Below are 72,089 nucleotides of genomic sequence, written 5' to 3' on the forward strand. Positions count from 1 at the left end.
CATGGCACAAATCCACAGTGGATTACACAAAAACATGCCCTGCTCATATACAGTCAGAATTATTTGCCCCCTTATATATTATTTTCCTCAATTTCTGTTTAATGGAAAGACGATTTTATTTAACACATTTCTAATAGCTGATTTACTTTATCTTTGCCATGATGACAATACATAATATTTTACTACATATTTTTAAGACACTAGTATTCAGCTTAAAGCGACATTTAAAGGCTTAACTTGGTTAATTAGGCAAGTTGCGGTTATTTAATTCAATTCAATTTATGTTTATTTATATAGCAATTTCTATAATGTAGATTGTGTCAAAGCAGCTTAACATAGTTCTAGTAAAGTCCAGATTTTAGAGTTGAAGTTCAGTTTAGTTCAGTTCAGTGTGGTTTAAATGTCACTGCTGAAAGTTCAAACACTGAAGAGCAAATCCATCAAATCTATTCAAGCAAGCCGGTGGTGTATGGAGTTAAAAATATGCCAAAACATCTGAATTTGAATTGTGTTCTTTTGAATTATTGACAATTGTAATTTAATAAATCAGATTTTTTTTGTATGCTGTTAAAAATTTTTTCAATTTGAATTTCTTATTTTGAATTTGTTCATTTGAATTTGAATTTCATAACTTGAATATTGAACATCTGAAATTTAAGACAACTGAATTTTTCAAGGCTGAAATTTTTATACACGTATTTTCAAACTTTTCAAACTGTTCTGAATTCATAGACTACAAATATCCAGTTTGTAAATATATTTTCAAATATAGTTTCAAGTTTTCATGATTAAAAAATTCATAACAAAATTCAAAAACAGAAATTCAGATTCAGTAGAAAGTAGGTCAGGGGGTCATCAACAGGGAAGAGTAGACGATCACCAAAAAGTCAAACTAAGAATCACTTACCTCTGCTTGATTCATAGTTATGGACGAATTACAGGGTGCGAATTACGGGGTGGTGGCTTTGGGGGGTTCTGGAAATAGGTAATAATAGATGTTTTTTTCAGCTGCATTTTGTACTAGCTAAAGTTTGTTAATAGAGGATGCTGTGCAACCAGCGAACAGAGCATTACAGTAATCCAGCCTAGAAGTCATAAAAGCATGGACTAGCTTTTCTGCATCTGAGATGGATAGCATACTTCGTAACTTCGAATATTTTTCAAAGAAGGCAGTGTTTGTGACATGGGATATATGATTTTCAAAAGTTAAATTGCTGTCTAATATGACACCCAGATCTTTTATAGTAGAGCTATCGCTAACTTTATATCCCTCTAATTGCAGGTCGAGTAATTAGGGAAATCATTGTTGTTCTGTAGACAATCGAAAACAGATGTTGCTTAGGCGGGCTAATAATATTGACTAGGGATGCTCCGATTAGGATTTTTGCAGCTGATACCGAGTACCGATTTCTTGTCATGGTGATTGGCCGATACAGAGTACCGATTCTGATGCTTCAAGCTTTATGTAACTTTGCCATTGTATGAAGCTCGTTTTCCGTCAAAGTATGATATTTAAGTGGAGATCTCTCCTTACCTAAAAGGTTAAACTAAGGATGCTGCATATTATCCTATACATTATTATTACTGCATGTAATCTTAAACATGTCTCTTATAGTCATTTCTAGAGTTCACACTTAGCTGATGATTGATTATAAAGCTTATTTTGGATGCTGTCCTGGGAGAGAGGCCTTAGCTCATAAGATCCTCGAGCCTGGGGCTCCCTCCCGTTTGCAAGGCGAGAGGGGAGTTTGAGCTCAGGTAGATCTCGAGAAATCCCCTGCTGTAGTAGCTAATAAACAGATAGTGATTGCTCTTAAGAGATAACTACTTACTAGGAGAACGTCTATGGTGCCGATTTGGATAAGTCAATTAACTTAAGTTGCCTGTTTTTGGATGGTGGGAGGAAACCGGGAAACCGGGGGGAAACCCATGTGAGCACGAGGAGAACGTGTAAACTCTGCACAGAAACTTCGGCTGGCTTGGTAAGGACTAGAACCAGTGACGTTCTTGCTGTGAGGCAACAGCGCTAACCACTGGGCCACTGTGCCACCCATCTAGGAAAAGAGGAGGAGTAGGGGTGGAAGGGGGGATTCTTTAAAATGAAGATGGCTGTGATATGGAACTTAGGGTATTTATAGTGGCTTAGGAATCGTCTGATTGGTGAATCATAAATTGAATAATGCGGGACCAGCCGCGAGCAATCATAAGCATGTGATCCTCTCCAAATTACTTTATAAATAAACTTCACATAGTGTGGACAGAAGCAGCGTGACAGAAAAAAAAATGTAATATGTGGCAGACTCACAGAGCTTCCGGAAGAGATCATACGGTTGGACTCAAGATGGGGCTGATTGCTCGGCTCGCGTCACAGCAGCTCAAAACACTGGCTATACAATGGTTGCAACGATTGTGCCAATAAACTGTATAAACAGAGGTCGCACCACATCTATATTTTAACTGCTGTGACGTGTGTGTGCAGCAATCGCTTACGCCCCCTCGCATCATTTATCTCCTCACATGTTGTAGTGCTGCTATCTGTATAACTCAGGTGCGCACTTGCATCTTCCTCTGCTTGTAAACTCTTAACACATCTCAGCCAGATTGGCCAGTAACAATCGAGTCATTAAATGTGATTATCTGCCGATACCGATCTCCAGCCGATTGATCGGAGCATCCCTTATATTGACCTTTAAATGGTTTAAAAAAAATTAAAACTGCTTTTATTCTAGCTGAAATAAAACTAATAAGACTTTCTCCAGAAGAAAAAATATTATCAGACATACTGTGAAAATTTCTTTGCTCTGTTAAACATCATTCGGGAAATATTTAAAAAAAGACTAAATATTGCTAATAATTCTGACTTTTCATCTGTAAATTTAAAAAATTCTTTTAAAAATGATTAAAATTTTAATCGAGAATGAATGCTTCTTGGAAAAAGTGGATGGAATAATTAATGTTGATTTGGGTTAGTCGCTGGTCCAGATCTGTCCCTCAGCCCATGTTTATTTGTGTTCTGCAGAGAGCGACACACATTTCTGATCATGTTTGTGAGGTATATATCTTGTTAAATCTTTTCCATAATGTGTGGCTCTCCACTTCCGCTGAAACGTCCAGGAAACAAAACTGAGTGTAGATAAAACGCTAGATGAAGAGCATTTGGGTTTCAGCAGGAGTGATAAAATCATGCTAGCTTGACTTTATTTTTATTATCGTGAAGTAATTTAAGATGCAATGCAGATGTTTTATTGCAGCATTAAAAGAATCTCACAAAACCTGTCAACAAGAGGCCTGGCATATATACCCCTCCAAAATAAACGTACGATGATTTTTATTTGACCAAATTAATAATAGAAAAAAAATTATCGGCTACAATGAAAGCAGTTTTTAACTTTTTAAAAACATTTTAAGGTCAATATTATTAACCCCCTTAAGCTATTTATTTTTAATTGTCTACAGAACAAACCACTGTTATATAATGACTTGCCTAATTACCCTAATTAACCTAACTAAGCCTTTAAATGTCACAGAATGAATGTTTTTATACAGGTTTTTTTCCAGTTCTGCAACAGTGTATGAATCTATTGATATTAATGCATGGATGTGCATGTGTTTCAGTTGCAGCAAAACACCATCAAGTCTCTCTTGAGCTCAACAAGAAGTTCTGAGGTAAGAAGGTGTCTGTTTTACATTTGTAGTCATTTGTGTTACTTTATTTTTAGGGTTCTCGCTAAAATAAAGCACTAGCTGTGATTTTTGCCTCAATAAACTCCTAATTTGCTGTTCATTATTACTTATTAAGATAGTTGGGTTAAGGGATTAGTGGTTAGAGTAAGATAATGCAGAATGTTTACTTTTTGCTCCTTTTGTCAGATTACTCTTGACTTAAAAACCTTTATTTTGACTTTTTAATTCTGAAACTTCGGTCTTCTATATTGTATTGTGTTTTTTATATTTCTGACAACAAGGCTATATTTTTTAATCAAGGCCATATTAGTTGAATCAAATTTAGCTGAAACCTGAGTAGCTTATTAAGATAAGATTTTTCTCACTGTTAATAAACCACTAGCTGTGACTTTTGCCTCAATAAACTCCTGATTGGCTGTGTATTCAAAGTTATTTACATAGTTGGTTTTAGGGATGTAAAATTAGACTATTTTTGCCCTGCAAAAATGCTTTTCTTAGAGTTTTTGTCTTGTTTTTTTGTCCAAATATCTAAAAAGTCTTAAATCAAGAATCATTTTCTAGACCGGGGATTCCTAAACTTCAGCTTGCGACCCCCAAAATAACAATTCCAGTGACTCATGACCCCCACTATCCTCGGAGGTGGTTATAAGCAGTGCTTACACACACCAATAGAAACTATATAAATGAGCGTATTGATAACACAAAAAAAGTGCAACAGTCTAACAACCATATTTTTTTAGTCATATTCATTTGTTTAATTTAATATTAATCTCACTTAATGAGAACGATGAATTTTGGAAATCACCATACTGGGTTAAGGGAATAGGGATGCAGAATAAGATCATGCAGAATGTTTTTTTTACACTGCAAAATTGCTTTTCTTAGAGTTTTTGTCTTGTTTTTTTGTCCAAATATCTTAAAAGTCTTAAATAAAGAAGCATTTCTAGACAAGCAAATAAATATTGTCTCGTTTTCAGAAAAAAATATGTCAAAATTAAGTGAGTTTTTCTCTAAAACAAGCTAAATAATCTGCCAAGAAAGATTAGTTTGCTTAACCCTGGGGTGTCCAAACTTGGTCCGGGAGGGCCAGTGTCCTGGAGAGTGTAGCTCCAACCCTAATCAAACACACCTGAACCAGCTAATCAAACTCTTACTAGATATACTAGAAACTTCCTGGCAGGTGTGTTGAAGCAAGTTGGAGCTACACTTAGCAGGACACCGGCCCTCCAGGACCGAGTTTGGACACCCCTGGCTCAACCCATTGTCAGATTACTTTTTACTAAAAATCTTTACAAAAAAAACTTTAAAAATCACCTCATTTGACTTCTTATTTCTGAAACTTAATTTCTTTTAAATATTGTATTATAGATTCTATATTTCTGACTTATTTTGGCTTATATTTTCTGAACACAAGGCTATATTTTTGAATCAAGGCCATATTATCTCAATCAAATGAACTTTTCTAGTCATCTCAATTTACATCAATCAAACTGACTAAAATATTAAGTTAAACTTAATAAAGTATAGTATAACTTTAAAAATTTAGTTTAAACCAGAGTAGCTTATTAAAATAAGATTTTTCTCGCCATTACTAGACCACTAGCTGTGACTTTTGCCTCAATAAACTCCTAACTTGCTGTTTATAATTAGTTATTTTAGGGATTAGGGATGTAGAATAATATCATGCAGAATGTTTATTTTTTACACTGCAAAAATAATTTTCTTAGAGTTTTTGTCTTGTTTTTAGTCCAAATATCTAAAAAGTCTTAAATAAAGTCTTAAATAATCTAGACAAACAAATAATGTTGTCTTGTTTTCAGAAGTAATAAGTTAAAATAAGGGATGAGTTTTTTTCTTTAAAACAAGCCAATTAATCTGCTAATTAATTAACCTATTTCAAAGTGAACACAAGGTTATTTTGCTTAACCCATTGTGAAATAACTTTTCACTCAAAAATCTTTCAAATAAAACGTTAAAAATCAATTAATGTTGACGTATTATTTCTGAAACTTCACTTTTCTATATTATATTGTGTTTTCTATATTTCTGACTTAATTTTTTGGCTTATATTTTCAAAAAACAAGGCTATATTTTTTAATCAAGGCCATGTTAGTTGAATCAACTTAACTTTTCTAGTCATCTCAACTTATATCACTCAAACTGACTAAAATATGAAGTTAAACTTTGTATAACTTAAAAAATTTAGTTAAAACCTGAGTAGCTTATTAAGATAAGATATTTCTGACTATTAATAAACGACTAGGTATGACTTTTTCCTCCTAAACTCCTGTTTTTAATAGCTATAAGTTGGTTTTAGGGATTTGGGATGTAGATTGTGCAGATTGTTTACTTTTTACACTGCAAAAATGCTTTTCTTAGACTTTTTGTCTTGTTTTTAGATCAAATATCTAAAGTCTTAAACCAAGAAGCATTTTCTAGACTAGCAAAAAAAATATATTGTCTTGTTTTCAGAAATAATATCTCAAAATTAAGTGAGATTTTTTTTAAACAAGCCAAAAAGCTTATTTAAAAGAAGTTAAATCAGCAAAAAAAAAAAAATTACCTGACGTAGTGTCATTATATTCTTTACAGTTTAGACTAGAAACAAGACCAAATCTCCTGTTTTCTATGTAAGAATTTTTTTTTGCAGTCTCTAAGTACTAAAACAGCCTTAATAAACCTTAATAATAGGCAGGTAAAAAGTCACCAGTTTTTTTTTTTTTTTTTTTTTTTTTTTTGATATTTGAGCTAAAATGTTGCCACAATTTCTATTTAAAACTGAAAGTTAAGTGCATGCATGTGTCTATGGATGTCTGTGTGCATGTGTATGTGTGTGTGTGATCTGTTTACTTAACAGGGCTACAATGTGGAGCATGTTCTTGGCTCAGAGATTGGTCCTCTCAGCACCTTCGTCCACATTGTGAACAGGAGTCAGACTGTTTGGATCGGTTTGGAGGAGTTATCCTTTGACTAGCACACTTATCTGCTGTCATTATTACTGCTTATAAAGAAGAATCAGTCAACACTAGTCATGCATTATTTCTAAAGGAATATATGTGAGAAAAATAGCCTTAACTGAACCACTTTCACTCAAACTACTTTAAGGATGTTTATTCTGAATCATATTGATCTGGAATATGTTGAAATGAATTATTATTAAGATGTTTGTGCGGGATATCCAGCTGATAAAAGAGATTTTGTGTTGAGGCAAAAGTTGTTTCTAACCACATTATGGTGGTGTTTAAGTTCAACTGCACACAATTATAACTCATCTGTTTTGATGCTCTTCATGATAGCTCATATTTACTATAAATAAATGTGGTTTTGGCCACCAAATTATGTTTTTTTTCGTTTTTTTTTTTCATTGAAGCTTAACCATCATCATTTTTACTAACATTACCATTGATCTTTTTTTTGTTCTAATAGTTTTTTAAATGTATTTTTTTCCCTAAAATGTTTATTGTCGACACTAATTACACTACAGTAATAAAACAAGCGATGACACATTTTGGTGTCCATATCAAATTAGTTTTATATACACAAAAAGCATATTTAAAGTATAAAAGGCATCTATTTTAATGGTTGAAATAGTATCTATACAAATAAAATGTCAGATTATAGATAAAATTATATTCAGTTATCATTTAGCAACAGATATAATTATGCAAACACTGAATTAACATTCTTATTCTGACTTGTCAACACAGAAGTAAAGTACTTACTGACAAATAAGTCATTAGTCAAAAAGTGACATAAAAAATGATAATTAATGAGTATTTTGTAGCTGCACTGTAGTTAAATAGTCTGTTATATACAGTAAACGTCTCATAAATATCTTTGATTGCTTCAGCAAATAAATTTTCTAAACATACCTAATAAAATTTGTCCTTTTTTGTTTACTTATTTATTTGTTATAGCAAATATTGTTACGCCAAACAACATTTTAATAGACGTTTTCTGTAAAAAATATGGAGTTTTGCTACTTGAAACATCGTATTTGACAGTGAATGACAATAAATGAAAGTTATTTGTAAATACATTAAGTATGCTGCTTTGAATCTTAATATTTTTCATTCATTAATAAGCTGAAATGTTGCTGTCCAGTTCATCAACTTTCATCTTTGTGTTAGCTTTAATCCTTGTTTACCAACCTGACTATCAAACACAGCAGCCGTTGTGACACAAAACACTAAAGTCTCTCTGTAATGTTTACCACAAACCTCCTTTGTTACTCCTCAGTCCAAAAACCGCCATTTTAACACGCATTTACCTAAAAATATTCGAGTTTTCAAGCTGACTGACAGCTACACCTTCCAACAGACCACGCCCCCTCAGACCCGCCCCCCTACACACATGCGCGTTCACGTGTATGTTTTTTCAAATTCACATCGTTTTATTTATACATCTGTACACACTGTACAATTTCAAACATGCTCTGGCATTAATACGAAGTTTCAGAGAATTATAAAAACAAGTACCATAAAAACAAATATGAAGTTTTTTTCTGTAATAATTTAGAATACAAAAGAAAAATTCACAAAAAGTCCATCATCGTCGTCTAATGTGTAACTTTATGCGCGTCTGCTACAAGAAGAACAAGTTCACTGAGGTATGTTTTTGGCAGGGGTTTGTTTTTGCGCGTGCGTGCGTCACCGACTGTCAACAGCCGCGCGCGCCGCCGTCCCAAACGAGGCTTCGGGCATCTGTTTGAAGAAGTTTCTAAGGCTGCTCAGCTCTCTCGTCAGCTGGTCGATGGTTTTGTGCAGACGCTCGTTCTCCGCGCCCAGCTCGATCATCTTTTGCTGCATGTCCAAGTTGCGCTGTTTCGCCTTGTCTCTGCTTTTACGCACGGCGATGTTGTTCCTCTCGCGCCGCTGCCGGTACTCCGGACTGTGCCTGTCCACGTTCTTTTTGCCCTTCTCCTTGCCTGGCCTCCTGTGAGTCACTGGCTCGGGCTCAGGTGTGGTAGGGGGCGTCGGCTGTCCCGTGTGCATGAGGCTGACGGAGGTCTGCGCGCACGCCTCGATCTGCGAGGGTAAAGACGAGGAGAGGTCGCTGTCGCTCCAGTCCGCCTCCTTCTTAATCGGTGCGCAAAACGAGCCCTTTCCGAAACCCTCCTGGTGCCTCTCCGCGCTCTTGTGCGCAAACGCGTTGGCCATGTAAAAGTCAGGCTTTTCTTGCTTTACAGTATTGTTGAACAGGTCTGCGAAGAGCTCGTCGTTGCAGATCTCCAACGGGACCGTGGACATGGACTCAATGTAGGCACTGAAGTCGATGGCGCTCTCATCGTCATAGATAGCAGGAGCATTGCTGAGCTCCATCATGTTGCCAGTGCTGCTGCTGTTGTTGTTCTCTCCTGGTTTTGCATCTCCTTTATTGTCATAAAAGTTGGCAGGCTCCATGGCCCAGCTCATGTTGCATGGTGGCGTTACGCACTGCGAGTCCAGGTTGTATATGTCAGACATGGACGCAGCAGAAGTCACCATTAAATATGGACAAAACAATTCCCTTGTGAATGAATCCCTTTGGCAGTCCCAAGGAAAGCGTGTCTTGTTTTTTTTTATGCGATCACGCGCTGATTTTCGCGCAGCCCGCGCGTATGTCCAAAAGTTCTGCCTCTGGAACAGGTGTTAAAAGTTTCTCTCTGCTCTATCGAGATCTCCGCCGTCCGCGCGCATTTGTACGAGCGCTCGGTTTGCGTCAGCGCTTCTCCTCCCCCTCGCAGAAGCCAGTGAATGTCCAGAGTCAGTCACATGTTCCTCCCGGGCTCCTATTTGAGGAGAGTCGGGTGTGCATGTACGCCTACCAGAACACAGAGGAGCAGATCGAGAACAGCCTGTCAGAACTGCGTGTTGTAGGACACGAGGACATGTCTGAATGCGCCTGTCTGTCTGTTTGCGTGTGCGGTTCAGTCTGACACACTCTGAGAATTACCAACATATATTTATATATATATAGTATCGATCAAACGTTTGGGGTCAGTTTATTTATTTTAATGCTTTAAAACAAAAAAAAAAACAATCATTCTCTTCATCAAGGCAGCATTTATTACATGTAAAGAATGGTTAAACAGTTAAATAGTTATTAAAAATTTAATCTGCTTTCTTATTGAATGTAGATTCAAGTGAAATTATTACTCCAGTCATTATTGCTTTTATTACTATTACCATTAATAATAATAATAATAATAATAATAATAATTAATATTAGAGTGATTTCTGAAGGATCGTGTTGACTAAAGACTGGAGTAATGAAGATAAAAAATCATCTTTAAAATCACTGGAATAAATGATTAAAGTAAATCATAAACTACTTTTGTTATTTTATATTGCAATAACATACCACAATTTTACAACTTGTTCTGTATTTGTGATTAAATAAATGCAGCCTTGGTGAGCAGGAGAAGCTTAAAACATTTAAAAATCCCACTGACCCCAAGCTTTTGACTGGTATATATACATACATACACTGTAAAACCCAATAAGTTAAGGTAACTCAAACCATTTGAGGAAACTGATTGCAACAAACCATTTAAGTTTAAAAACTAATCCTAATGAGTACTGTGAACTTAATCCACTTGAGTAAATGAAGCAATTTGAGCACAGTAAAACCCAATAAATGAAGAGAACTCAAACCAACTGAGTACTGTAAAACTCAATAAGTTAAGGCAACTCAAACCATTTGAGGAAACCGATTGCTACAAACTATTTGAGTTAAAAAACTAATCTATATGAGTACTGTGAACTTACTCCACTTAAGTTGAAGCAATGAGGTATTTAATTAACTGATTACCTTCAACACTGATTTCAAAACTCTTTTCAAATGAGTAGAATTAACTTTCTGTCAGTTTTGACTTAACTACACTCATTTCATTTGATAAAGTTGACTGTTGGGTTTTGTGTGTGTGTGTGTGTGTGTGTGTGTGTGTGTGTGTGTGTGTGTGTGTGTGTGTAAAGAGACATGTTTGAATGCTTATACAAATTAGAAACACGTAATTGAAAGTAAATAAATTTATGCACCACTATCAAAGTAAACAAATACAAGTAAATAAATATACGTTTTAGTATTGATAAGTTTATATTAAAGTAATAATAAATACGTTTTTTATCAATGCTGCTGTTGTTGACGTTAATAATCGTTTTTTCCCTTAATTTTAATAATCAAGATATATGGTCGTTGTTGTTATTTATATTAATATTTATGTTAAAGTACATAGTCTTAAGATATGATTGACTTGTGTTGTGTTGGAAGCATTTATAAGTGAAAGAATGTATTTGTATTATGTTTTATTATACTGTTATCACAATTATCATTGAGATCTTGTTTGTAGGCCTATTAATGACCAATGAATGAATTAATGAATGAATTAAGATTATTAGTATTATCACCATCACAACTAGTTTATATTGTAGATGTCCACAAAACGATATGAAACACTCATTTTCTTTTCGGCTTAGTCCCTTTATTAATCCGGGGTCGCCACAGCGGAATGAACCGCCAACTTATCCAGCACGTTTTATGCAGCGGATACCCTTCCAGCCGCAACCCATCTCTGGGAAACATCCATCCATACATACTCACTCACACTCATACACCACGGACAATTTAGCCTACCCAATTCACCTGTACCGCGTGTCAGTGGGGGAAACCCTCACTAACGCAGGGAGAACATGCAAACTCCACAAAGAAACGCAAACTAACCCAGCCGAGGCTCGAACCAGCGACCTTCTTGCTGTGAGGCAACAGCGCAGAAAAATATGCAGTTGTCACGTAGTAATCTTTTATTATTTTTACATGTAATTAGAAAAAATGCACTTTGATAAGATTTTAAAAAGTAAAGGTTTCGTTTTTCTACCTTTTACTTCTGTTCATAAAATTGTCATTAATGAGTCAAACAGTCATTCACTGAGAGCTACGGCAGACGCAGATGTTTTACTACGTGCAGGAGTTTCATCTTGTCAACCACACGGACATCTAGTGGACGCTAGAGGAATAACCACTATTTATACTGTGTTGATGTTCTTTCCCGCGAAAATGTCGGGCGAGACCAAACAGCAGATAGGGTGTCTTTGTGTCACTCATCCTGTAACGTCCATAATGCAAATATGAATATGTAAAAATGAATTACTTCAATATTAAAGATATTTAAATGCACAATTATTGTTAAACTAAGAAAATAACGGCGTTTATGAGAATGTATGCCCACGCATGTCACATGTATCCCCCTCTCGGCTCACAGTGAGGAGCGTGTTCGTGGTTGGTCAAAATTTCCCCGCGAAATTTACGTCACAGTCAGTTTCGCGCCACTGTTCACAGAAGAAGGGAAGCAGTGCGCACGGTAAGTGCTGTGCTTTTTATATGAACGTATTGCTGTAAGGCAAACTTCATTTTGGTGGCTTGAATCGTTCTTAAATATATGTGAGCGCAGTGCGTTATGATTTACAATGATGGAGATTATAAATATAATGTATATTGTTGTACGTTACATAGACTTGAGTTCTGTCATTGTTGTGGCTGAAGCCGCATGCTGCTCTTTCACATCTCTGCAGATATCTATGCAGACATACACAGAAGTTATTTATACGCTTTATACTTCTATAATAAAACTCAACTTCTTTCCCAGATATTCTTGCATAATTAATATTACTTGGGTTTACACGTTGTTAAAATATACAAGTTTTGGTCTGTGGTCAGCCATTTTATTTGGAGACAGCAAAAAAGACTTCTATTTTTGTCTTTTAGAAAGAAAAAACAATTGTTTTTTTGTTGCCATGATGTTCAGTTTGACATTTAATGTTTTGTTATCCATTGTTTATTTCCAATGTTACAGTATAGCGTTTATAAGATATGTTTTTCCAAGGAAATCATTAACGTTTTGTCTTCACTGTTAAGGCGAACAATAATGATGAATGTTAATAATAATTAACAAGTACAGTGATATGTCGAACTATTAGTATTATTATATGTCAGTTGTTATTATTATTTTATGTACAATTACAGTTAAAGTCAGAATTATTAGCCCCCTTCGAATTTTTTTCTTTTTTAAATATTTCCCAAATGATGTTTAACAGAGCAAGGACATTTTCACAGTATGTCTGATAATATTTTTTCTTCTGGAGAAAGTCTTATTTGTTTTACTTCAGCTAGAATAAAAGCAGTTTTCTATTTAAAAAAACTTTTTAAGGTCAAAATTATTAGCCCCTTTAAGCTATATCTTTTAATAGTCTACAGAACAAACCATCATTATACAATAACATGCCTAATTACCCTGTCCTGCCTAGTTCACCTAAGTAACCTAGTTAAGTTTTTAAATGTCACTTTAAGCTGTATAGAAGTGTCTAGTCAAATATTATTTACTGTCATTATGACAAAGATAAAATAAATCAGTTATTAGAAATAAGTTAGTAAAACTATTATGTTTAGAAATGTGTTGAAAAAATCTCTCCATTAAACAGGAATTGGTGAAAAATAATTTTGACTTCAACTGTATGTTATTGAATAACATTTATATTGCAAAATTTTACTAAATCTGCGAGAAACGAAAGCCATTAATTTAGAGTTATTTCAGATTATGTAACTTTATAGAAAAAAAGAATTGATTTTTTTGTGATCATTTATATTGAACAACTGGAAATAATCTAGTAAACATCGCTGTAGACAAGAATAGCGACCAACTGCATTCTCCATTAATACTCCACCCACCCCTTTCGAAAATGATAAATTAAAAAATGAAACAGATCAGAGCCAAAAAGAGATTAATAATAATAAAAGAAAAAAGAGAGAGGGAAGTTACAATACATATAACTAAAGTAAATAAACAAATTTACCTCTGCATTTAACTTAAAGTTAGGTACATAGGACTTCTACACAATAGGGTAAAAAAAAAAATCACAATAGCATATCAGAATCAGAATCAGAAAGAGCTTTATTGTCAGGTATGTTCACACATACGAGGAATTTGTTTTGGTGACAGAGCTTCTACAGTGCAACAGCATTACAGAGACAGGACAAAAAACAGATAATAAATATATTTTAAAAAATAGAAGTAGTGAGTGCAAATATACAGATGACAAGTGTATGTAAGTGTTTATTACTATATACAACGTTATATGTGCAGCTGTTATGTGCAAATTGGCATGTAAAGTGTCTTTTATCTTTTAGTATCTTTTATCTTCGTTATTGCACAGATCCATGAAGTAAAAGTTTTTGTAGAAACGCCATGCATCCTTGCAACAGACAGTTCCATATTTGCAATGTTCAAGAACATATACATTCAGTGTTTCTGGTCCAGGGGGTGTGGATGCTGCCAATGTAAAGCTAACAACTGCTGTTAGAGGAGAAAATAATATTCTTTTCTGGAATTGGATTTTTTAATAAGACTTTACTTGGGTGTAGTATTCAACATTTTTGCTAGATGAAATTTAGTTTCCCATTCACTTCCAGGGCATCCTGACTTATTTCTGGACCATTTAACTTTTATTTATACAGTTGAAGTCATTATTAACCCCTCTGAATTATTAGGCCCCCTGTATATTGTTTAATGAAAAGATTTCTTCGACATATTTCTAAACATAATAGTTTTAATAACTCATCTCATCTCTATAACTCATTTCTAATAACTGATTTATTTGATCTTTGCCATGATGACAGTAAATAATATTTGACTAGATATTATTCAAGACACTTCTATACAGCTTAAAGTGACATTTAAAAGCTTAACTACATTAATTAGGCAAGTCATTGTATAACAGTGTTTATTCTGTAAACAATTGAAAACAAATATTGCTTAAGGGGTCTAATAATATTCACCTTAAAATGGTTTAAAAAAATGAACTGCATTTATTCTAGCCAAAATAAAACAAATAAGACTTTCTCATTTCACTCATTTCTGCTGATTTCTCTTTCAGTTTTGAGTCAAGATGTCTTCACCATCATCCCAGAACCGTAAGAGAGACCCTCCAACCCGTGAGTCTCATTCTCTGTCCGTCCGTCTGTCTCTGCACAGATCTGCTGTTTTTTGCTCAGGCTTGTGTTTGATGGTTTGTGTGTGTTTGCAGCGGCGAGCGAGGATCCTCTCTCTCCTCCATCCCAGCGCTCCAGAGCTCATGATACCTCCACCGAGCTGCAGCCCATGCCCACCTCTCCTGCTCAGGATGCCTCTCTGTTCTCCAGCCCCATGGCCCCACGCTCCGGTACTGCTCAAAAATACTGCTCGCATCAAATTAATGAGATCATATTACTGATCATAATAAACACCAATAATAGCACCAACCAAGCAAATGCAAATATATCTGATCTGTAAGTGCCACAAAATTGTAAATTAGAATAAAATTGACCGTTTTACCTAACTTTACATCTTTATTTCTATAGTGCTTTTTACAAGATTGTCAAAGCAGCTTATGATAGATTTATAATGTTAGATTGCATCAGTTCAGTTTAGCATGAATGCCACTTGAAGTTTAGTTCAGCTTATGATCAGTGCAAATGTCACTACTCAAGGCTGATTCAACCATGTTTTTTAATGATGGTACACTAGGAAAATCCAAACTGGCTTGTCAAAATCTAAAGTATCTGTGGTTATAAACGATGTCCTTGTAAATATTCGAGAATCAGAATAGTCGATGGAGAATTAAGATCGGTGCATCACTAAAATGAAGCATGTAATTTGGGTGAAGGTTTGTAAACGTCAGCATTTGATGATCTAGTCCTGCAGAGTGAGATTGATGCCAGTTCTCCGCTGATGTACGGGACGCCCAGTTCCAGGGTGGAGGGGACGCCCCGCAGCGGCATCCGCGGGACACCGGCACGCCAGCGGGCTGACCTGGGATCTGTGCGGAAAGCCCCACAGGTCGACATGCACTCTGAGCCGGTGAGGGACTCTTGATACTCAGTTTCAATTAACCCTAGTGTACTGTTCAAGTTGACTATTCTTTCGTTATGTTTGGGGCTCTTTTTGCCCCATTGACTTCCATTATAATGACGTTATTTGGTTGTAAAGCCATGACAGCATATAATCATGCGTTCTTGGTGGGTTTCCCTGTTGTGAAGAGGTGCAATGTGTCATTTGTGCTGTTGATGATCAGTTGACAGCATTAACCCTTTAGATAGACCTGTGCAGAAAGTGTTCTGGCTTTTATATTAGGGGTGGATTCATATCATTTTTGAACTAGTAGGTTAATCTACCATTGATAACCATTGCAGGGAGATCACCTCCTGCGTTATTCAAATCATGTGTATGAAATAATTTTGTCCTCCCTGTAAAATATAATGATGACGGAAGAAGTTGCGGCGGGACATGCCTTAATGCTTGCTTAGGTTATTATTAAAGGTGTTTTCTGTCACTGTTTGTTTAGTGTAAAGCTGCACAATTACACAATTAAACATTAAAAGGCCGTGATCTCAATTCAAACCCGAGCAACATGAATGATAAATGATTATGATTTGCAAATGTTTGTTAATCCTTTGAATCGAAATAACACAGAAAAATTGGAATAACAGTTTATAGTATATAGATATAAACACTGATGCTTATGGGAAAGATTTAAAACACCATTGAATGGAACTTGATTATGGTGAATGCTGTAGCAATGACATTGTATAACCAATGGGTGGCGACAAACAACCATCAACATTGTCACTGAATGGGTTTTCAGAAATAATACACCTATAATCAAACATGAAGTTTTATGAGTGTTGTTGAATCATTAACTGAAAATAAATATATGTTGTACAAGATGTCAGATTTTTTTATTTAGCGTTGTCAACAACTGTAGCAAAGATCATTTTTTATATCGAATATTTCAGGGTGTTCTTGGGGTCTTAAGTATTGAAAGTTGATCAATCAATTATGAGAAAACTAAGACCTTTAAAAGGTATTAAAGTCTTACTTACGTTTTTACGAGGTCTTTGGTTTTGTTGAAGCTTTGTCTAAAGTGTTTGCAAAAAAGCATACCTATGTTTATTTCCTTCCTGATAATAACAACACTGTGCTCAATCCACGCAATTGGTTTGGACCGGGGAGTCCGGCCAAGTCACGTAATTTGCGACAAACGCGGGAAGGTGATGTGACGCTCTCCACATGTAGCGAAACCATAGAGCAAAACAGACGGTAAAATGGGAAAATGTAAGTTTGCGTACTCCTGGTTGGAGAAAGACAAGTTTAAACAGCGGCTGAAACCTGTTGCTGAAAACAACCACGTAATTTATTCTTTCAAGCTTTGTTTCTTCCGAGCTTATCTGAGTTCTGATGCATGGTTGTGCTCCATTGATTTATTTAACTACAACTGTTTATTAACAACTGTTTATTAAGTTAAAGGTTTGATAGATTAGAACTTGGAAGTGGCGTCGAGGTCTTAAAATGTTCTGAGAAGGTCTTTTACCTTTAGGATTCCTGCATATACCCTGTATGTTTCTTTTATTCAGCTGTTTTTTTTTCTTGATTTTTATTTTTACTAAATTTACAGGTTCTAATTTCTGTTAAATATTTTTGTGTAAATGGAAAGCAAATGACATTTGTCTCCTCCCTTTTTTGCTGATCCAAAAAATGGTCTGACCCGTGACTCAATAACCATAGTGTGATCTGAACTGTGAGATTTGTGATCCGTTACACCACTATTTTATATTTAGTTCTATGGAGTATACAGGCGGATTATAGTGTGTGTGCGTGCATAAATACACTTAATATGTTCTGAGCGCCAAAGCTGCTTGTTGACATATCAAGATAAGTGTGCAAAGCTCTCTCTCACACATACACACTATGCTCCATATAAAAGCCAGAAACTAAGCTTTTTTTTTTGTACCGAAACTGATGATCAACAGTAAAAATACAATTATTTTTATTTCTTCCCAATAGGGAAAACCAGCAACAATCAAGAATACATGATTTTGTGCTGTCATGGCTTTGCAATCAAAAAACGTCATTATAATGGAAGCCAATGGGGCAAAAAGAGCCACAAACATAACGAAAGGGTAGTCTATTTGCCCAGTGTTTTGAGTTTTTAAAAGTTTTGAAAGCATTTCCCTAAAATATGTCAAAATAAGGATTGTCACCAAAAATCCTTCCATTTGCTAAAACGCAGAGAAAGATGTGACCAAATTAAGACTCAAAATCACCCAAAAGTGGATAAACATCCCCAACAGCACATAAGAATTTAGAGTTACATCTTTGACTTTCAGGATGGATTACGTTTGAAGTGTTTTTTTCCTCAATGATTTCATTTGTTTAGAAAATGTAAATGTAATTGTAATTTTCTAAAAACATCATGACCTCAAATTTATAATTAATATTTTAGCTCCACTAATGCTAAAGCCATGACACAAAAAACATTGAGCTAACTTTTAATGTGGAAAACGAACATTTAAAAAATATATACAGAAATTAACATTAGTTAAGGGATAAATGAAGAAAAAAAAGACTGAAATATAAATAAACTAATAGTGTGTGTATATGACTGTAACATAATAAATATATATATATATATATATATATATATATATATATATATATAAAGCACATCACAAAAATACTACAAATGATGCTGAAAATCTAAAATATGAATAAAAACTATATACTAATTAGGGCTGGTCGGTATATCAAGTTCTGGTAATATATCGATATGATTCCTCAACTCGATGCAGGATTAGCCAATATCTTTCAAATCAATATGGTTTCAGGCCACACGTGCGCATTCTGCATGAAACAGACCACTCCAAGGTAGCACACAAGCTCCACTTGCACAAATGAGGGCATGCGCAAATGAATGATTCACTCTGAGTCATACAAAAGATTTGTTCAAAATGAAAGAATCATTCAAGAACGACCCATCACTACATGCAGTGCCTGTGTTGTATCGAAATCTGACTCCCGAATAAATCTGACTTCCCCTTGCCTGCACGCGCGTCACACAGCGTCTGTAGCTGTCACAGCGGTTTATCAGAAACCTTTTATCGATCATTTATTCCGCAATTGACAGCAAGAACGAACGTAGAAGCCTTGTCAAATTGACAAACTGCATGTAGCATGAATGTGTTCAAAAGAATTAAAAACGCCAAAATAGGATGAATTCATACCGCATTTTGAAAGTGAAACCAGCTCACATTCACTGATTACAAGTTCAGTATTTATTACACGACAGGCTCTTCTTTACATTTGTTATAACACATTTAGCTCTGCGTTCTGGTCTGATATTGCATATTGACTTAAATTCCGATAATATTCTAATCATTGTATTTTGTTTATTATTTATTGATTTATTCTAGCCCATTAACTGGAAGATTTGATTCAATGTGTATGTGCCTAGTGTACAAACAGTTGGTGGTTTAAACGATTATTAAAACTTAAACATTCGTTTATCTACCAAACATTTCTTTTTCTATTTTAATATCTCGTTGTTAGCTACTCTTTCAACAAATCACAACATAAGAATCATAAATATAATGATGATAATAACAGGGAGGGAAACCCCTGTGTTTGAATTATATTTTGCTCAACTGTTTAATAAAGTTTTTAAAACCATTTAAGGCAAGATACCGGATATATATATATATATATATATATATATATATATATATATATATATATATATATATATATATATATATATATATATATATATATATATACTGTCATTTCTCCTAAAAATACTGAGATATGATATTTGTTTTGCCCATATCGCCCTGCCCTAATACTAATACATATTCTAATAAACAATCTTTACCCTAAAATATAACTACTTTACAATATAAGTCTAAAAACAATCTTTATTCTTTAACATGTATCACTGTGTTCATGTTTAGGCATCGGGAGACGCAGCAGTGGCCGGAGATCAGGGTGCAGGACAGAGGCTGGTGATCTGGGGGACTGACGTCAATGTGGGAACCTGCAAGGAGAAGTTTCAGGTGTGCTGAAGGTCTATGTGACTGAACTCAAGCTGTTTATCCATGTCAAACCGACCTTCTATTGAGAGTCTGTGTGTTTCCTCTACAGCGTTTCCTTCAGCAGTTCACAGACCCCGACTCTAGAGAAGAGGAGAACACTGGTCTGGATCTCAACGAACCGCTTTATATGCAGAAACTGGATGAGGTGAGAAGAGGAGCACTCGTCACACTGAAGACTTGCTTGCATTCTGTTGCGTCATGCAAAATCCTTGATATTAATTTTATGTGTGATTAAGGTTGATCACATTTCTTTTTGAATAATAGAAGTATTTTGTGTTTGTGTGTGTTTCAGATCAGTGTTGTTGGAGAGCCGGTGTTGAATGTGAACTGCACTCATATTCAGACATTTGATGCTGATCTTTACCGTCAGCTCATCTGTTATCCACAGGTGAGATCTACAACAAAAGAGAATCTAGAAATGATGGATTAAACTGGTCAGAAATGACAGTAAAGGCATTTATAATGTTACAAGTTCTTTTGAACGTTCAATGCACCAAATTCTAACAGCATTATTTATGCTTATGTAATGTTTTTTTAAGCGCCATGTTACATCAGAATAACATGTTTCTGAAGCGTGATGTGACGATGAAGACTGGTAAAAAGATTTAGCTTTACTTTAAAGAATTTTTATTTTAGCATGTTGTATTTCCAGATTAGTAGGGGGCGGGGCTTTTTTTGCAAATCATTGCCTTATAGAAAGCTGTCAAGAGGGGCGTGGTTAAATATATTTTGACTTAAGCATCAAACTGACATCATCAAAGGAGCAAATGGCCAGACTTTGAAGACAAAACAAAAATTTTCAGTGTATTAACTTACACAGATTAATTGTTCACCTAAAGAATAACAATATGCACAAGCAAAATTAACGCTGTAAATTTTGGGTAGTTTCAAAGAGTTAAAAACATTATTTGTGTGTTATTTTGAGCTGAAACTTCACATACACACTCTAGGGACATCAGAGACTTATTTTACATCTTGCAAAATGGGGCATAATAGGTCCCTATAAATTTATAATAATAATTCACATTATTAAAGATTGTTTTGATAATTGTCATTATTACAGGTTTGTACTGTGTTTTTAGTAAAAACACAAGTGTTGCAGTGCTGTGTATGCTTATGAAATCAAAGTTTGATTTATTGGAATGTGACTTTGCCTAAAGTTTCTGACTTTTTTCCCTCACAGGAAGTCATCCCCACTTTCGATATGTCCGTCAATGAGCTCTTCTTCGATCGTTTTCCAGACTCTGTGTTAGAGCATCAGATTCAAGTGCGACCCTACAGCGCTATCAAAACCAGAAACATGCGCAACCTCAATCCTGAAGGTAAGGAACCTGTTGGAAATTGGTGATTTCAGTCTCTATTCAGGTTTCGACATCAAATTGTTGAGAATTAGAGGGTTTCAGTCTATCCTGATCGCGGCACCAAATTAAGAATTTAGTGATTTCAGTCTTTATCCCGGTCACAGCGCCAAATTGGTAAGAATTTGGGGATTTCAGTCTCTGTCCCAGTCACGGCACCAAATTGTTAAGAATTTGGGGATTTTAGTCAATCTGGGTCACGGCACCAAATTGGTGAGAATTTCTTGATTTCAGTCTCTATCTAGGTCACGGCAGCAAATTGTTGAGAATTTGGGGGGTTCAGTCTATCCGCATCATGGCACCAAATTAAGAATTTGTTGATTTCAGTCTCTATTCGGGTCGCGGCACCAAATCGTTAAGAATTTGGTGATTTTAGTCTCTATCTGGGTCACGGCACTAAATTGTTCAGAATTTAGTGATTTCATTCTTTATCCCGGTCACGGCACCACATTGGTGAGAATTTCTTGATTTCAGTCTCTATCTGCGTCACAGCAGCAAATTGTTGAGAATTTAGTAATTTCAGTCTTTATTTGGGTCACAGCAGAAAATTGTTGAGAATTTGGTGATTTTAGTCTTTATTTGGGTCACGGCACCAAATTGTTGAGAATTTGGTGATTTTAGTCTTTATTTGGGTCACGGCAGCAAATTGTTAAGAATTTGGTGATTTCAGTCTCTATCCGGGTCACAGTAGCAAATTGTTTAGAATTTGGTGATTTCAGTCACTATCTGGATCAAGGTAGCAAATTGTTGAGAATTTGGTGATTTCAGTCTCTATCCGGGTCACGGCACCAAATTGTTGAGAATTTGGGGATTTTAGTCTTTATTTGGGTCACGGCAGCAAATTGTTAAGAATTGGGTGATTTCAGACTCTATCCGGGTCACAGTAGCAAATTGTTGAGAATTTGGTGATTTCAGACTCTATCCGGGTCACAGTAGCAAATTGTTGAGAATTTGGTGATTTCAGACTCTATCCGGGTCACAGTAGCAAATTGTTGAGAATTTGGGGATTTCAGTCTCTATCCGGGTCATGGCACCAAATTGTTCAGAATTTGGGTATTTTTGCAATTATATTATTTAAGAGTATATTTCAACAAACCGAACGCAGATCTCACAGTTTAATGGTAAAGACCGAATACGTGACTCTTCTGTCTCCTGTCAGACATTGACCAGCTCATCACAATCAGCGGGATGGTGATCCGCACGTCTCAGCTGATCCCGGAGATGCAGGAGGCTTTCTTCCGCTGTCAGGTGTGTGCGTTTAACACGCGCGTGGAGGTGGATCGCGGACGCATCGCTGAACCTGCCGTCTGCCGAAACTGCAACGCCACACACAGCATGGCACTGGTGCACAACCGCTCCGTCTTCTCCGACAAACAAATGGTGAGCATCTCCCTTCTATTCAACTACATTTATTTATTTTATGTATCATTAAGCTGTCTTGTATTTTGTTTTATTTTCATAATTTTGGTATGCATGCGAGTTTTTCTACTTTTATTATGTCACTTTTTAACTCCCTATTTATTCATTCACGTGTTTATTGCTGTCTTATGATAATTTTGAGATTTTTTTTGCATTATTTGTTTACTTTTAACCCCACCAAAAAAGACATTCTGAAGGCATTTCTGTCCTACAGATAGTGTATATATATTTGATCATAGTAGTCTTTTGAATTATTTTGTATTATTTTTATAATTTTGTTTTTGCCTTGTTAGACTTTTACTGGATTTTTTTGTAAATAGTTTTTTTATCATTATTCAAAAGTGTGTTTAACATATTTGTTTAAAATTGACACCCATTTTTGTCTAATGCTAGTCTGAATTGTCTAAAATAACTTTGTTAATTATTTAACATCTTAATTTATTCTGAGGTCGCTTAAGGATAGCCTGACATGGCATTAAATGGTAAACAATTAAAACTATAATAAATAAAAATTAAATATATATGCAGTCTAGCCTGAAATTATTCATACCTCTGGTCAATTCTGACAATTTTTGTTCAAAGGTAAATAAAAGGTGGGAAATAAGTTTTCACAATGATGCCTGTACGTCACTTTATTATCTTTTAGAACAGGGGTGTCAAACTCAGTTCCTGGATGGAGTTCGGTTAGGGTTAGAAACTAAACTGTGTGGAGCTGCGGTGCTCCAGGAACTGAGTTTGACACCTGTGTTTTAAAAGAAACCTGTGTCATTTCCGGTCAAAAAAAAAAATCAGTCAGAATTTGCTTGCAGTGTGAATAATTTCAGGCTTGACTTTGATATATATGAGCATTTTATTTTAGTTCAGTTATTCTTCTTCACTCGTTTATATTTACTAGTTGTTTTGACTGAAACAAAAACAGAGAGGTGTTCTGATGTCATGTGTCTGTTGCGTGTGACCAGATAAAGCTGCAGGAGTCCCCAGAGGACATGCCTGCGGGTCAAACTCCTCACACCACAGTCGTCTACGCTCACAACGACCTGGTGGACAAAGTGCAGCCTGGAGACCGAGTCAACATCACCGGTATGAACTGCTGCCCTTTCAGGATTTGTTATGAGCAGCTGATGTTGGTTTATCTGAACTTTTTCCTCATTCATCAAATGTGTGAAGCAGAAAAGTTTATGAAACATTATATATTAGGGATTTTATTTAGACATTTACTTCATTTTCTCAGAGAAACTGAAAAGAACAGAAAAAAGATACTTGATAAATGAAAAGGTTCCTGTTTCTTGCTTTAAAAAAATAGTAATCGTAGAACATTCTAACATATTTATTGATGTTATAATTGTTAGTGTGTGTGTTGTTGTTGTTGTTATTATTATTGAAATTGACTCTTTATCAGGCAAAGAACCATATATGGTTACTTTATTGACATTGACTACAATATAGTTTTATTTATTTTGTACTCATATTTATTGAAAGGGTAAGAGTAACCAATTTGTGACTTACAAAACTAATAAACTTAACTTATATTAAATATTCTGACTATAAAACACTTTAAAAGAATGTTTTAAACCATATTACATTTATTTTATTATTTCAGAAAATAATTTCAGACAAATGTTTTACAAAAAATGTAAGATATTTATCAAACTGGAAGGTCTTATATGATCTTATCAATATTGTTCTCATCTGTATTTTTTGTATAAGACTTGTTTATTAAGCAACTTATGTTTGTGAATGATGTGTTGAATATTTATTACCAATATTGCTATGAATATAGTCAATGCTGCTGATATAGCATTAAAACACAATCAATTAATCAATTAATAAATAATTATTGGTCATGAAAGTTCAAAGGTCTTGTAATAAGGCCCGGTAACATTTTATTCCTCTTCAGTTTTTCCATTGAGTGTCTATAATGAGTTAATAATTATGACTAATAAACAGAATTTGATAGAATTAATATTTTGCATAATGACTGACAGTTAGGGATGGATTTGAGCGAGGTAAGTGGCCGCTTGGGGCGACCACAATAAATACCTAGAAGTACAAATTATATTAATAAATTATTCATAGGTCTAATATTAGATAATATTAGATAATCTTATATAAAATTGTATCGTAGTTTTTACGTCTGTGTGGATTTGTCTCTCAACCCCCAATAATAGAGCAGTTCAGCAGTCAAATCAGATGAGGATTTAGTTTTAAAATGAAACAATTTATTCATTATTTTTAGTTGTTTTTGTATTTTTATTTTAAGAAAAAATGTAGTAAAGTAGATTAAGTTATATTTAAAAAAACCTGCAAAACAAACAAACAAATAAACAAACAAATAAACAAACAAATAAATAAATAAATATAAAGGGTGTATTAATATTTGTAGGCCCCATGGCTGGAATTGCTCAGGGCCCCTAAATTACTAAATCCACCTCTGACTAACACTTTTTTTTATTTTCCTTCAGTTTTTCCAATGAGTGTCCTATAAAGGGTTAATAATTACGAATAATAAACAAATAAAGAATATAAGGGAACAGATTTTTGGCCAAATGACTGAGCAACTCTTTTGTTATTGTGCTCAGGCATCTACAGAGCTGCCCCGATGCGTCTGAATCCACGGCAGAGCCAGGTGAAATCCGTTTACAAGACCCACATCGATGCCATTCACTTCCGCAAAACCGACGAGAAGCGTCTGCACGGACTGGATGAGGACGGAGAGCAGAAACTCTTCACTAAAGAACGAGTCGCTCTGCTGAAAGAGCTAGCCGCTAAACCCGACGTCTACGAGCGCCTGTCCTCTGCTCTGGCTCCCAGCATCTATGAACACGAGGACATCAAGAAGGTCAGTTTGACGGGAAACTCTAAATTGATGATGTTGTTTTGAGTATGATTGAATTGCTCCTCCGCTTGCTAACTAGTCCCACCCTGTCCTCAGGTTTCAATTGACATTACGTCAAACATCGAATAAAACTGCACATTTCAAAGCACTTCACGGGACCTTTAAACAAAGAATAAACTCTTAGTACGTGAGTTGATGGTGTTGATGTTTTCCAGGGCATCCTGTTGCAGTTATTTGGCGGGACGCGTAAGGACTTCACTCAGACGGGTCGAGGAAACTTCCGTGCTGAAGTCAACATCCTGCTGTGTGGTGATCCAGGCACCAGTAAATCCCAGCTGCTGCAGTACGTGTACAACCTGGTTCCTCGTGGTCAGTACACGTCCGGGAAAGGATCTAGCGCCGTGGGTCTCACAGCCTACGTGATGAAGGATCCTGAAACCAGACAGCTGGTCCTGCAGACCGGAGCGCTCGTGCTCAGTGATAACGGCATCTGCTGCATCGACGAGTTCGACAAGATGAGCGATAACACCAGATCTGTGCTGCACGAGGTCATGGAGCAGCAGACGCTCTCTATTGCTAAGGTGCGTAGGCTAATGACCGTATCTGATCATCTTGTTGCAATTAGTTTGAAGTAATTTAACAAGTATAATCACAAAAATACTTTATTGTATAATGTGTTAAAATCAACAATGAGAAAATGCGATATTATAGCATGTTAAAGTTCATTTTTAAAAATACAACCAAATGTTAGAAGTCAATATAAATTAGCTTTTAAGTTAAGTTGTTAACTACATTTAATAAAATGATTTCGACTTTCGATTTTAATAATAATAATAGTTCCTGACATTTATATAGCGTTTTTCTGGACACTCAAAGCGCTTTACACATTTTTGGTGGAAATCCCCTCATCCACCACCAGTGTGCAGCATCCACCTGGATGATGCAAAGGCAGCCATATTGCGATTAGTGGAGAGGAGACAGAGTGATGAAGCCAATTATGGTATAGGGATGGTTAGAAGGCCATGATGGACAGAGGCCAGTGGGCAGATTTGGCCAGGATGCCGGGGTTAAACCTCTACTCTTTTTCGAACGACATCCTGGGATTTTTAACGACCACAGAGAGTCACGACCTCGGTTTTAACATCTCATCTGAAAGACGACAGTGGTATAGAGGCCTTGTTGCTATACTGGGGCATTAGGACCCCTGCTGGTCTCATTAACACCACGTACGGCAGCAACCTAGCTTTCTTATGTGGTCTCCCATCCAGGTACTGACAAGGCACAGCCCTGCTTAGCTTCAGTGGGTGACCATGTGAGAGTTGCAGATAATGAAAATGAATGCATTTTAATGAATTAAGCATTAACTATGAAATTAACATCACCTAAGATTAATAAGTGTTTTTGTATTTGTCATTACATTGACTTTGAGTCAGAGTTCATGAACAAAAGGCCTATAAATAGTCACAGATAGTGAAAATCTTCCTGTTTGAGAACAACAGTCTAACCACTACTAATACAACAATCTAGATATTCTTAAAATGCACTCAAAAGTTTAAACAATTATTCATGGCATTTTGAGATACCCGTGAAATCAATATTGTGCATGTTCATTATCACAATATATAGAATTAATCAATATCGACATGTATCTAAAGGTGCATGAAGGATTGGGTTTGGAATTGGAATGCGTTTGTTTAAACTGATGATTAATGCTGGATTGTGTGTGCGTGTCTGTGTGTGTCGTAGGCTGGGATTATTTGTCAGCTTAATGCTCGGACCTCCATCCTTGCCGCAGCCAATCCGGTGGAGTCTCAGTGGAACCCCAAAAAGACAACGATAGAAAACATTCAGCTGCCTCACACACTGCTGTCCAGGTACAAATCAAACCTGAGCCGTGTTTACAGCGGATAATGTCTATTAATCATCTGCTGAATATTTCAAACAATGTTGTTTTTTTTTAATTATTCAATGCTCATCAGGACTGCATTAATTTGATTAAAAATACAGGAATGATCTTTTTATATTGTTTAAATGTTATTGCAATTTCAAATAACTGTTTTCTTTTAGGATTTATTTAAAAAAATAATTTATTCCTATGTATTTTCAGCATCATTACTCCTGTCTTCAATCCTTTAGAAATCATTTTAACACTCTGATTTATTGAGCAAGAACGTTTTCATTATTAGGGGTGTCAAAATTAATTGTTTCTTTGATGCGATGCAGACGTGAACAATACAACAGTATCAGTTCAGTAATAATCATAACCGGTTATTATGTACTGATGTCATTTATCACATACACATTATATAGCGGTAGCTTACTATGGCGAGGGAGGTGACCGTGAGTAATTAAAATACTCCAACTACTTAAAAAGCAGATAGCTGTGCACAGTTCACTGCTGGTGTGTTTGCTGGACGGTCTTTTACTGACAGGGAAGTACATCAGAACCCAGCTTGGAAAAAATGAAAGCTAAACTCTCTCTCTGTGGCCTCTTTTCACTGCTGGCGTGTTTGTGAGCTAATTATCTCCTCTCTCGGCTGTTACAACAGAAACGAGCTTGTCTGCAAAGCAAGTTTTCTCCATTACGTCACAGTCTATGAATCAGCTTAACATCAGTGTCGCTGTTTGCTGAACAGAGCCGCGCTGACCGTTAGAGCCAATTGAAGCCTTTTCTGTTGAGTGCCTGACCAATCATAGGCGTTTAAGAACTCGCTCGACAACGCTTTAAAGGCAAGCGGGATAATATTGACATTTGTTTATTTGATTTAAATGCTTTTATTTGATAAATTATACATTTTAATACAATAATTATTGTGATGCTAAGTAAAATATCTAATTGTTTATGGAAAGCATCGTCAATCTGTGATGCAGCGGGATATCGAATTGAACCGAATCCATGGCATGATAATTGTAACCGGACCCTCAAACCAGTGTAGGTTCACACCCTTATTTATTATCAAAATTTAAAAGTTGTGCTGCTTAAAATATTTGGAAACCAAGATGTTATTTTGCAGAAAGTTTTAGTGCAGTATTTATGTGAAATGCCAATAAATTAAGGAATGTAATACTTTTAATGCTTTTCAATACTGACCCAAACAATTTAATGACATAAATTTTGTCAGCATAAAGTTGAATTTTATTGTAAAATTTACAATAAAATTGAAATTGTAAAATTTAATTATAAAACCGGAACTTTAAAGACATTTATTATCAAATTGGGCAAATTTAGAATTGTCTTTTTCACTTTTGTGATCTGAAAGATTATTATTATTAGTGCTTTTTTATTTTTTCTCGTTTAATAATTTCTCTCTACGTCTGGTTCTTAGGTTTGATTTGATCTTCCTAATGCTGGACCCTCAGGATGAGGCGTATGACAGGCGTCTGGCGCACCACCTCGTGTCTCTGTATTACCAGAGTGAAGAGCAGATTGAAGAAGAGCATCTGGACATGGCTGTACTGAAAGACTACATCGCCTTCGCTCGCACAACTGTGCATCCCAGACTGAGTGAAGAAGCCAGTCAGGCCCTTATTGAGGTATAGAAACACTAATACAGCACAGCATTATGTTGGCCTCTCTGTTACTATGAAATTAAGGACATCACTGTGATGAGACTCTTTTAAAGCGTTAAAATACCATAATATTTTTGCAGTTATTTCAGAAACATGCTAAATGAGCATTCTTGTTTATCTGAAAAACAATGCTAAAGTCAGATATTCTCTTTGAAAATGTGCGCTCTATGTCGATAGGTCTGTCTTTTTTTTGGTCTCCGCCCACTGCCCTTGTAACCAATTACATTTCAGCGGGTTGCCTTGAAGGCTGTCTCGATATATGTGGCTTTTATACAGTTATAAAAATCCACATGGATGATATTAAATTAGCAAATAATGCAGTTATTATAGAGGTAAACATAATCTGAGCAGTTTACATTGTAATGCTGGTTCACACCAAACGCAGAGCACCACGTCACTTGATCTAGTTTACTCACAGGATGTTTTTTTTTTACCTTAAGCTGATTTTCTGCTCGAGTTGAATTATTTGAATTTGGACAGAAGACATGATTAAGCAGAATTTTGCTTCATTCATGCTGATTATTATGTAATATGTTTTAATCCATATTAATTTTGCCAGGACATTAAATATGGTATTAAATAAACAGGCAACAACACATAAATCTTTGCCGCACTGTAAAAGTGCATCTTTTCAATCATGTTTGCGTTAACTTCATATGTAATCTCAATTTGCTAGTGTGAATACTTTGACTTTTGGCTCACTCCTGCTGGTGTCAGCAATCTGGCAACCTGAGGAGGGGCCGGGTGAAAAAATAAAAATCCAATATTTTGAATTTGCACTGCAATACCTAGTTCATCCACTAAATGTATACTGCATCTTTAAATAATGATCCTAAGAAAGAGATGCTGGGAACATTAGTATGGACAGGTGAAATCAATTAGACCGAATATACAGGATTATCATGGGACATTTGGCAACCCTAGTTAAACGTAATGTTTTGATGTCAAATTTGTTATTTTGATCCACACAGGCGTATGTGGACATGCGTAAGATCGGCAGCGGTCGAGGGATGGTGTCTGCGTATCCCAGACAGCTGGAGTCACTCATCAGGCTAGCTGAAGCTCATGCTAAAGTACGCTTCTCCGGAAAAGTGGAGACCATCGACGTGGAGGAAGCCAAGAGACTCCACAGAGAGGCCCTGAAACAGTCTGCAACTGATCCCAGGACGGGATTTGTGGATATTTCCATCCTCACCACAGGTAGGATTTATAGAATCACTGCAGAAATACACTGTCAGCACTGGTTGGGTTGAGTCACATCAGTAGTGCAAGATCAACTAGTACGACTATATTAAAAATAGACAATAATAATAAAATGATTAGAAATTAAATTGTTGTTTTGTAAAATTATTATTTTTTTATTAATATTATTGAATGTGCAAAGCACTCGTATTAGTCACTCACTGAAAAAGATAAATGTTACATGAATAAAGTAAATGCAAAAAAAGTTAATATATTAATATTAATTTATGTATTAGGTAGAGTGTGGACATCTAGAATGACTCGATGAAAAATATACTACTCATTTCAAATTAACAAGACAATGATTTAATAGATGATATATAAATGATTTTTAGTTTATGAATAAAAATGTATTGGCTATATTAATGTGTGTGTGTGTGTACACTTCCTGACAAAAGTCTTGTCGTCGATCCCAGTTGTAAAAGCAACTTATAATAAGTCAACTTTTAGTTAATCATTTGGAAAAGTGGCAGAAGGTAGATTTTTCCAATAGAAGACCTGTTGGAACCAGCATGGACCCAAGATTCTCACAAAATCAGTCAAGTTGGGTGAAGAAAAAATCATGGTTTGGGGTTACATTCAGTATGGGGACGTGCGAGAGATCTGCAGAGTGGATGGCAAAATCAACAGCCTTAGGAGAGGGCAAACCACAGGAGAGGGCAAATTCTCCAGTAGGACAGTGCTCCTTCTCATACTTCAGCCTCCACATCAAAGTTCTTGAAAGCAAAGGAGGTCAAGGTGCTCCAGGATTGGCCAGCCCAGTCACCAGAAATGAAGATTATTGAGCAAGTCAAGGGTAAGATGGAGGCATTGAAGATGAATCCAAAGAATCTTGATGAGCTCTGGGAGTCCTGCAAGAACGCTTTCTTTGCCATTCCAGATGACTTTATTAATAAGTGATTTGAGTCATTGCAGAGATGTATGGATGCAGTCCTACAAGCTCATGGGAGTCATACGCAATATTCATTCTTTCTCCACTGCACCATGACTTTATATTCTACATTATTTCTGTTAAGTGACAAGACTTTAGTCTAAGGAAAGTCAGACCTTACTGTCCTAATTAAATAATTAAAAATCAAGGCATGATCATATTTTATTTTGGTAACATAAGTGTAATGGCTGCATTTACACTGCACGGTTGAAGTGACTCAATTCCCATGTGGCACAGATCAGATATGGCCCATGTATGTGTAAGCAGGAACAAAGCACATGGATTCCGATTTACTCAAATCAGATTATCCGATATGAATCGGATCTGTGCCCTCGTGTCTGCGGCATAAGCAGGTAGATCGGATTTTCACCTGTCAATGCGAGTCGCGTGTCATTAAAAACCATAGCGAATGACGTCAAGTCTGACACTTTCTTTTCAGAACAGACTTCAGCCGAGTCCCAAACCTTAAATCTCATACACGAGGACTTAAACAGCTTTTATATTGTCATATAGCACAGGTATTTAAGCATGTTAACGAGAGCGAGAGAGCGCAATGTCTGCCACGTAATCAATATAAACTAAAATAAAACTAGTGCATACATCACGTGCATAAATCACACCATGGACATGACATTAAGATGCCTAAAGGTTTAAAAAAGCCTTTATATCAAAAGAAGATGGCCAATTGAGAACCTTTCTGTCCTAAACTATAGTAAAACAGCTTGTCAAAAGCTGTGAACAGATTACATACAGGAATAGAGAAAAGAGCACTCTTTAATTATCAGCTGTCAGTCAGCGCCCGCTCTTTTTTTTTTTCCTGGTCATTGCGCCTTTGCCGTGTGCTGTGTAAATGCAGACGATCGGATACGAGTCACTTTTAAAAGATGATGTAAGCAGGTCATCAAAAAAATCGGAAACAGTCACAGAATCGTAATGACCATCAAGATCTGCAGTGTAAATGCAGCCTAGAGGCTTGATCTGATTTTGCCATGAAATAATCAAAGAACCCGATGTGACAACTTCAAAACTCTCTCTTAATTACTGGTTTTAAATTTACAGTGCTGCTCCTTTCGGATTTCACGGAATCTGAGTAATACATGCTGATTGCAGCAAGTCTGATGGTTTTGATTTGGTTGTTTGTGGACAGGAATGAGCGCTACAGCACGCAAGCGTAAAGAGGAAGTGGCTCAAGCACTGAAGAAGCTCATCCAATCAAAGGGCAAAACACCAGCAATGAAGTACCAACAGCTGTTTGATGATCTCCGTGGCCAGTCGGAAGCGGTATGATTGATTTAAATTGTCTTAAATGATTATTTACAGAGATCCCACACTTCTTAAAAGTAATGAAATTCAGACATGTGGATTCAAATAATCATATTGTTTCCTCATTTCAGGCCATCACTAAGGACATGTTTGACGAAGCCCTCCGACTTCTGGCTGATGAAGATTATCTGACTGTCACAGGAAAAACTGTCCGGCTTCTCTAAATCTTTGACTCTGCTGCTTCCTCTTTTGCTACTTGCATTTCCTGTTGTGCTTTTTCTATCGAGCAAATGTTGTTAATAGTGTGTGGAGCCTTTCTGGTTACAATAAATGAGTTTTGTTATTCTTACAAAGATTTTGTATATAGCGTGGTTTAGTTATTTTGCACACAGGTAATATGCAAAGCGTGTACTCTGATCCAAAGCCATTGAGGTGTTGGTAAGAACATTAAAGAATGGTTTATATCTGGTGCAGAAACAACATGAAGATGAAACGATTCACAGTGTGTTTAATGACAAATAAATGGACTACGAAAACACTGCTTATTATTGTGCAGGAGTTTGAACATTTACATAAACAATTTCATTGTGGTTATTATACATAGATTCTTTTTACGATGGTAAACTAACTGAAGATTGAAATAAACAGCTGATTGTTCAAATTTGTGTCCTTTGGGTTTATTTTTGTCATAATATTGTTCATTTTAGGACTTAAAGATGAATTAATGACCACAAAACAAATTACTGATGAGGTCTTGATTTTTTTTTTTCTTTACTGAGGAAAAATACTTAAAATTACCAGGCTTTGGTTGACTATAAGGATGTCGGCCACATTATTAGGTACACCTGTTCCAACTGCTCGTTAATGCAAACTTTTAATTAGCCAATCACATGGCAGCAACTCAATGCATTTAGGCATGTAGACCTGGTCAAGACGGTCTGCTGTAGTTCAAACCGAGCATCAGAATGGGGAAGAAAGGGGATTTAAGTGACTGAACATGGCATGGTTGTTGGTGCCAGATGGGCTGGTCTGAGTATTTCAGAAACTGCTGATCTACTGGGATTTTCATGCACAACCATCTCTAGGGTTTACAGAGAATGGTCAGAAAAAGAAAATATGCAGTGAGCGGCAGTTCTGTGGGCGCAAATGCCTTGTTGATGCCAGAGGTCAGAAGAGAATGGCCAGACTGGTTTCAGCTGATAGAAAGGCAACAATAACTCAAATAAACACTCGCTACAACCGAGGTATGCAGAAGAGCATCTCTGAACACACAACATGCCACTCCTGTCAGCTAACAACAGGAAACAGGCTACAGTTCCCACAGGCTCACCAAAATTGGACAATAGAAGATTGGAAAAGCGTTGCCTAGTCTGATGAGTCTTGATTTCTGCTGGGACATTCGGATGATCGGGTCAGAATTTGGCATCAACAACATGAAAGCATGGATCCATCCTGCCTTGTATCAACGGTTCATGCTGCTGCTGGTGGTGTAATGGTGTGGGGGATATTATCTTGGCACATTTTGGGCCCATTGGTACCAATTGAGCATCACGTCAACACCACAGCCTACCTGAGTGTATTGTTGCTGACCATGTCTATCCCTTTATGACCACAGTGTACCCATTTTCTGATGGCTACTTTCAGCTGGATAACGCTGCATGTCATAAAGCGTGAATCATCTCAGACTGGTTTCTTGAACATGACAATGAGTTCACTGTACTCAAATGGCCTCCACAGTCACCAGTTCTCAATCCAATAGAGCACCTTTGGGATGTGATGGAACGAGAGATTCACATCATGGCTGTGCAGCCGACAAAACTGCAGCAACTGAGTGATGCTATCATGTCAATATGGAACAAAATCTCTGAGGAATATTTCCAGTAGCTTGTTGAATCTATGCCATGAAGGGTTGAGTCAGGTCTGAAGGCAAAAGTGGGTCCAACCCGGTACTAGTAAGGTGTACCTAATAAAGTGTCCGGTGAGTGTGTATATATATATATATATATATATATATATATATATATATATATATATATATATATATATATATATATATATATATATATATATAGTGTATATATTACCATATTATTTTATTTTCCCCTGAAGTTCCTTCACATTAAACACAGCGACACTTTCAAGATGTAGTGTTGAAAATACCAAACGCAAATATAAAATGCTGGTAAAATATGTCAGATTTAAGCTCTTCCATCATCTAAATCACATATTTGGTAAAAATAAATCTTTGCAGTGGAGCCACACCCCTTATATCTTGCTACAGCACTGAGCGTCATTAGTCACATGACGCACCGACGTCACGCTTTCGTACGCTTTTGGATTCGGGCAGGAGAAGATGGCGGCCTCCTCAGGTTTGTCTCAAAATTTCATCAATCCTCGCGCTCCTCCGCTGACTTATTTTCACGACAAAATCGCCGAGCTCATGCCTCACAACCTCAAGTCCATATTTGCAGAAGTTAACCGTACGCGAACGCCTTTATTTTCTCCAAATAACCCACCTATGTGCAGTTTTAACAGTGTGTGTTAGCATCGAGCTAACGGCCCTCAAACAGACCCTTAGTTTAAAATAACGACTCGTTTATTTTTATGTTAGCATTTATTAAAAATTTAAGGCTCACATATAATGTAATTACGCAGTTATATAGTGTTAAATCCAAGTTTAAATATTGTGTATTGCAGTTGGGCGGGTGTATCGGTGCAAAAGTGAGGCGAGGCGGAGCGTTGACGCGCGTGTTTCTTCTGGTTATGACCAGTGTCATGACAAAACGGGTCTGCAACTCATATTTATGTACTAAAACGGCACTTAAACATGTTAATACAGATTGTGAAATTAATTTAAACCTGTTAAGGATCATACGTCTCTTTTAGAAGTGCGTCGTGATTGTGTAATACATTTTTATTGGTGCATAACCGCGTAGATATGAACGTGGAGCCGTTTCATAACAAACTGCATTATTTTTAGAGTTTAGAAGTTTATTTATACTTTAGTATGTTTTTAATTCAAGTTTTATTTTAATTTGATATGCTTATTTCTTTTTATGTTAACTGTAGCTGTAAGGAACATTAATGTAGGATCATGTATGTGTATATATATATATTCAGATCAGCTCACGTTTACAGTTTATATATGTAATGTAATGCATGTAAAGAGTAGCAGCATATCTTAATGCATTTTAGATGTTAAAAATGATTTGAAGATAATTGATAAATTCCAAAAGGCTTTAGATGGTTGCGCATGTGAAGGTATAGACATGCCAATAATTAAGAGTGTATGTTTTTTACAGATATTATTAAGGTGAGATGCATGTTTTGCCCGAAATGTGTTGTTCAGTCTTGCGCAGACCAACTTTAAGATTTTTGAGGAAGTAAGAAACGGTGATAGAGCGGCATGGGTGTCATTTCCTGAATCATTCACTAAAGATTGCTTTTTACCTGAACTTGCAAATCTTGTCTCTCCACTTTTCCACCCTGTAGTGTGTATGAAAACAGTAAATTTCTACTATGATTCATATTTGTCAATAGCGCAGATTTGGGATTTGTTTTCAGATTTGCTTCATGCATGCTTGCATTATTAACTTTATTCTGTTTTTATATAGGTTGAAGGTAATAGGCAGATGCATCATACAGTCAATGTTTTGTTCAAATTTCAGTTATTTTCCTCCAGTGTATCAAATGTCCCTTAAGATGTTTTGCGTGTCCACAAAGAGCGTAACTGATCATTCTAAATTAAATGTTCATTTTAAATTAAATGGGAAACTCTGTTAAAAGGACCTTATTAGACCTTTCAGTTGAATTAATATGCTGTAAAATGGTTTCAATTGTAGAAAACCTTGAAAATATAACAAGTTAAAAACCGGTTTAAAATAAAACTCAAGAATAAAATCTTTGTGAATATAAAGCACAATTAAAAGCTCCATTACTTTAAATATTTCATGTTTAATCATAGGAATTCACTGGTCAAATTAAACTGAATGCACCATGAACATTTGTTTATACATTTAATAATAAATTAAGCTTTTAAGTGGCCTTAGCAATTAAGTAGCTTTCATTTACTATGCATTTATATAAAATTTTATTATTTGGTCCAATGCACTTATTGTGCACATAAAAGCTTTTACATTGTACTAATTTAAAAAGTATATATTCTTTTAATTATATCTGATTAATTTCTGTAATTACGTCTTTAATTACTCTGTTGACCGTTCCTTACATATTAAATTACCTTAAAACCTACCCATACCACCAAACCGATCCATAACTTTTTCACCACAGTAGTTTTACATGGTGCTTATTTTTACAATGATGTTCATGTAATTATATCTGTAATTACATTTTTAATTAATCTGTTGACCATTCCTTACACATTAAATTACCCTTAAACCTACCAAAACCACCAAACGTGTCCATAATTTTTGACCACAGTAGTATAGCGTTGTGCTTGTTTTTAAAATTATATTAATTTAATTCAATTAATATCTGTAATTACATTTTAATTACACTGTTGACCGTTTCTTACACACTAAATTACCTTTAAACATACCCACACCATCAAACCTGACCATAACTTTTTGACTACGGTAGTTTTACATTGTGCTTATTTTTTTTGAATTATATTCATGTAATTATATCTGTAATTTCTGTAATTACATTTTTAATTACTCTGACCGTCCCTCACACGTTAAATTACCTTTAAACCGGCAAACCTGTTCATAACTTTTGACCACAGTAGTTTAACATTGTGCTTATTTTTTTACTCATTTTCATGGAACTATATCTGTAAATACATTTTTAATTACTCTGTTGACCGTTCCTTACACATTAAATTACCCTTAAACCTACCCACACCATCAAACCCGTCCATAACTTTTTGACCACAGTAGTTTTACATTGTGCTTATTTTACAAAGTATATTCATGTAATTATATTAATATCTGTAATTACATTTTTTATTACTCTGTTGATCATTCCATTCACATTAAATTACCCTTAAACCTACCCATACTGCCCAACCTGTCCATAACCTTTTGACCACAGTAGTTTTACATTGTAATTTTTTTTTTTATACAAGTACCTAATAGTTAAGGCCACTTAATATAAAGTGGGACCTAATTAAATATATATTAATATTTTCTGTTATTTAATCGTCTTTTAGCTTTGTTTTTTTTAACTTGAATTGTCATTTTTAAGAGTATGAAGATCCCAATGATTCACGCGAACCCATAAAAACACTTCATATCAGGGGTGCACGCTATTGGAAAAAACTTACATTGTGATATTTTATATTTCTGCGATTTATATAATGCGGTATGAATATAGTTTCACAATATGATCTAAGTAACTGTTTGGGAAGAATTCAGATGTTTACACTGATTGGGAGGATTTTGTAGGGGAGTGCATCTACATAAAATATCCAAAAGGTTTTTAAAATTGTAATTAAAAAACTAAAGCACAGATAAAAACTAAATAAAAAGTGCTTTATGGTTATTTGTGTGATTATTACAATATTGAGGTAAAGAAATGCAATTATCAAATCTAAAATAACATTGTATAGTCTTCAATTGACAACTTAATTTCTTGTTCCCAAATGGTTTAAATTTGTTTTAAATTTTACAGTGACAGGCCTTAAAAACATCTTTCACTAATAGATTATGGTTGAAATTCACAATGACTCAACAAATAATGTGTGCTGAACTGTGATTTTAGTTGATTTATAATCCCAACTCAACATAAACACTATTGCGGATGCGCACATTGTGATATCAATGCTGAAACGATATAACGTACAGCCTTCAAATGTAAACCACGTATGTCTGTCTTTATATTTTCCTGCAGGAGTTAAAGTCCCTCGTAATTTTCGTTTGTTGGAAGAGCTTGAGGAAGGACAGAAGGGTGTTGGTGATGGGACGGTGAGCTGGGGTCTGGAGGATGACGAGGACATGACTCTCACACGGTGGACGGGCATGATCATCGGACCTGCACGAGTATGTTTGCTGTTTAAACTCATTTAATTGACGTTATTCTTTATGTAATGAATCTTTTAGGCTCAAGACTTCTGGTCTCCTTCACTTCCGTTGATTTCAAGAAGTTAAAAACAGCTTGTTGTGCTGCTTGATGTTGCAAACCATTATTTTTTTTGTCATGTTATTCTACTTAAGTATAGTCATGAGCACACTTGTTTGTAGAGCAAGCAGTTTGACCATTTTCTGCCGTTTATTATTCCTAGTCATTTCTCTCATAGGTGTTCTAAAACAATCACAAAAACAAGCACACTTCTGTATTGCAGAATAAGCTCAATATGGCAGTTCAGTGACGATATTAATCAGACATCTGGAAACATTATTACATTTTCAGTCAATGTGTTATTTTTTTTGTTGCATTTCAGTTTCTGTGCGGTTGTATAGTGGCATGAGTGACAAGTTTTGGTCACTAGTAAACAACCTGCCCTCATCATACCATCAGACACATGACAGCTGTAGATTACAGATAATCACGCTATGAGAAAAACAATACTGCTGCACAACCCTGCTTTACTGATTCATGTAATTGTTCACATTCTTAGCTGGGTTGAAAATGATTTTAGACTAGTTTAGGACTCAAATGTAGGTCTTTTGTCCTATGTTCAGGTCAATTTTTTAAACCCATATATAAGTTTTACATCACTGTTTCGTGAATTATAGAAATGATGGGACTGTATATTTATTAAAAGGTGTTGTATTCAAACAGTAATGGTATTAAATGTGATGTATACAAAATAAATACATAAACGTACAGTAGTCAACGTTTAAATTGGGGGAAAGGATTTTCTAAACTGTCCTAGGACATGAATGTGTGTTGTTCATTAGTTTAGGACAACTTTATTTTTGATCCACTTCAAATGTTGACTACTGCCTACATATAATCTGTGTCTTTTTTCATTGTTATTTTTTTAACCAATACAATTATCTAAAACATGAGAGCTTGAACAAAATATTTCTTCTACTTCTAATACTTCTACTTCTCTGTTTATTCGTCTGATTTTACTGTCAGTTTCTTTTGACTGCCCCCTGTCATTTAAAAGAATATCTCAATGGCGTACGCAGCAAGTATAAAAGCCTCATCTGTTTCGTGAGGTGCGCGATGCGACGGTAGGCGAAAGTATAAATCGGCCTTAACCTCCTAGGGCTTGAGTGTCCACATACGTTGACAGCACATTTTAGCTCTTAAGTGGCTATTTAAAATACTTTGAATGTTTTATATTTTGTTACAGACAAACAGCATCATCCTGCAACTGTTTTGCAGCATATGGAATGTCCCAAACACTATTTTTTACTTTTTATTTTGTTTTTACTCTCTGATAGTCAAAGCAAGTTCCAAAAAAATGTCTATGTTAAATATGCATAAAAAAATTCAGGAAAAAGTGTTTTATGTAAATTCGGAGCACGAGTCCACATATATGGACATTATTGTTCTCTAAAAGTACATAGTATCAAAAGATGATACTCAGATTTTTATTCTAATTAGGTTCCAATAAGCCCAAATACCAAAGAGTAATAAAAAAATGCATGTAAAAACACCTTGGGCCTTAAGAGGTTATGATGTTTGTTTGTTTTTTCTGTACTTCAATGATGCATCTAACCTGTCTTTAGTAATAGGCTTGAGCGGTATCCAAATTTTGATACCATCAAACCTCCTCCCTGTTTTACCTCGGTGTATGATATTACTCTGCATAATAAAAAAATGATGTAAAGCAGGTCGCACACCAGAAGCGCCGCTCGGCGCCACGCAGCACTATACATTTCAGAATTCTAAACATAGGTTTATATCAGGGAACACACACCGGCGCCGCAAGACGCCAACTGTCCGCGGCGCCCAGCCACTACTCAGGACACTGTTCATTTCTCTGCCGCGCCACAGAGCGCCATCTGATTAGTTTCATGTTAAATATCATGCGAATGTGCGCGTCTGGTGTGTGATACTTTTAACTGTCATGTGCGCACTGTGTTGCGGCGCTTCCGGTGTGCGACCTGCTTAAGGCTCAGAGAGCATCACCAAACTGTTAGCTTATGCCTAAACCATTCAGAAACTGAATACCGTATATGCAGCCTTAGGTTTGCGGTCACCTGTTTGTCTTGTTCGTATTAGAGATCTGCGCGGGACACTCTCTCTCTCTCTCTCTCATTCACAAACACACACACACACACACACACACATAGCCAGCACAAAGCCAGTGACGCACAGCACCACGCTCTCTCTCATTCTCACATACACATAAACAGCATCCATGCGGATGCGTGCTTGCTTGTTCGGGAGCGATATTGTTAGACCGCCCGCTCCCGTTCAAATTATACCAGAGTTACTGACCGCACCCGCGCTTTATTCGGAAATTTATTCTGCACCGCAAGAAATCTGGTCGGGTCCCGCGGCCTCCGCAGTACAGCAGCGGGAATGTAGACCTCTAGTTCGTATTTACCACGTCTCCCTTCTCGTTCGGTCAAAACCCGAAATACTGCCAAACTGCAGAGGTTGTGTTCTTTTTCGAGACCAGGTGACTTGGTGCGCGACTCGCCATCTTACCTCTCTCTCTCTCTCTCTCTCTCTCTCTCTCTCTCTCTCTCTCTCTCTCTCTCTCTCTCTCTCTCTCTCTCTCTCTCTCTCTCTCTCTCTCCTCTCTCTCTCTCTCTCTCTCTCTCTCTCTCTCTCTCTCTCTCTCTCTCTCTCTCTCTCTCTCTCTCTACTGTCCCGTGATGACAATCACGCATACACATTTTTAGGCATTAAATAAATAATATTTAATGTTTAATACTTGTCTCCTATATAAGTGCATTGTTTTTTATGACGGTATAACAGTATTGAAACTGACACCGTTGCTATTTTTAGATTCCACGGTATACCGTATTACCGCCCAAGCCTATTTAGTACTTTTGAATACATTTACTTTACCACTTCAAATCATTTTATGATTTAGAATTTTCTCTTTATGTGTATGAGTGTTTTTGATATTGTGATATAGGTCTTAAATTTAATACTTAATGGTCTTAAAAGTCTTAAATTTGACATTATGATATCTGTAGACACCCTTTATATAATTTTTTATACTAACAGTGCTATAATAATATAATAATAATATCTTTATTTGATATATTTTATTATCTTTTATTTTAAGTTCCAGTTGCTTGTTTGCTCGGTTGTTAAATGCGACCCATAGCTACAATTCTGTAGTTTTGTATGAATAATATTGGTAAACTCCTTTCTGTTTGCTTTATCATCATAAAAAGAAAAGTCATGATACTGACAGTATGGACCATTTCAATGTGGTCATGCCATTGACCCATAAACAGCTTGTCAAACTATTTCATAACTGTAACAAAAGTCAATTGAGTCATAACTTAACGTTTAAACCGCTATCATAATATTATTTATCAAAATGTGGACCTTTAGGGATTCTCGGAAGCTAAGATGATTAAAAATGTAAAACAGTCAATAAGACTATTGTTATTACTTGCATCCCTCAAAAGGATCTATGATGCTGTTAGCATCTGTAGCTCATTATGATGTGCTGTTATGATCATATAGAGCCCTCGAGGGTGAAAAAGTCTGCGTCAGCTCGTGAAGTTTGATCAGTTTGTGTAGGATTTTCACTTTGAGTCAAGGTGTTCGTTATCGTCTCACTTTCATGTTCCACTTGCCATTTCAGCGTTAACCCTTGACTATTTCCCTCCTTTCACAGACTAATTATGAAAACAGGATATACAGCCTGAAAGTGGAGTGTGGACCTAAATATCCTGAAGTACCACCGACTGTTAGATTTGTAACAAAAATTAGCATGAATGGAATAAATAATTCCAACGGGATGGTGAGTAAAATTATTTTTATTATTACACACTGTTTCGAGTTTAAGATCATTTAGAGAAGCATGACGTAGCAGATTTTCATTGCGATGCAGAACTCGAGTCACATCAGTACTGCAGAGGAGGGACAATTTTATTGTGACTAAGCACAGCCAGTAATGAAGGCTAATGAGATTCAGCTGGATATGGAACAGAGAAGCAGTCATCATAGTAAATTAAACCATTTCTCGCACTACAGGCAATTGCTATATTTTTCTTTTGTGTTCTTGTTTTAATGTTTGCTTTAAATAAACTAAATCAAATATAGGGATGTAGAATAAACAAATTGTGCTGTTTTGAGGTATGTTGGTTAACTAAAAGACAAGAATTTTACAATATTTTTCAAGTAGGGCTGCACAATATGTCGTTTCAGCATTGATATCGTAATGTGTACATCCACTATAGTCACATTGCTGGATCTGCATTGTTGAATCAGGATTAAAGTTGACTAGGAGCAGTTCAAAACACACATGATTTTTGAGTTAATGCAAAGCTTAACCATAAAGTTACAAAAAAAATTCTTTGTTTTTAAAACTTGTTACTGTGTAAGCATTTCAAGCCAGTTTAAGGCATTCATGCACAACGAATGTACATTTTTGTCATTTAAGAAAGATTTGTTCTATTTATGTGCAGTATATACACAGTGAAAATTATACGGTGTCAATTTACACTGTAATTATTGCCAATTTTGCAATAATTATACTCTATAACAGAAAAATAGAACATCGTAATGTCCATTTTTTTTTCCAATATTGTGCAGCCCTAATTTCAAGCTAATTTATTTTTTTTAAAAAGTCCACTTTTACCTTTAATAAGCTTCTAGTCGAATAAAAATAAAAGGTCAAATAAATAGGTGATTGTATATATGTATGCATTTGTAGTATGACAACTTGCCTCATGTTAAAAGAAAATATTATTCTTTTTTTTTTGTAGATTAAGTAATCAGATTTGGTGATGCATTTACTGCTTTCTTATCTTAAATTCTCAATAATCAGTCGTGATAATTACACTCAATCTAATGGAAAATGAGTGGGCTGATTGAAAAGTGTCAACCTACTTGGGGTTGAACGACTTCAGATTTTTATAAGTTGACTTATGTTATTAAAGTCAACGTCGACTAGTCACTGGTGACTTCATCAATGAAACACAAGGTGCAAATATTTTGCAACACGCCACAATTTTCTATTTATTTGCAGGATATACTTACACATGCTGTTTGACAGCTCATAACACATTGCAAAAACAATTGAACATTATCAATGAGTAATTTCAATAGAAAACTAATGCATTGTCAACTGTTCATTTTGTTAATAGCGCAACAATAGCACAGGCTAATTTTAGTGCAAAATAAATGCAGTCGATCATGGCTTGTACTACGAAAATAACAATAACCGATATATTTAGTGCAAAAGTAAAGCAATGCTGACCAATTCATGGCAAGTTAATTCATAACGTAACGCATGAAAGAAAAGGTGCTGATTCCTTGTCCTGCTCAGATGCAGATTTTACCTTTATGAAGCTGCTCAAAATCTTGCTCAAGTCACGCCTTTTTTACAGTTACTTGGTGATCAGAAGTCTCCTCTCTGCGTGTATCTTCACCACACTCAGCTGGCATGGTTGACAGTTTCGTTGCTTTTCATGGTTCATTCACAAAACATATCTGTAACATGTCACAGAGGACAACAGCCAATCATGTTACTTTTCCAGTGCTGTGTAAACACGATTGGCCACCATCTGCTCAAGGGTATTTGCAATCTAACCGGCTGACACCTGTTTTATGATTTACATTTAAATTAATTTAAATAATGCGAGTGCAGTTTTATTCGGTGAACACTCATTCGTGTGTAAGCTGCCATGTAGTTTGGAGCACAACTAATCGACGTCAATCAAATATCTGCTTCATGGCAGAGCATTAAAGTCGACTAGTCGGTGCAACCCCTACATCCTACTTGATATGATTACTCAGATATTGCTTATAAGTGTATTTTTGCTTCCAACCTTTTTCACTGCAATACCTTAATGATATTTTTATTTATTTATATATTTTGTTGTATTTTTGCAAGTTGGCATACTTTTGTTGACCATAAAACCTCAGCTTAAACCTTCAAGTTCATGTTTTTGCTGTATCAGTGGCATAATTGAATTAGCACAGAAATGAGTTTCGATTATGGGGGTGTGCAGTATTTATTGTCTTTTATAATATGCTAATTATTGTTTACCAGTGCGCAAGCTGACTACCCTCTGACTCATTTTGGAATAAACACTCAAAACGTGTCTTGAGTAAACAGAAGCATTTTCATATTAAGTCTATTATACACCTGGTCACTTTGTGGAGTTTAATCATTTGTTGGAACAAATCTTATGAATGAACCATTCAGTGAAGTCATTTGTTGCCACCTACTGGTCAAATAAGTTTATATATATATATATATATATATATATATATATATATATATAATGTGCCTTAAACCAGCAAAGAAAACACCACAAAAACACTCAGCAAAATATTAGCTACTTTTATTGAATTATTATAAAAAAAAAATTTAATTTTCATTGCGCTTCCCTGCCATCACTCAATGTTTAATTTAAAAAATCACACACACAGTAAACATTGACGAGGCTAGCAGGAAAACAGAAAATTGAAACTGGTTTCATTGAGATGGGGCTGTTTTTTTTACTCTATTGACTTTTGATTGTGTGTTTGCAATATAATAATGAGTTTCTTTCCATCAAGTATAATAATGAAGTCTAGTGGTTTAATGTTTAGAGCCAGAAATACAGTGTGGGTTAGTTTAACCATGGTGTGGTTTCTTTTTAATGACTGAGGAATGAATTTAAATCATGCCACAAATGTTGTTGACAGAGTTTGTAATAAAGCTAAATCATTTCTGTTATAAATCCTGTGCATTTTCCTAAAATATTTGACTTAATAGCGTATGAGCTTGTAAGATAATCCACGTAACTCATTTCCACATATGTCCCCTTCCCTTTCTTTGTGTCTCTTTTCTTTCAGGTGGATGCACGTAGCATACCAATTCTAGCAAAATGGCAAAACTCATATAGCATTAAAGTCGTTCTTCAAGAGCTAAGGCGTCTTATGATGTCCAAAGAGAATATGAAGCTTCCTCAACCACCGGAAGGACAGACATACAGCAATTAATTGTAAATGATTGTTATGACCCTCTGTCTTAAACCTTACTCTCTTAGAAATGTCTTGTACATCATCAGAAAAAAACAAAAAACAAATTCTTGCTCACTCCACACTCAAAACAGTCTCCTCTGCTGGAGCACGATTGGACATTTCTAATAGTTTAGCTTGAGAAACAAAGAAAGGAAGACGCCTGTATTGCGAGGCAACATGTTTGTTTCTGTTTTAATGTATATATATATACACATATATTACCAGTTCACAAATCTCTCTCTTCCAGTAACATTTACATCGACCATGAGCTTTATGTTGATGAGATGAATCCTGCGGGCATAGATTGCAGAATAAAAGGCATGTTAGGTGAGGTTTATACAGATCTGTTCATTTTAAGTTAATATAACAAGACACCAAAACTAAAAATAAGAAAATTAGGATGCATATGCAGCGGCATGTTTGTGATGAAAAACAATAGAGGCATAAAAAGCAGCTGAGTAAATTGTAAGTTAACTGAACATTTTTGTGTGTGTATGTATGTATGTATGTGTGTGTGTGTGTGTGTTCATCTGAACCCCTCACTGATGACAATGTTAAGGGTCCTAAAAGTGTGCCTGTAGTCTATTAGTTGTATCGCAAAAAGGGTTGGGAGCGGTTCTGAACTTTTCTGTTTCGTTTTTATTGTCGTTTTGACTCAATCACCGAAATGAAACCGTGCGCAAGGATCTGTCGGGTGCATTAAGATGAGACTCTCCAACCCGCTGTCAGACTCTGTTTGTATACGAGTCCATCACAGAGATGTTACTGTACAATTTAAAAAAAAAAACAGCAAACCCTTGCCATTCAGGGACGGGATGTGGAGAGTGTCTCTGTTTCGATTCGCTTGAATGACACAGCCTTATTTTTACAGTCATAGATTTATTTTCTACATCAAACTTTAGCCGTGAATGCTCACTATGATCTCATATCACCGCAATGTAACTAAACCCAAGTGTATGTGTGTGTTGTGATCCATTGAATTCGCTCCTCACATAAGTTTATACGATGCGTTTGGATGTTTTACACACTTCGTAAGGTGACGTACTGTGAAGAATCATTTGCGGCAGTGAGTTTAAGGGTGTTTTCATTAGGAATCACTGATTGTGTCAATGGTAAGGATTTGCTGTAAACTTGCCCTTGCTTAACCACAGTGCTTTACGACTCCACCTGTATCCGCGACGGCATGCTGTTATGTAGCTTTCATTACCACACCAACTAGAACTTCAGTGATTATTAGCAAGCACTGTTATAATCCTTAGGTACTCTAACCAAGTTAATCATTGAATTAAATAGTAATTCCAGTGAATGGTGGGGGTTTGTTGTGCTGTTAATTATTTTTTTTTTGCTTCGGTTGGCTGTGATCTCTTTCTTCAAGTCTTCGTTAGCGAGAACTAATAGGCAGTTATTGTGAAATTAATATATGTAGTGGCAGTTTTCTTACGGTCTTGACATTTTCAGAGCCACAAATGAATCACCCTGTAATGCATCTAAGAAACATTTTCTTTCTTTTTTTAAATCCACCCTGTTCATTTTTTTCTTTCTTTTTTTTTTTAAGACATATAATCAAATTAAGTTGAATTTATGACACCGGGGATATGTTCAGAATAATAAAACAAACATTGTGGAACACACTTGGTTCTTATTCTGCTCATTTTTTGTGATCGTGTTTGTTGTTGGTAGTTGCTAACCCTCTTTCTGCTTGTTTTGATCAGATTAAAGGGAGGAAAAAGGTTTTATGAAGTGAATAAAACTTTGCAAGTGCTTTAATATGATTAAAATGCACTTTTCTTTGAGAGAGATACATGTATGCGGTCCCGAAAATACTTTTTGTTACTGTCATATAACCCCCTATCTTCTTTTTCTATGTAGCTCATGAACTTTTGGGGTTAGATCTTTTTATCTTGACCTTATCTTTAATTATCTTCACCCTTTTATGTTGCTCTAGATTTTTTAAAATTAGTATTAGAGCTGCAGAGTATATAATTTCAGCATCGATATCGCATTGTGATCATTCTCAATAGTCACATCGCGAGTATATGCAATGTTGATTCTGAATTTATCATTTCGCAAGTGTTTTTTTGAGGCCTGTGACCCTTTAAGGATTTTAAAAGCGTTCAAGCTTAATAAATTGTACCATTTGTAACTTAAATATTTAGCTATTTAAATTAAAATGATTAATTTTATTTATTATTTTATTTGTGAAATGAAGACTGCAGTATTTTACATTTAATTAAATTACTGTATATCTGAATACACCTCGGAAAACAATAAAACATTCATTCATTTTCCTTCAGCTTAATCCCTTTATTCATCAGGGATTGCCACAGCAGAATGAACCGCCAACTTATCCATCAAATGTTTTACACAGCGGATGCCCTTCCAGCTGAAACCCAGCACTGGGAAACATCCATACACACATTCGCACTCGTACACTGCGGCCAGTTTAGTTTATTCAATCACCTACTGTATAGCGCATGTGTTTGGACTGTGGGGGAAACTGGAGCACCCGGAGGAAACTCACGCAAACACAGGGAGAACATGCAAACTCCACACAGAAATTGACCCAGCCGGGACTCGAACCAGTGACCTTCTTGCTGTGAGGCTACAGTGCTATATATATATACACACACACACACACATATACATGAATCTTGCTCAATGTTTTCATTGTGAGGTGCATCATGTGGTGCAATATTGCAATCTTAAAAGGGTGCTATTATGCTTACTTTACAAGATGCAGCACAAGTTTTAGGAGTGCCATATATGTTTCTGTGCAGGTTCAACTCAAAATACCTCACATCATTTATTATGGTATGCTGTAAATGCCCATTTTACAGCAAAAATGCTTTTTTAATGTGTCTTTCAACACAAATGAGCCACTGTTCCCACCTGTTTTCTCAAAGAGGGTGGAGCCATTTACAGTTCTTTAACTAAATGTTGTAACTCAAACACCTACATGTGTGTTAAAAGTTGAAACAAAATTTACATTGTTTATATAGCTAGTGCACATTGGGAAGGTTATTTATAAACTAATTCCGAGAGGACCACATGCTTATTGTTCACAGCTAACACATGATTCAATCAGATTATTCCTAACTCACTATAAATAACCAGTGTTGCTTACCTCAGTATCTTCCTCTTGAGGAATCCCCCCTCCCACCCCTACTCCTCTCCTTTTTCTAGATTGGGTGACACGGTGGCCCAGTGATTAGCACTGTTGCCTCACAGCAAGAATGTCACAGGTTAAAAGTTCTTACTGGACCAGTTGAGATTTCCGTATGGAGTTTGCTTGTTCTCCCCGTGCTCGCATGGGTTTCCTCCCATAGTCCAAAAACGTGCGACCTAAGTAAAATGAGCATTTCTAATTGGCATCATAGTCAAGCTCTTAGTAAGTCGTACATCTTTCTTTAGCCATCCCTTTATCTGTTATTAGCCAGAAACAAGTCGGGAAGTTTGAGATCTACCTGAGCTCAAACTCCCCTCTTGCCCTGCTAATAGGAGGGAACCCAGGACTTGAGGATCTTTTAAGCTCAGGGCTCTCCCGGTGCAGCATTCTAAACAAGCTCTATTATCAATCAGCTAAGTTACTCTTGAACTCTTGAAGTTATTTTTTGTAAATAGTATAACAAAAGGTAAACAAAAGTTAATGTTTGGTAATCTTCAATTAAAGTCTGAGCATTTACTACTGCGTTTGTAGTAGCTCTGTTGGCATCAATTCAACAACTTCAGCCACAATGTTCTTAACCGAACCCCTTACAGTTTGCTATGAGGTAATGATATGCAAAAAATAAGGCCCCGCCCCCTACTCAATATTTTATGTCAGTTAGAAGTGATCAACTTGCTGAAATCAGCAGCTTCGGTTCACACTGACTTTAAAGCCATGTCAGTTTAAACTCCTAATATTTACAGCACATAAAGCACTGCCAAAACCATCTAGATTACACTAAATTTTCTTATTTTTTCTGTTCAGCTGTTGAATACATACAAGGTTATGTCTAAAACAGTCAAAATCACATGTGAATCAGTATATATTAGATCTGTGAAACCGCATCTTGTAAAAAGCATAGTGGGATCCCTTTAAATATGAAAGATTAGGAACGGCTTATAGTAACTCATTTTTGTCTTGCTGACTTACATCTTGTCCTTTAAGTTTTAGTCTCTGCTCCATCATCATATGTGACAGAGGAGATCTGTCCGTCAGTGGAAATACTCTCTGGCACTTTCTCCTTCATGAGTTTTATCTTTCCTGCACATTAAACTTTGATACAGTTTCCATCAAAGGGGCAAGGAGAGTCTGTTCTTCAGGTTTAGTCAGATAATAGTGGAACCCATTTGTTTGAAATGCAGGAAAATGGATGCCTTTATAAATCCACCCACATATGCACAGTATTTGGACACTTAAAAGAGATGGTTTGCTCAAAGAGGAATAGAAAACTCACTATTCAAGATCTTTCAAAAGTTTTACAACTTATTTTTTATTTCTGTGTAACATGAAGGTATTTTGAAGAATGTTGGTGACCAGCCAGTCAGTAGGGAGAAAAAAAAACTAGACAATGGCTACAGTAACCTGTCTATTTTCCAAACAGTCTTCAAAATATCTTGAGGTTGAGTAAATTTATATGGATTGATATGTGATGGAAGGATAGCTAAAGCATGCATTTAGATTTGAATGATTATAAATGTGCTTCTTACCACTAAAGTTAACCCTGAGATTACTCTCTGAAGGAGAAGTTAGTTCTGGAAGAAGCCTCTGGAACATTTGACAGCACATGATATTTGATTTGATGTGTTTGCAGTGGTTTCTCTCAGAAACTTTGAACTCTCACAATGCATGCGCTTGGGACAGTTTGGACACATGAAAATTAAACTTTACTAATGCTTTTAAACCTTGAATGCACATGTAATGTTTTAAAATTAGAATGAATTATTTTATCATTTTCAATGGTGTTTTAGTATTATTATTATTATTATTATTTTCTAATGCTCATTTCGGATCATAAGGAGCTTAAGGAGTCGAGAAAAAACTTGTAAAATTACTCTACAAATACAGGGTTTTTGTAACCCAACACATATGGACAGTGTAATTTAAATTAGTTTAGCTACAAAGTTAAATCAGTCAAAAAACGTTTTGTTATTTATTTATTAGGTACACCTGTCCAACTGCTCGTTACCGCAAATTTCTACTCAGCCAATCACATGGCAGCAGCTCAATGTATTTAGGCATGTACACATGGTCAAGACGATCTGCTGCAGTTCAAACCAAACATCAGAATGGGGAAGAAAGGTGATTTAGGTGACTTTGAACATGGTTGTCGGTGCCAGCTGTTCTGAGTATTTCAGAAACTGCTGATCTACTGGGATTTTCACGCACACGCACCATCTCTAGGGTGTACTAAGAATGGTCAGAAAAAGAGAAAATATCCAGTGAGCGGCAGTTCTGTGGGCACAAATGCAAAGGTCAGAGGAGAATGGCCAGACTGGTTAAAGCTGATAGAAAGGCAATAGTACCTCCAATAACCACTCGTTATTACCGAGGTCTGCAGAAGAGCATCTCTGAACACGCAATACGTCCAACCTTGAGGCGGATGGGCTACAACAGCAGAAGACCACATCATGTGCCACTCCTGTCAGCTAAAAACAGGAAACTGAAGCTACAATTCTTACAGGCTCAACAAAATTGGACAATAGAAGATTGGAAAAACGTTGCCTGGTCTGATGAGTCTCAATTTCTGCTGCAACATACGGATGGTCGGGTCAGAATTTGGTGTCAACATTATGAAAGCATGGATCCATCCTGCCTTCAATCAACGGTTCAGGCTGCTGGTGGTGTAATTGTGTGGGGGATATTATCTTGGCACACTTTATACACATTAGTACCAATTGAGCATCATATCAACGCCACAGCCTACCTGAGTATTATTGCTGGTCCATGTCCATCCCTTTGACCACAGTGTACCCATCTTCTGATGGCTACCTCCAGCAGGATCACGCGCCATGTCATAAATAGCGAATCATCTGACTAAATTCTTGAACATGACAATGAGTTCACTGTACTCAAATGGCCTCCACAGTCACCAGTTCTCAATCCAATAGAGCACCTCTGGAATGTGGTGGAACGGAAGATTCACATCATTGATGTGCAGCCGACAAATCTGCAACAACTGCGTGATGCTATCATGTCAATATGGAGCAAAATCTCTGAGGAATATTTCCAGCACCTTGTTGGATCGATGCCATGAAAGATTAAAGCAGTCCTGAAAGCAAAAGGGGTCCAACCCACTACTAGTAAGGTGTACCTGTTAAAGTGGCCGGTGAGTGTATATATCCTTTTCATTATGGGAAGTGAAAATTGTTTTTAAAAAATACAACAGTTTTGGTTCATATGGACTATAAAATTTAAAAAAAAAATTGTTTTTTATTAAACTCGAACCATTCTATGATTAAAAATGTGCAAACCCAATATTCAAAACATTTTTAACTTCTTCACTCACTTAATATTAGGAAAAATTTCTTAATTTTTTTAAAAATTCTTGTCAAATGTATTCATATTTAAATTCATTATAAGAGTTAGGCATGATTTAAGCATCCAGATTAAAACATCTTTAACCCACAGTGCAGTGTACGATGAGGAATGTGTAATGAAGGTTATCATAGATGTGTCAGTGTGACCTCAGGACTCAGTGACCTGGGAAAGAGTCAAGCATTACTGTAGTGTTCTTCAGTCTGGCCTTAGTGAAGTGCACTGCAGGAAAACTGCTCATGCATATTAATGTTGAAGAGTATCGATCTCTCTTTCATAATCAGAGAAATACCTTTGATCTGTTTCTGCACCGACCACCACACACACACACACACACTCTCTCTCACATCACACCACAAGCCATATACAGTTCCATCATTCCACAGTTCCATAGTTGTAAATTTAAAAAAAGGACTAGTATGGGTTAAATATGGAGAGAAACGAGCATTGGGTTAATTTTTTCCCCCAAATAGCTGTACACAGCTGTATCCTTTCTATGCTCTATCCTCATATAGTCAGTAGGAGGCGCTGCTGTCTAACAGATCGTCTCGGTTGTTAGAAGAGAGACAGCTTGGAAATTAGCGAGAATTATTTAATGTTATTTATTAAATTACTTAGTAATCGTATTTTATTAACGTCTATCTAAACACAACCGTCACAGTGTTGAAAAACTGTATTTATACCGAGAATTATTCATATTAATTATTTAAATACCCATTGGATTGTATTTTATTAACGTCTACCCATACTCCAGCCCTCTCAGTAATGTAAAATGATTATTATACTGAATATTATTCATATTATTTATCAAATAATCCATTACATTGTATTTTCTTAACCTCTACCCCAGCCCTCACAAAAAATGTAAAAACTCTCATCATACCAAGTATTATTCATGTTATTTATTAGTTTACCCATTAATTGTAATTTACTAACCCACCTTAATCCATAAAATAATGTAAAAATATGAATTATTGTTGTAGTGTGTCAAAGTACGCTATATTTATGATTATCCTGGGCTGTATCCCTTCTTTACCCTCATAGTCAGACTCAGGAGGCGCCAACCCACCCGCCACAGTAATGTAAAAACTAATTATACTCAGTATTATTCATACTATTTATTGAATTACCCCTTAAATTGCATTTTGTTAGCGTATCCCCCTCACAGTAATGTAGAAATATGATTTATTGTTGTACAGTTTCACAATCCACAGCTGTATCCTTTCTATAGTCTACAGTCTCTCTCTTCTTAGTGCCTGCAGTTCCGCCTGCGGCCGCTAGAGCGCGCTGACGTCACTCTGCCGCTCAGCGCTGCAGCATTATTTTAATGTTTCCAAAAAGCGACATGTTTTATTGACCTTGCCAAAGGGAAAGCCGATGACGGAGCGGGAAGCTGCCGGCCGTGCTGTGGTGTGTCTTTGTGTCTCGGGCTGTGTATAATTGGCGCATTATCCTCGACACTTGTAAGCGGTTTGTCTCTGTCCAAGGGGAGCTTTCATCTGAATTAAACGCTACTGAGAGACGGAAAGTCCCCATTAAAGAAAGAGGCTCCTGGGTGTCAGATGTTACTCAATGCATCTTTATGCCAACTGCGACCCTGTTTTAATTTATGCAAGAAATATAGTCAGCTTGTGTGAATTAGTTATGCTAAATAGTCACCCTAAGGGATCATTTTCGATGCTTAGTAGCCTAGTCTAGGCCTATTCTTACTCTGTAAAAATGCAGGGCTCCACACAATTCATTCATGTTGTCCCAACACAAATCGATTAAGCTAACTTAACAAATGTAAGTGGACAAAATAAACCCCCCCCCCAATTCCAGAGTTATGTTAAGCTCATTTTCAAAGTAGTTTGAACAAGCAGCAATGTGTATATATTCAGTGTATATATTATATTTGAGTGTATATTCATAATATTCTGATGCTTTTTGTAATGATTATTCGCATCCAGGTGTTTCTGTTGTCCCCGTGTTCGTGTGGGTTTCCTCCGGGTGCTCCGGTTTCCCCCACAGTCCAAAGACATGTGCTATAGGTGAATTGGGTAGGCTAAATTGGCGGAAGTGTATGAGTGTGTATGGATGTTTCCCAGTGATGGGTTGCAGCAGGAAGGGCATCCGCTGCGTAAAACGTGCTGGATTAGTTGGCGGTTCATTCCACTGTTGCGACCCCAGATTAATAAAGGGACTAAGACAAAAAAGAAACTGAATGAATGAATAATCGCATCCAAAATAAAAGATATAAGATATGTGTGTATTATATAAATATATTAATTATGTATGTGATACACACACATAAAAACAAAACTATGCAAAACGATTTTTTTTTCTATAGATATTTAAATTATGTAATTTGTGTGAAAACATTTTCTCAAATACATATTAAATAAACCTATTTCTAATACACCCAGCGGCCACTTTATTAAGTACACTTTACTAGTACCTGGTTGGACCCACTTTTGCCTTCAGAACTGCCTTCATCCTCCATGGCATAGATTCAACAAGGTGCTGGAAATATTCCTCAGAGATTTTGCTCCACACTGACATGATGGCATCACGCAGTTGCTGCAGATTTGTCCGCTGCACATCTATTATGTGAATCTCTCGTTCCACCACATCCCAAAGGTGCTCTATTGGATTGAGCTCTGGTGACTGTGGAGGCCATTTGAGTACAGTGAACTCCTTGTCATGTTCAAGAAACCAGTGATGATTCACGCTTTATGACATGCAGCGTTATCCTGCTGGAAGTAGCCATCATAAGATGGGTACACTGTGGTCATAAAGGGATGGACATGGTCCAGCAACAATACTCAGGTAGTCTGTGGCGTTGACACAATGCTCCACTGGTACTAATGGGCCCAAAGTGTGCCAAGAAAATATCCCCCACACCATTACACTGATGATACAATGCAAGATGGATCCATGCTTTCATGTTGTTGAAGCCAAACTCTGACCCTACCATTCGAATGTAGCAGCAGAAATTGACACTCATCAGACCAGGCAACGCTTCTCCAATCTTCTAATGTCCAATTTTGATGAGCCTGTGCGAACTGTTGCCTCAGTTTCCTGTTCTTAGCTGACAGGAGTGGCACACAGTATGGTCTACTGCTGCTGTAGCCCATCCACCTCAAGGTTCAATGTGTTGTGCATTCAGAGATGCTCTTCTGATTGGCTGATTAGAAATTTGCGTCAACGAGCAGTCGGACAGGTGTACCTTATAAAGTGGCCGGTGAGTGTATATAGTCAAAACAAACTGTTATTTTGGATGCGATTTGATCGCTGCCCAGGATTTGATTTTATACATTGGCCATTGATGATCAATTTTGACAATCAAAATACATAACTAGTTAATAATGAAAGCTAAATGTTTCTAAAAGGCTGAAACTATTCAAAATGACAAATACATGAACTAAATAGAAAAGTCCATTAAAATATTTAGTTAAAAACCCATTTAGTTACTCAAACATTTTGAACTATTTCTTATTTGCATGCACTGTAATATAAATATAGTGAAAAAGTGAAGCGCTATGAATACGTTCCGGATGCACTGTAATGTTTTTACACCTTCAGTTTAAACTGTTCACCTTCATAGTAATAAAATACAATGCACCCAGTTTTTTTAAAAACAGATTGTTAGAGTGTATCTTTTCAGCATTGTAAACTGTTAACCATCGCTAAACGAAAGTGGCGTCGAGTGCAGAATCCTCAGCAAGAGCTCATTGACACTATGAGGAGTTTGTGGAGCCTCTGGCAGATTGAAATCATGTGTGTGTTTTTTTCCTCATCTCCTCCTGACTGATGATGAGACGCTGTCTGTAAACATCTGCTGGAGTCAGGCCGATGTGTGTTTACTCAATGCAAACCAAACCATGACATCAAACCTGTGACGTCACACTCCAATCAGTGATGCTGCTGGCGACGTGAACAATAATAAATAAAGATGCTGCTAGTGTTAGGAAACTGCTTGATTAACCAGTGATAACTGATAGATCTGCTAATTAATGCACTGAACTAAGCTTTATTAGGCTGCATGGTGGCTTAGTGGTTAGCACTGTCGACTCACAGCAGGAAGGATGCTGGTTCGAGTACTGGCTGGGTCAGTTGTCATTTCTGAGTGGAGTTTGCATGTTCTCCCCATGTTGGCGTGGGTTTCCTCCAGGTGGTCCGGTTTACCCCACAGTCCAAAAACATGCGGGTGAATTGAATAAACTAAATTGACCATAGTGTATGTGTGTGAATGAGAGTGTATGGGTGTTTCCCAGTGATGGGTTGCAGCTGGAAGGGCATCCGCTGTGTAAAACATATGCTGGATAAGTTGGCGGTTCATTCTGCTGTGGCGACCCCTGATGAATAAAGGGACTAAGCCGAAAATGAATGAATGAATATATAATATGTATTCACTTTACAACAAGGTTTCATTCATGCATTTACTAACATGAACTTTATTAATCATGACGTTCAACATTTACTTATTAAAATCCGAAGCATTAGCAAATACACTAACAAATGAACCATTATTGTAAAGCATATTCTTACATGCATGCATAAAAAAATCTACTGCCTTAAACTGTTTAGTGAAGTTAAACAACATTGTAGTAATCTAAAAAGACTAGTAGTGCAAGTTAAACCTGCTATGACGAAAATAAAATAGTTAACTTGATTAACTGATAAAAGTTAGTTATAAAAACATTTGACTTTTGTCGTTTATATTTTACAGTGTACCTATTGCTAAAGTTATTATAAAATGTTGATTGACAGCCTTTTCTTTCTTTTTGCACTGCAAATTTACTAATTAAAATCAAAGTTGTGTTGCATTAATTCCTGCACTGTGAGTGAACTACACTGTAGAAAAATTCTTATTGCCTTACAATATTTTAGTTGAATCAAATGAACTTTTCTAGTGATCGTAACTTACAAACTGACTAAAATATTAGAATAAAAGTTGTAAAAGTGAAATAACGTGTGTTTAAAATGTGACTATATTAAAATAAGACTGTGACATATTAATAGACTGTATTAAAATAGGTTATAATTAGGGCCAGACAGAATCTGCTGACATTTTTTATGCGAAATTATTTTGGGAATATTTTAACTAAAACCTTAATATGAACTAAAGAGTAATACCTTTTTAACTTTTATTTAATGTTTACAATGCAAATCCAATTAGATCCACTTATTTAGTAGACAAAATAAGTCTCTGATATAATAAATCTATTAAAAGACAAAAACTATTACTTTACTAAATGTGTAGTAAATAAACATATGAATATTTTCATATTAGTCAGTAATAATACTGTAATTAATTTAAAAACTGAATAAATATACATTTACACACATTTACACAAGTAAATAAATAGACTCAATGATGGGCTAAAAATCTGCGGAATTCTGCGCACGCAGACTCCGTGATAACAAAACATTAACAAAAATTTATAAATGTATTGTTCATGTTCATGTTTGCAAATACATCAACAAATTATTGTAAAGCATGACCTTATATACATGCACAACAGTGCAGTCAGTCTAAAAAAAAAGTCTTACTGCATTTAATTGTTTAGTTAAATCAAAACAACATTTTCTAGTCATCTAAAAAGATCAATAATATTAAGTTAAACCTGCTATAATTCAAATTAAATAATTAAAACCTGATTAAAATAAGTTAAAGTAGCACAGAATCCAAGGTTGTGCTTGTTACCATTAGTTTATGAACTGTAAAAGAATTCTTGCTGCCTTAAAATGTTTAAGTTGAATCAAATGAACTTTTCTAGTCATCTCAACTTACAAACTGACTAAAATATTAGGAAAGAAGTTGTTATACAAAAATGTATTTAAAACTTTACTCATGTATTAAAATAAGTTAAAATAAAATAAAGTCATTTGTTGTCATCATTTTTGACAGTGTATCAAGGAATGACTGTATTTTCATTAACCAACGTTAACAAAGATGAATAAATGCTGTAATAAATGTATTGTTCATAGTTTGTCCATGTTTGGAAATACATTAACAAATTGCCAAAACTGTAAAGCGTGACCTTATATACATGCACAATAGTGCAGTCAGTGTAAAACAAATCTGCATCTAACTGTTTAGTTAAATCAAACGACTTCCTAGTCATCTAAAAAAACTACAAATATTAAGTTAAACCTGCCATGCCATAAATAAAATAGTTGAAACCTGATCAACTGATTAATTGTCTGTTTGCCAGAGCGCTTTCTTTTTTCTTTTTGCACCACATTTTCACTAATTAAAATCCCAAATTTTGCTTGTTACCATTAGTTTATGAACTGTAAAAACATTCTTGCTGACCTAAATATTAGGATAAAAGTTATATAAGTTAAACAAAAACGTATTTGAAACTTGATTAACATATAAAAAAAAGTAAAAAAAAAAACACAAAATCATTTGTTGTGATAATTTTTCATCAGTGTATCAATGAATGACTGTATTTTCATTACCCAACATTAACAAAAATAAATAAATACTTCAATAAATTTTTGTCGTTTAATATTTTTACAGTGTACCTATTGCTAAAGTGATTACAAAGTGTTGCCAGACTGCTTTCTTTTTTTTTTGCACCACATTTTGACTAATTAAAATCCAAAGATGTGCTTGCTACCATTAATTTATGCACTGTAAAAACATTCTTGCTGCCTTAAAATATTTTAGTTGAATGAACTGAACTTTTGTAGTCATCTCAACTTACAAAATTGACTAAAATATTAGGATAAACGTTGTATAAGTTAAATAAAATGTGAAACTTGATTAGCGTATTAACATAAGTTAAAATAACATAAAAACATATGTTGTCATCATTTTTGACAGTGCATCAAGGAATGACTGTATTAAGATGAATAAATGCTGTAATAATGTATTGTTCACAGATTGTTCATGTTAGCAAATACATTAACTAATAGACCATTATTGTAAAGCATGACCTAAAATACCTGCACAACAGTACAGTGTAAAAAAACCAAAACAAAACATCTTACTACCTTAAATTGTTTAGTTAAATCAAACAACATTTTCTAGTCATCTAAAAAGACTAATAATATTAAGTTAAACCTGCTATTACTCAATTAAAATTAGTTGAAACCTGATTAACTGATTAAAATTAGTAATAAAAAAACATGATTTTTTTTTGTTTATTTTTTTTAAATTTATTACGAAGTGTTGCCAGACCGCTTTCTTTTTTCTTTTTGCACCACATTTTCTCTAATCAGAATCCAAAGTTGTGCTTGTTACCGTTAGTTTATGAACTGTAAAAAGAATTCTTGCTGACTTAAAATATTTTAGTTGAATCAAATTAACTTTTCTAGTCGAAAGGGTTGAAAGGGTACAGGAATATAAGTATCTTGGTACAATATTTGATACCACATTAAAGTTCCAGCAGAATTCAGAAGCTGTTGCTAAGAAAGTGCACCAGAGATTGTATGTTCTTAGAAAACTGAACTCTTTCTGTGTAGAAAAACGTATACTGAGAACGTTTTATACCACTTATATCGAGAGTTTATTAAGCTTTTCCTTTTTATGCTGGTTCTCTTCACTTTCCGTTAGAGAGAAAAATCGACTTCAAAATTTAGTCAGGACTTGCTCCAAGATTATTGGTTTACCTCTGAGGAGTCTAGCAGAGCTATGAACAGCAAGTATTAAGGAAAACTCAACATGTGATAAGAGATGACTCCCATCCTCTGAAGCCTTTTTTTTGTTCTGTTGCCCTCTGGAAGAAGGTTAAGAAGCTTTAAATGCTCTTCCAACAGATATAAATTTACCTTTGTTCCAGAGGCAATCAGGCTTTACAACATTACATTTTAGCAAGTTTTAAATTTACATTTCTAATACATGTGTTTTTCCAAGTTTTTTTTTATTTATTTATTTTAATTTTTTACCTATTTATGAAGTTATACATGAAGCATGCTGGATTGTTTTGTTTTTTTGTTGTTGTTGTTGTTGTTTTAACACTGTTTGTAAGTGATTTGTCTCCTTATGTGTTTGTTGAATCATGAAATGCTATTACACTAATCTAATTGCCCCTGGTGGGATTAATAAAGTTGTTAATAATAATAGTCATCTCAACTTACAAACTGACTAAAATATTAGGATACAAAATATTAGGATACAAGATAATCTTACTGCCTTAAATTCTGTAGTTAAATCAAACATCATTTTCTAGTCATCTGAAAAGGTTTATCAAGTTAAACCTTGTAGAATAAAAATATATAGTTGAAACCTGATTAACAGCTAAAAATAAGCTAAAGTAACATCAAAAACCTTTGATTTTTTTTGTCCTTTAATTTTTTTTATTGTGTATGTATTGCAAAAGCTATTATAAAGTGTTGCCAGACAGCTTTTTTTCTTTTTGTACTGCACTTTCTTTCTGGTCGGGACAGCCAGCGAGGCAATGAAAATATATATTCATGTTGAGGGGAAAGGAGAAGAACAAATAAGCTGTATACGGATCCCATTCCAAGTTATTTATTCAGAGGGCAAAGCCAGCAGACTTTGTGTCTCTGGCTTGTGAGCGCTATTAAATTACCGCTGGATGTTTTTAATTACCGCCCATAAATGGAGCAACGCAGCAGAGACTGAGAGCTTCAGCTCGGCCTAGACCCGGTGGTCTTCCTGCTGTTTGTATGTGTGTGTGTGTGTATGTGTGTGTGTTTATGTAATGCAAGCGTCAGAAAGCATGTTTTTTTTTCCTTGCTTTTTTTTAGGGGGAAAAGTAAGCATTCGCACCGCCAGTGGAGGGGAGGAAATAGCTAATAAAACAAGGGTGAAAACGGAGAGAGAAAGGGAAGTTAGGAAAAGTGGGCCGGGGTGGGAACGGGGCTCTGATCCGCTTAATTGCTCTTAAATGAAAAGCGTTTTGGCTTCTTGCGGACTGTGTTTTAAGGAGACTTAAACACAATCCCAGATGTACAGCCGCAGAGCGTCACTCTCGCTGGCCTGCAGGCTGTAATCCGTCTCCTGCGCCGGTGCCATCAGTAATAGCACTTGTCGCCAGTTGAATTGCTGTTAACGTCTCTTTTAAAACCTCAAAACTGCTGCCATGTATTTTGCTGGATGTCGAATCAAGCTGTGCAGCTTTACTGTTTTGACCTTATTTTACACACTGGGCTTTTAAAGCTGTAAATGGCCACTGGTAATGTTCGCTGTTTAGTATATGAAACATTTTTTGGTGTGGATATCGGCAGTTTTGAGTTTTGTGAGGCGTTACGGACAAACGCAGCAGCACGTCAAGTCCATTCCAAAGGCATTCGCTGAGACTTTTTGTCAAGAATTGAGCTGTCGCTAGTCATAAAAGTCAGCAGGATTAAAGCTGTGCAATATATATTGTTTTGGCATCGTCATCGCAATGTGTGAATAGTCATAATAGCACAGGATCTGCAATGTTGAGTCAGGATAAAGTGACTTAAAGGGCACCTATGATGCAAATCACCTTTTGGTAGCTGTTTTGATACAACTGTGTGTTGGCATAGTGTATCCACAGTCATATTGGAGTGATAGAAACACAATAAGTCTCTTTTTAAAAATTTCCTCATGGTAAAATTGGATCCAAATCCATTCCATTTTGAGGCCGACCACAACGTGACGTAGGAGTGCGGTTTCCCCGCCCACCAAATTGATTGACAGCCCTATATTAACATGACCCATAGTAACATGTATAATCATATCCACAAGACAGGACGTGCGCAAAGCAACCGGGATTAAAAGATCTGTTCAGCGCTCTGTGATCATCAATCATCGTCAAATGTGATCAAGAATGAGTTTTACAAGTTTAAAATGTTTTTAAAACAGTGCATGTTTGTAGTAAATACAGTAAAATTGCGGTAATTCATCACCACAGCCATGTATCAATACAATTATAAAAGAAGATGCTTCAATCCCGGGTTGTGGACGTTAAATCAGGTTAATTTTGTACATTAACATAACGGATATCCATACAGCAGTGGATATTAATGTGTATCCTGTCACATTTGCTGTGCAAAAACATGTTAAACATGCGCGCTGTGTGTGTGTGTGCGTGGACTTTGTAATGACATTGTGACTCATTGTTGCAGAAAGGCTTGAATTAACTCCACAACAAATACATCAAATAATCATTGGGAAGGTACTTACTGTAGTATTTCTCACAAACGTTAGGTGAGATCTGCTTCCTTCATGTCTGTCACTCTGCTGTTTATCTGACGCAGCCGAGGCAGAGATTGAGGCACACTCTGACAGACACATGCATGGGAACGGTGGGTGGGGAGAACTAGCATTAAAGGCACAGGCCACAAAAACAGCAACATAGTTGTCCAGAGCAGAAAATTCCAATATTCTGAAAGGTCTAATAAATAATCTGATGGGTGTTTTGAGCTGAAACTTTACAGACACATTCTGGAGACACAAAAGACTTGTATTAAATCTTGAAACAGGGGTAAAATATGTGCCCTTTAAATTGCTTGTAGTTTCGGGAGTGTTATTAGGCCTGGCTAGACACTGGGCTAGTACCCCTATCTGTCTCTTACTCTCCTGACAAGTGGAATAACACTACTTAGGGCGTGTTTTTGATCTCAGAGCTGTAAAATCTGTAAGTGTAAACTAGTGAAACATGAGTATCTGTACTTCTACTTTAGTAAATCATGTGTGTACTATTGTCATCTCTGATTGTAACTACATTAAAAGAGGACGTATTATGGCCTATATGTAAAATAAGTCTCTCTTGTCCCTATGTGAAGTTTCAGCTCAAAATACCACACAAATAATGTTTTATAACTCATTGAAACTGACCCTTTTAGGCTTTGATATACTAATAGTGCCATTTTGGTGACTGTCACTTTAAATTCAAATGAGATTATGCTCTTTTTAAAAGAGGGCGGAGCTACAAATGCCTAAGTGTCAGCATAGTGGCAGATATAAAAACAAGACTAATGAGGGAGAGATCGGGCGGGGCTTTCCCTCTGTCATAACACGTACAAAGGAAGAATGTCAATCAATGTGTCTCTGCAGACTGTTTATATCAAGTGTGATTATAAAAAAATAAATCCATACATTTTTACCGTTAGAGGCTGGTTATATTCACACACTGCTGCCACAAAACTGTGTTTAAACCCCTTATAAAAGTAATTTTTGCATAATAGATCCCCTTTAAGTTGAATAAAAGACAAAATTTTCCCTTAGCTGATTCTAGCTTGCATCAGTTTGCACATTTAGCACTTGAACCATATTTCCACCAATTTGTAGTTTCAAGTTAACTGTAAATTATGGGGGTCGAGAGAGCTTATAAAAAAAACTAAGAAAAGGTCTTCATCGGTTTGACAGCACATGAGTTGCGAATCCTCACAACGCAACCACATTTAGGCCTAATGCCAATTTTACCCCTTACCCCTCATTTTGCGCATTCACGTGAATGGGTAGGGCTGTCCCATATCTCTTTAGTTTGAAGGCATAGGGCTAAAGGGAAGGGGTAGATAGCCCACACTCGAAACCAAGGGGTAATAAAATTTCCCAGAATACACCAGCCTCAACGGCAGTATAGCTGCACCCGGAAGTAAGGAGATCCACAAATTAGTATTGTTTTGTTATTATTACGAATTAATATATTCATATTCATAAATGCGTTCGTGTTTTACAGTCATGCTAAAATAAAAACTGCTAAATTTTTCGATCTATAATCCATAATAATAACATAATAACTCCTGTGTAGTAGTCCCACAACATTCTGACACTTGACTACCCTGTCAGAAAAGTCTAGTGACTGGGAATGACCATTTTACAGTGTCTGCTATAATGTTAATGTTGCTTTTGGTGTGTTTACATTGAAGATAAACACCAAAAAATAACACAACTGGAATAACTACAGCAGTCACCATCGTCAATCTCATATGAAGCAAGATATCGCGATGATGATGATGATCATGTGTGTGGGGGCTGTAGTGCTGTCCCTATTTTTTAGGGGTAAATTTTGAAGCCCTTTCCCTTCACACTCGGTTTCAAGGGCCAAGGGATAGGGGAACAAAAATAGAATTGGGATTGGGCCTTAGAAACAAAATGCCTGCATTTTCCCACAACACATGCAAATAGCACAGAACAGTAATGTTTCGAGGGGACGGGTCTGGCTATTTAGGTTTTGGCTATTGAATGGTGTGATCAGGATGATGAAGTAAACAAAAAACTCCCCTTTCAAAGATCTCCTACAACTTCACTGAGCGGTAGTCACGGCACAATAAGCAAATCCCAGCCGGGTGGCAGATTTAGGCATGAGCAATATGTGCGATTACATCCTCTGTTCACTTTCGTCCGCGACACCCCCCTCCCCCCTGCTCTTCACTTTCATCTGCAACACCCGACTTCATACTTGTGTGAGGGCGGTATGAACACCGTGAGGGCGGCACAATCGTTGTTTGCCTAGAGCGCCAGTTAAGCTTGTGACAGTCCTGTCCAGGTACATCACGTGCTATTTGCATGTGTTGTGAGAAAATGCAGCACGTTATTTTGTGTGTGTGTGTGTGTGTGTGTGTGTTTGCATTGTGTGGATTTGCAACAGAGGCGCTGTCAAACCAATGAAGATCTTTTCTTAATTTGCTGCCGTTTTTTTTTTATTGCATGTGTTTTCTTAAATTGCAGCACATTAAGCTCTCTCGGCCAGTGAAGTAAATAATCTGATAGCTGATTGATATGGAGCCAGATTGGTCTCATAAATAATACATTTACAAAATTAAATTCATACACAATTCACATTTACAAAATTTATTTCGTAAATACACATCCATTGCTAAATTCAAAACACAACTCATAAATAGCCAAATTTCATTTGTAAATTCCAAACGCAATTCATAAATGTACATATCCAATTGATTTGGGGAGATATTTATCACTTTGTGAACTAAAAATTTGTGTTTTGAATTTACATATTGGATGTGTATATTTTTGAGTTGTGTTTTGAATTGACGAATAGGATTTTGTAAATGTGCAGGCATCAGTTTTATTTTTGCAAAGTATTATTTTTGAGACCGATCTGACTCCATAGATTGACAGTTGTCAGTCCAGCTTGTGTGTCTCAGAGACAGACTCCAGTAAATCAAGGGTCCTGCAGGGGTCAAGCGAGTGGACAAATGTTGCGGTGACAGAGCGTCTGTAAAGACAGCAGGTCTCTGTTGGCTCTGATGTGGCACAGGCTGCAGGAGTGGACCAGGATGTCGGACAATACCGGGAAGGAAAGAGGAGGCAGTGAGAATAAGGGACATGAACCTGCCAACCTGTGAAGCTCCGATACAGACAATATCCCCGTACATTAGAGATTTACCCACAGCTTTCCACTTCCTTTTAAGAAGCAAACGCTTTCTTAGCTTTAGTCTTGCTGTTTTGTTTGCCTGCGAAGCCCCAGAAGACACTGTTTGGAAATGTATTTGACCGATGTTTTTGTGGGAATTACCATTTTATTTTGGCCTCAAGGGGTGCTATTGTGCATGTTATTGTAACTGTGTATACTGACATTTTTGTGAAGCAAAAGTTTGAATGCAGATCTTGCTGAGAAAGCTGGTATTTTGGTAGTACTTGTCTAGGTTAAAAAGGGTATATGTCACCCTGGACAATGACAATAAAAACCAGTTATAAGGGTAAGGAGCCAGATCAGACTAAAAAACAATACATGTGCAAAATCTAATGCATACATGCACAGCACAATTCACATTTACAAAACACAACTCTTAAATACACAAATTCAGTTCGTAAATTCAAAAGGCGATTTTAAAAATACACAAAATCAGTTCGTAAATACAAAACACGATTCAAAAATACACAAATTCAGTTCGTAAATTCAAAAGGCGATTTTAAAAACACACAAATCCAGTTCGTAAATTCAAAACACAATTAAAATACACAAATCCAATTCGTAAATTCAAAACATGATTCAAAAATACACAAATCCAGTTCATAAATTTAAAACATGATTCAAAAATACACAAATCCAGTTCGTAAATTCAAAACATGATTCAAAAATACACAAATCCAGTTCGTAAATTCAAAACATGATTCAAAAATACACAAATCCAGTTCGTAAATTTAAAACATGATTCAAAAATACACAAATCCAGTTCGTAAATTTAAAACATGATTCAAAAATACACAAATCCAGTTCGTAAATTCAAAACATGATTCAAAAATACACAAATCCAGTTCGTAAATTCAAAACATGATTCAAAAATACACAAATCCAGTTCGTAAATTCAAAACATGATTCAAAAATACACAAATCCAGTTCGTAAATTCAAAACATGATTCAAAAATACACAAATCCAGTTCGTAAATTCAAACATGATTCAAGAATACACAAATCCAATTTGTAAATTCAAAACAAGATTCAAAAATACACAAATCCAGTTCATAAATTCAAAACATGATTCAAAAATACACAAATCCAGTTCGTAAATTCAAAACATGATTCAAAAATACACAAATCCAGTTCGTAAATTCAAAACATGATTCAAAAATACACAAATCCAGTTCATAAATTAAAATCACGACTTAAAAATACACAAATCCAGTTCGTAAATTCAAAACATGATTCAAAAATACACAAATCCAGTTCGTAAATTCAAAACACGATTCAAAAATACACAAATCCAGTTCGTAAATTCAAAACATGACTCAAAAATACACAAATCCAGTTCGTAAATTCAAAACACGACTTAAAAATACACAAATCCAGTTCATAAATTCAAAACATGACTCAAAAATACACAAATCCAGTTCGTAAATTCAAAACACGACTTAAAAATACACAAATCCAGTTCGTAAATTCAAAACATGATTCAAAAATACACAAATCCAGTTCGTAAATTTAAAACATGATTCAAAAATACACAAATCCAGTTCATAAATTCAAAACATGATTCAAAAATACACAAATCCAGTTCGTAAATTCAAAACATGATTCAAAAATACACAAATCCAGTTCGTAAATTTAAAACATGATTCAAAAATACACAAATCCAGTTCGTAAATTTAAAACATGATTCAAAAATACACAAATCCAGTTCATAAATTAAAATCACGACTTAAAAATACACAAATCCAGTTCGTAAATTCAAAACATGATTCAAAAATACACAAATCCAGTTCGTAAATTCAAAACACGATTCAAAAATACACAAATCCAGTTCGTAAATTCAAAACACGATTCAAAAATACACAAATCCAGTTCGTAAATTCAAAACACGACTTAAAAATACACAAATCCAGTTCATAAATTCAAAACATGACTCAAAAATACACAAATCCAGTTCGTAAATTCAAAACACGATTCAAAAATACACAAATCCAGTTCGTAAATTCAAAACACAATTAAAAAACACACAAATCCAGTTCATAAATTCAAAACACGACTCAAAAATACACAAATCCAGTTCATAAATTCAAAACACGATTCAAAAATACACAAATCCAGTTCATAAATTCAAAACACGACTCAAAAATACACAAATCCAGTTCGTAAATTCAAAACACAATTAAAAAACACACAAATCCAATTCATAAATTCAAAACACGATTCAAAAATACACAAATCCAGTTCGTAAATTCAAAACACAATTAAAAAACACACAAATCCAGTTCATAAATTCAAAACACGACTCAAAAATACACAAATCCAGTTCATAAATTCAAAACACGATTCAAAAATACACAAATCCAGTTCATAAATTCAAAACACGATTCAAAAATACACAAATCCAGTTCGTAAATTCAAAACACAATTAAAAAACACACAAATCCAATTCATAAATTCAAAACACGATTCAAAAATACACAAATCCAGTTAATTTGGTGAAAATATTTCTGATTTTTATTAGTGAATTAGTGAAAAAATCACAGCTAAAGTATCCAATTTCTTTGTACTTCAAATCAAAAATCTAGAAAAATGACTGTCATAAGTACAGTAACAAGTCATGACTTTAATCCACAAGTCAAATATTTGAGTGTTTATCCTCCCAGATGATGATTGAAAGCTTCACCTCACAAACATCCACAACAGGTGAATCTTTCTAAAGAGCCTTCAGTTTGCGCAGAGTCAACACATTTGCGGTGCATCTTGGCTCTGCGTCTCAATAGCAGTTTTGGGTTTCAGCATCATTCATCCGTCTGTTTGCTTTGAAAGGCTCGTGAAAGCATGTCAGTTTGCAGTGTTTTGAGAGAGCCGTGTTTCCTCTGAGGTTTTGGATGACGCTCCTCAGACGAGAGCCGGAGTCAGGATGTTTCAGAGGCTCCTGTGGCCTTGAAACGCTGCATTATTTGGGCATGAGCTAATGTGTGCGGCCGCTTTCTGCAGTCAGTGTCCAGCAATCCACACTGCTGCATTTGCTGACTCTGTTGCTTTGGAAGTGTTTGTCAGTCATGTTCACAATAATACGTTCTCATTTAAAAATGCATGTTTTTCTGTTCGTCTTTGGCCATGTCCACACGTAGAGTTGAAGTCTGAATTATTAGCCCCCTGTATGTTTAACAGAAAGTTGTTTCAAAACATTTCTAAACATAATAGTTTTAATAACTCAATTCTAATAAGGTAAGACAAGTTTATTTATATAACACATTTCATACTTTACATAAACACGAATAAAAGAAACAAGAAAATAAATTATTAAAATAATAAAAAGTGATTAAAAACTGATTAAAATGTGTTAAAACTAGTTTTAAAGGAATGAAAAAGAAAAGAAAAACATAATAGTTCGATCTGTCGGAGATAGCACAGCGCTCATTCAGTAAAGGCATAGCTAAACAGATGTGTTTTCAGTCTTGATGTCAATAGCTGCATTTCCACTATCGGGCCAGTGCGAGCCAGGGCTTTAATCGGGCCAGGCCGGGCAAATAGCCCAGGAGGTTGAGAAATGAGGCCGAAATCATGTCGCGTTTCCACTGTCGGGCTAGTCGCTCGCAGCAAGTCACGCAAACACCGCCCCCAGAACGTCCCCCGACTCAAACGTCACACAACCCGTCACACAACCCGCCCACTTCAGCGGGAACAAAAAACTCAAATTATAACCACAAACACAACCTGGCATCACTACGAGAGCTGGAAGATGGAGAACACCGAAGCGATTGCTTTTTTACTGTTTGTGGTCTGTTGGTGTAAGGCCAGACAGCGGTCCCTGGATAAGGACATTCGAGTTCGGCGGCATTTACTTCGAACACAGATTTTTTCTTCTTCTTAGTGAGTTGATCAAGCGCGATAAAAAAAACAAATGTAAGGGAAGAAAGCATCTTGTCTCCTCTTTACCTGACAGGAAAACTCCGCCTTTTTTGTACGTAACCCCGCCCCGAAGCCCCAGTTGGCCCTCCTTGGCCCAAGGTATTCAGCGGGCCGAAAAAGGCCGGACGCTGGCCCCAAGGAAGCCCCGCTTTGGCCCGATTACGCCCCGGAAGTGATAGTGGAAACGCGACTGGCCTTGGCTCGCCCTGGCTCGCTCGCTTTAGGCGCGATAGTGGAAACGCGGCTAATGTGCCTAATGTTGGAGCACATCTGATCATTTCTGGATGCTGATTCCAGCAGCAGAGGGCGCTGTTAATAGCTGAAGACCGATTCACCCTGCTTTGACTGAACTTTTGGAATTTCTAGTTTATATGATCCTAAAGATCTGAGTGATTTTGTATCCCTGAGTGGGTTTGTATTCAGTGAGCATATCTGTAATGTATTGAGCTCCTTGGCTATTTAGTGATTTATAGACAATATCACTTTAAAATCTATTCTGAATATAACTGGAACCAGTGTAAAGACCTGAGGACAGGTGTGATGTGCTCGGATTTCCTGGTTCTGTTCAGAATCCTGGCCGCAGCGTTCTGGATGAGCTTGAACTGTCTGACTGTCTTTTTGGAAAGGCCAGTGAGGAGGCCATTACAGTAATCCACCCTGCTGCTGATAAAAGCATGTTTCAAGTTTCTCAAGTTTCTCTAAGTCTTCACTGGAAACAAAGCGTCTAATTCTTGTAATGTTTTTGAGATGATAGTATGCTGATTTACTAACTGCTTTGACTTGACCAGTGGTGGAAAGAATACAAAAAATGTATCCTCATTTACAATTACGGTTACATTGCTGAAATTATACTCAGTTACATGTAAAAGTACTGGTAATAAAAAGTACGTAAGTAAAAGTACAACTCATAAAAACTACTCAAAGTACAAATAACTTTTTTTAGCTGGTGGTGTTGGTGGAATTATCCATAATTGAGGAATCAGGCAATAAAACACATTTTACATAACACATTTAATGATACTGTACACTTTTGAAACCGTGTAAACAGCATTAACTGAGCTGTCAGGTGTAGTTTATATATGAATCAAAACTGGGGCACCCAGAGGAAACCCACGCCAACACGGGGAGAACATGCAAACTCCACACAGAAATGCTAACTGGCTCAGCCGGGGCTTGAACCAACAACCTCACAAAAATGAAGTTGTTAGTCTTCTTACCATTGTGTTTTATAAAAACACTGTTGTAACTTTATAAACAGTATTAACGTATCCCTAATGAATTAATACAGTCTGTATTACAATGATGAGGGATTTACATGTTCTCATGATGATTATCTTATCAATAGTGTGTCGCGATTATTTTACAAAAACAATGTTCAATTCAATTCAATTCACCTTTATTTGTATAGCGCTTTTACAATGTAGATTGTGTCAAAGCAGCTTCACATAAAAGGTCATAGTAAATAGGAACAGTATAGTTCAGTGTATTGCTATTGTGAGTATAAAGACAATAGAAATATACACAAATAAAAACAGACTCTTATTTGTACGAGCTATAGATGATTTAATGAGAAAAAACACTTGCAAATTATGGAGAAACTATGCTAATTACCTGATCGCGTGAACCGAACTGTCAGAAACCACTGAACAACACTGCCTAGTGCCTAAAAATAGTAATAATGAAATATCACACAAATGAAGTTGTCTTCTTACCATCATGTGTGTTTTCAGATTAGAGACTGAAGTCTTGTAACAGGGTTCCTGCAGATATCATAATGTCAAATTTAAGACTTTTTAAGACCTATATCACAATATCAAAAACACGTGAGAGAAAATGCTAAATCACAAAATTTGTGGTCAAATAAAATTATTTGAATTGAACAGTACTAAAGATAGGTTAGATGCACCATTGCACTACAGGAATAAACAAACAAACATCTTAAGGCTGATTTATACTTTCGACTTGCGCCGCATCGCGGACTTCCGCTGACTGTGCGCGCACCTCACGAAACGGACGAGGCTTTTATACTTGCGGCTTTCGCCATTGTGATATTCTTTAAAACGACAGGAGGCGGTCAAAAGAAACCCGCCGTAAAGTCAGACAGATAAACAGAAGTAGAAAGTTTCCAGAACTACGTCATATCATTAATATTGTTGAAGATTTTAAAACTTATTATTTTTATAATTTATTATAATGATTACAAAGTTGGCCGACGAGGTGGAGCAGTGGGTAGCGCTCTCGCCTCACAGCAAGAAGGTCACTGGTTCGAGCCTCGGCTGGGTCAATTGGCGTTTCTGTGTGGAGTTTGCATGTTCTCCCTGCGTTCGCGTGGGTTTCCTCCAGGTGCTCCGGTTTCTCCCACAAGTCCAATAACATGCACTTTAGGTGAATTAGGTAAGCTAAATTGTCCGCAGTTTAAGTGTGGGAATGAGAGTGTATGGGTGTTTCCTTGTGATGCGTTGCAGCTGGAAGGGCATCCGCTGCGTAAAACAAATGCTGGAATAGTTGGCGGTTCATTCCGCTGTGGCGACCCCAGATTAATAAAGGAACTAAGCCGAAAAGAAAATGAATGAATGATTGTAAAGACTTTTTAAATCAAACTTTGATGCATCACTTTGCTTTTGTTCATATCTCAGACAGTTCTACCTATTAAATTTAAATAGCAATGACAAGAGAAAATGGGTTGCTCTACAATTATATTTTTTATTATGGCAAAAATAAAAGCAAAAAAAACTTTTTTTTTTTTTTATTTTGCCCACTCAACAATTCACACATTACTGTCTGGTTAGTTTCTGTCCTCTACTTATAAGCTGAAAAGGCAATAATTGTCCAATAATCCTGTCCAGGCGCTAATGGCACTCGCGAGGGAAATTTGAGATCTGGAAAAGCGTAGACAGCGACCTCTGGCGGATTCGCGAAAACAAAAACTGCAGAAAAACGTGCCGCCGGGACGTATTTCGCGGTCTCTAGAAACGTCCGTGGAGGTATGTTTTCAGAATGAGCCCTGGGTTGGTGTTCAAAGCAGAATATCTGACTTCAGCATGTT

General features: G+C 36.0%; 4 protein-coding genes across 4 annotated transcripts in view; 3 read left to right on the forward strand and 1 right to left on the reverse strand.

Moving 5' to 3' along the window:
• spidr (scaffold protein involved in DNA repair) overlaps positions 1-7,020 on the forward strand; it is a 105,855-nt gene extending 98,835 nt beyond the window's left edge. The window contains exons 19-20 of the mRNA XM_056450222.1: positions 3,616-3,666; positions 6,542-7,020. Coding sequence (XP_056306197.1) covers positions 3,616-3,666; positions 6,542-6,658 — 168 coding nt within the window. The 3' untranslated portion in view covers positions 6,659-7,020. The remainder of the gene's footprint in view (positions 1-3,615; positions 3,667-6,541) is intronic.
• Positions 7,021-8,054: 1,034 nt separating this feature from the next.
• Positions 8,055-9,354, reverse strand: cebpd (CCAAT enhancer binding protein delta). The gene has a single exon (XM_056450223.1). It carries the CDS (start codon positions 9,168-9,170, stop codon positions 8,334-8,336), a length of 837 nt encoding a protein of 278 aa, XP_056306198.1. The 5' UTR covers positions 9,171-9,354; the 3' UTR covers positions 8,055-8,333.
• A 2,614-nt stretch (positions 9,355-11,968) lies between these two features.
• mcm4 (minichromosome maintenance complex component 4) lies at positions 11,969-32,900 on the forward strand. The gene is made up of 17 exons (XM_056450826.1): positions 11,969-12,022; positions 14,592-14,649; positions 14,742-14,876; positions 15,390-15,553; positions 19,480-19,581; positions 19,670-19,765; positions 19,913-20,008; positions 20,804-20,942; positions 22,138-22,358; positions 23,357-23,477; positions 24,977-25,236; positions 25,449-25,814; positions 26,980-27,107; positions 28,560-28,767; positions 29,775-30,003; positions 32,124-32,257; positions 32,371-32,900. Exons 2-17 carry the CDS (start codon positions 14,604-14,606, stop codon positions 32,461-32,463), a joined length of 2,538 nt encoding a protein of 845 aa, XP_056306801.1. The 5' UTR covers positions 11,969-12,022; positions 14,592-14,603; the 3' UTR covers positions 32,464-32,900.
• A 1,619-nt stretch (positions 32,901-34,519) lies between these two features.
• Positions 34,520-46,935, forward strand: ube2v2 (ubiquitin-conjugating enzyme E2 variant 2). Its single transcript, XM_056450636.1, has 4 exons — positions 34,520-34,608; positions 38,090-38,238; positions 41,964-42,089; positions 45,137-46,935. The coding sequence occupies exons 1-4, from the start codon at positions 34,593-34,595 to the stop codon at positions 45,281-45,283; spliced, it is 438 nt and encodes a 145-aa protein (XP_056306611.1). The 5' UTR covers positions 34,520-34,592; the 3' UTR covers positions 45,284-46,935.
• The last annotated feature ends 25,154 nt before the right edge of the window (positions 46,936-72,089 follow it).

The sequence above is a fragment of the Danio aesculapii genome, chromosome 24, assembly GCF_903798145.1.
Source record: "Danio aesculapii chromosome 24, fDanAes4.1, whole genome shotgun sequence".
Lineage (NCBI taxonomy): Eukaryota > Metazoa > Chordata > Actinopteri > Cypriniformes > Danionidae > Danio > Danio aesculapii.

Coding starts and splice junctions, on each gene's coding strand:
- ube2v2 (XM_056450636.1), top strand. Junction 38,239..41,963: donor TGATCATCGGACCTGCACGA/GTATGTTTGCTG, acceptor CTCCTTTCACAG/ACTAATTATGAAAACAGGAT. Junction 42,090..45,136: donor TAAATAATTCCAACGGGATG/GTGAGTAAAATT, acceptor CTTTTCTTTCAG/GTGGATGCACGTAGCATACC.
- cebpd (XM_056450223.1), bottom strand. CDS start 9,170: ATGGTGACTTCTGCTGCGTCCATGTCTGACATATACAACCTGGACTCG.
- mcm4 (XM_056450826.1), top strand. CDS start 14,604: ATGTCTTCACCATCATCCCAGAACCGTAAGAGAGACCCTCCAACCC. Junction 15,554..19,479: donor TCGACATGCACTCTGAGCCG/GTGAGGGACTCT, acceptor GTTCATGTTTAG/GCATCGGGAGACGCAGCAGT. Junction 19,582..19,669: donor CCTGCAAGGAGAAGTTTCAG/GTGTGCTGAAGG, acceptor TTTCCTCTACAG/CGTTTCCTTCAGCAGTTCAC.